Source organism: Schistocerca piceifrons, chromosome X, assembly GCF_021461385.2.
Source record: "Schistocerca piceifrons isolate TAMUIC-IGC-003096 chromosome X, iqSchPice1.1, whole genome shotgun sequence".
NCBI classification, from domain to species: domain Eukaryota; kingdom Metazoa; phylum Arthropoda; class Insecta; order Orthoptera; family Acrididae; genus Schistocerca; species Schistocerca piceifrons.
The window spans coordinates 840,482,177-840,554,265 of record NC_060149.1 but is presented as its reverse complement, the minus strand read 5'-3'; the positions used below and the strand labels follow the sequence as shown (position 1 = coordinate 840,554,265).

The 72,089-nt window shown below is 43.5% G+C and overlaps 1 pseudogene; it reads right to left on the bottom strand.

Annotated features, from left to right (window-relative positions):
- Window positions 1-38,131: 38,131 nt before the first annotated feature.
- On the bottom strand, window positions 38,132-38,249 carry LOC124723306 (annotated as a pseudogene).
- Window positions 38,250-72,089: the final 33,840 nt, after the last annotated feature.

Sequence of the window (72,089 nt, the reverse complement as noted above, 5' to 3'; positions counted from 1 at the left end):
ACATGAATCAATATCAATAGTAACTGATAATGGCGCCTTGCTAGGTCGTAGCAAATGAGGTAGCTGAAGGCTATGCTAAGCTATCGTCTCGGCAAATGAGAGCGTATTTTGTCAGTGAACCATTGCCAGCAAAGTCGGATGTACAACTGGGGCGAGTGCTAGGAAGACTCTCTAGACCTGCCGTGTGGCGGCGCTCCGTCTGCAATCACTGATAGTGGCGACACGCGGGTCCGACGTATACTAACGGACCGCGGCCGATTTAAAGGCTACCACCTAGCAAGTGTGGTGTCTGGCGGTGACACCACAGATCTGTCTTTCTGAAACATTGAAAAATTCTGTCTGCTAGTTTGTTGTATGTCCCACATTGATTTCTGTGGTTATTTCACGCAGTGGTTCTTGTCTGTCAGCACTACAACGCTATACAAACGTCGCTGCTCTCGGTCGTTAAATGAAGGCCGTCACTCACTGCATTGTCGTCCACCATATTTTTATCTCACATTGTCTTCATTTGTCTCTTTTATGTTTCTCTGAGGCCAAAGAGCGGCGTAGTATGCTGCTGCTGCCCTGCCTGTAAACAGGTTTAAAAATAACAATAAAGAAAAAAAAAACACTGCATTGTCAAATGGTTCTGAGCACTATGGGACTAAACATCTGAGGTCATCAGTCCCCTAAAACTTAGAACTACTTAAACCTAACTAACCTAAGGACATCACACACACATCCATGCCCGAGGGAGGATTCGAACCTGCGACCGTAGCGGTCGCGCGGTTTCAGACTAAAGTGCCTAGAACCGCTCGTTTACATCGGCCGGCACTGCGTTGTCAGTGGTGAGAGATAATGCCTGAAATTTTGTATTCTCGGCACACTCTAGACACCGTGGATCTCGGAATACCGAAATCCCTAACGATTTCCGAAATGGAATGTCCCACGCATCTAGCTCCGACTACTATTTCGCTTTCATTGTCTGTTAATTGCGGTCCTGCGGCCATAATAACATCGAAAACCTTTTCGGATGAATCACCTGAGTGAGAATGACAGCTCTGGGAATGCAATGCCATTTTATTCCTTGTGTACGCAATACTACAGCTATCTTCGTATGTGCATACCGTTATCCCACGGCTTGTGTCACCTCAGTATATGATACAAACACGATGGGGGTTTACATGAAATAAAGGCGTCCGTGGCAGGATAGTACCCAGATTCGAAGCGTTTGTAATTTGTTGAGAATTATCCTTTCAGCGCATAATTTATTGTTGACCAAGTTTGTTGGAGGACTGGCTACCAGCTCAGTGATAAAATTAGATTTCAATTGTATGGAACTACAGCTACCTTTGTTACAATTCCAATTTGTGTATCGTAAATTCACGTAGTAGAATTAATTACATATGTTCTGCAATGCGCTAATCTTATTTTTCCTTTTCAGGAATGTCCGCCTCCTTAGCTGCTTGGTTGGAGCGTCTGAGTGCCATGCAATTGGCTCGAGTTCCATTCCTAGTAGGGTCGGAAAATTTCTCCGGTCGGGAACTGGGTGTTGTGTTTTCTCATCATTGTTTCATCATCATCGACACGCAAGTCGTCTAAGGTGGTCTCACCTGAAAAGACTTGCAACTCGGAAGCCGAACTACCCCAGGTGGGATCTCGCAGCCATGAGTGCTATACGATCATTTAATTTTTTTCATTCTTCAGAATATTTTTAGTGGGTTCTGATCCCACATTACTTTTTCCGACTTTGTTTTTGCTGTTGTTTGTGCTGGGTATTAGGAATTGTTTAATTACCACAGAATTTCATGTAGCTCAAGACGACAGACGGTTAGGATGCTGTAATGTCTCGATAACAAATAGGTACTGTCAGAGCCACTTAAAGCCAAGATGCTGGCTAATAAATTACATATTTTATGATTATTTGTATCTGTGTGAGGACAGTTGAAAGCTGTGTTGATGTTGAGGCGAAGTAAAACACTGAAATGGAAACTGTGTACAATAATAAACATTATTTTCGTTACACGTCACCTGATATCTGATGAGTGAGGAAATGCTGCTCCAGAAGCTGTATATAGTTGTTCCAGGCCTCAGCTTTCCGATCGTACGCCGGAAATGGTTGCGGCGGCATCTTAAATTGCAATTGTTGTTGTTGGCGTTCGTCTTTGCTTTTTTCACGTGTGGCTAATTGCGCCACCATGAGCTTCTGGGTTGCTGTTGGCTATTGCAATAACTGTAGCGCTGGCAGTAGAATGGTCAGTTTCGGTTGGACCATGTCTGAAACAGTTCACAAAATTCACAAAAATCTTCCTGGAGAGGAAACGGATTAGGATTCCTAGAATCTATTACGCCACAGAAATCAACTAAATACGTGAACTCAAAGGAAAACGTGAAAAAATAGATTGCCAACTTAGTTTGGTAATTATTTCCAGTATTGGTTATTTCTGCTCGTCGCCAGTGTCGGCGAGTATAATGTTAGTGTGCATTGCCTCGTTGTCAGTGTCGAGAACTGATGAAAATGTCACTAAACTTAACTCAACCCGTTGCAGGTGTTAGCTACCGGTCGAAAATTGTTATCAACGACTTCCAGTTAATTGTCGCCACTGTTCAAAACTGGTGGAATATTGTCAACAATCTTTAAACTTTTTCCGCGTCGCCAGTTTTGGTATGTTGTAACTGAATGTTACTATTAATCTAGCCCAAATATCCACAGTACTGAAAAGTTAATTCCTAAAATGGTTCACTAAAATTGGTGGCAGTTTGCATGTTAGTACTCTTAAATTATACACTTACTTGACAGGGCAACATTAGAGCGGAAATGTGGCAATACAGTACGAAATAACCAATAACATTTTTACGAGTTATGATAAAAACTTTATTTAATTTTGGTAACAGTATGATGCATGACACTTGATGTCCTACACTTGTTGTTGTTGTTGTGGTGGTGGTCTTCAGTCCTGAGACTGGTTTGATGCAGCTCTCCATGCTACTCTATCCTGTGCAAGCTTCTTCATTTCCCAGTACCTACTGCAACCTACATCCATCTGAATCTGTTTAGTGTATTCATCTCTTGGTCACCCTCTACTATTTTTACCCTCCACGCTGCCCTCCAATACTAAATTGGTGATCCCTTGATGCATCAGAACATGTCCTACCAACCGATCCCTTCTCCTAGTCAAGTTGTGCCACAAATTTCTCTTCTCTCCAATTCTATTCAATACCTCCTATGTGATCTACCCATCTAATCTTCAGCATTCTTCTGTAGCACCACATTTCGAAAGCTTCTATTCTCTTCTTGTCCAAACTATTTATCGTCCATGTTTCACTTCCATACATGGCTACACTCCATACAAATACTTTCAGAAACGACTTCCTGACACTTAAATCTGTACTCGATGTAACAAATTTCTCTTCTTCAGAAACGCTTTCCTTGCCATTGCCAGTCTACATTTTATATCCTCTCTACTTCGACTATCATCAGTTATTTTGCTCCCCAAATAGCAAAACTCCTTTACTTCTTTAAGTGTCTCATTTTCTAATCTAATTCTCTCAGCATCACCCGACTTAATTAGAATACATTCCATTATCCTCGTTTTGCTTTTGTTGATGTTCATCTTATATCCTCCTTTCAAGACACTGTCAATTCCGTTCAACTGTTCTTCCAAGTCCTTTGCTGTCTCTTCTCAATGGATTTTAATACCTACTCCGAATTTTTCTTTTGTTTCCTTTACTGCTTGCTCAATATAAAGATTGAATAACATCGGGGAGAGGCTACAACCCTGTCTCACTCCCTTCGCAACCACTGCTTCCCTTTCATCTCCCTCGACTCTTATAACTGCCATCTGGTTTCTGTACAAATTGTAAATAGCCTTTCGCTCTCTGTATTTTACCCCTGCCACCTTTAGAATTTGAAAGAGAGTATTCTAGTCTAAATTGTCAAAAGCTTTCTCTACGTGTACAAATGCTAGAAACGTAGGTTTGCCTTTCCTTAATCTTTCTTCTAAAATAAGTCGTAAAGTAGAGTCAGTATTGCCTCACGTGTTCCAACATTTCTACGGAATCCAAACCGATCTTCCCCGAGGTCGGCTTCTACCAGTTTTTCCATTCGTCTGTAAAGCATTCGTCAAAATCTAAATAACTTTACTGTGACTTGGCAGTCTATGACATTGTCACTATAATGGAAAGTAATTATGCAGACACTAGTTTCACTACTCTAGTTCTCTGTAAACAGTCTGAACTGTTGTCTTCTCAGTGGAACTCGTGAAACTCTGCTCCGGTGCGTAATACAGGAAACATAGAAACGGCTGAGTTCCAGGAACTGAACTGAACGCCAAAGGCCTTGCCACGTTGGTAAGACCAGTTCCCACACGATCACCGAAGTTAAGCAACATCAGGGACAGTTAGTACTTGGCTGGGCGTCCTTCCGAAGAAAACTGGGTGCCATTCGTTGAACGACGTGCTAATCGCCAAATTGGTGTCCAATTGGGCGACGTGCACCAGGAAGGTGTGCCACAAGACATTATGTCCCCCTCGGTAGCTGTGGGGTCAGAGTGGCTGGTTGCCAACAAAGGGGGCTGAATACGATCCCCAGCTGGGTCGTGTATTTTCTCCGCTCAGGGACTGTGTGTTGTGTTGTCCTCATCAACACCGACACGTAAGTCGCCTAAGTGGTCCCCACTAAAAAGACTCACACCCAGTGGCAAAACTGTCAGACGACAGAGAGAGAGACTGAACAGAGAGAATATCTGTGTAGTTTTTGTCTTTTCTGCCTGTCAACGGAAGGATCTCCATCTACCCAAAACCAGGCGGAAGCAAAAGAGTCACCGGTTTGCAGTGCTCTCTTTGGCGGCTGGCAACGCTATTGGCGGACGAATACGACACCTCGACGGGCGTGACGGCGGACGCAGAAACTTGTCCGGAGTAGCGAGCGCCATCTAGCAGGTGGCTGCTGGAAACCGAGAGGCGCCTGGTATTTGGTTGTGCCTGTGAGGTGGCGGGCTCTCGTAGTATTGTTGTGCACCTATCGAGCCATGTATGAACATTTTTTAGATATAGTTAGAATTAATGTTTCGACATTGATAGACGGTAAATCATCGAGTAGAACAGAAGTGGTATCTGGTGTTCCGCAAGGTAGTGTCATAGGCCCTCTGCTGTTCATGATTAAAATAAATGACCTAGGTGATAATCTGAGCAGCCCCCTTAGATTGTTTGCAGATGACGCTGTAATTTACCGCCTAGCAAAATCATCAAACGATCAATTCCAATTACAAAATAATCTAGAGAGAATTTCTGTATGCTGCGAAAAGTGGCAATTGATACTAAACAAAGAAAAGTGTGAGGTCATCCACATGGGTACTAAAAGAAATCCGATAAGTTCTGGGTATACGATATATCGCACAAATCTAAGGGCTGTCAATTCGACTAAATACCTAGGAATTACAATTACGAGCAACTCAAATTGGGAAGACCACAAAGATAATATTGTGGGGAAGGCGAAAAAAGACTGCGCTTTGTTGACAGAACACTTAGAAGACAAACCCACTAAAGAGACAGCCTACATTATACTTGTCTGTCCTCTGCTGGAATACTGCTGCGCGGTGTGGGATCCCTACCAGCTAGGATTACCGGAGGACATCGAAAAAGTGCAAAGAAGGGCACCTCGTTTTGTGTTATCGCGCAGTAGTGGTCAGAGTGTCACTGATATGATACGCGAGTTGGGGTGGCAGTCACTGAAACAAAGGCAGTTTTCTTTGCGACGAGATCTATTTACGAAATTTCAATCACCAACTTTCTCTTCCGAATGCGAAAATATTTTGTTGACACCCACCTACGTAGGGAGAAATGATCATCATAATAAAATAAGAGAAATCAGAGCTCGAACGGAAAGATTTAGGTGTTCCTTTTTCCCACGCGCCATTCGGGAGTGGAATGGTAGAAAAGTAGTATGATAATGGTTCGAGGAACCCTCTGCCAGGCACGTAAGTGTGAATTGCAGAGTAACCATGTAGGTGTAGATGTAGATTGATCCATGAAGTCTTGTAGGTTACTGTAATAATAATGTATTTACGAAGGGTTGAATTACATCACATTACATTTGTCTTGCAATTTCAATCAATATTTTACTTGCTACAGTATATCAACCGAATGTCTTAAAAATAATGGAGATGACAACTACAGTGATAACTTCTCTTTCGAAAAAACTGCTAGCTAACACATCAAATAGTTGTTGCTGTCATACTACCTAGTAGAGCCAGTCGTCGAAAATTGCTACTGGGAATTGCGAATACTGTGGGACCCCATGAAGTTTACTGATTTGTTACAGAAGGGGTAAAAGAGTATCCTTCTTGTTTGTTCCGCCAACGACTATGTCCTGCTAGTATGGGTCCAGTAATTTTGCTGCAGCGTGTGTTAGTTAACAGGGTGTTTTGTGGCAAGTGGGAATCGATACACAAATATCCTTTGGAGAACGGCTTGGGTTGCGATAGTTCAGAAATCTTAAACTATGGCTACAGAACAATGCTGGTTGAGGGCACAGGATTTAATGTGTCGACCCGCCAGACTGGACAGGCGACCTAAGTCATTCACTTCGATTACGCCATCCAACCTAAGTGTGGCTTTTAGGTATGTACTCATCCTCATCCAGGCGAACTTCGCACTGAATAGCGGCTTTCGCTTTAGTTCAATGTTTGACATTCAGAAATATCAGGAAAAATTCATCTGGATCTTAGTACAATGACGAGACGTAACTTGGTTCGTATAACGACATAGAATGACGTTAATACCAACAAACAAATATCTTTATCGATTTCGTCTTGTTCTTCTCTAAAGAGACCCGCCAAACGTCCCTCTCATCTACCTACTGTGAAACGGGAAGCCCCGCAACTGTCGATAGTTTGCTTCCCGTCGTATACACTGAGGTGACGGAAGATATGGGAGCCGCGCGGAGTGGCCGCGCTGTTTGAGGCGCCATGTCACGGATTGCGCGCCCCCTCCCGCCGGAGGTTCGAGTCCTCCCTTGGGCATGGGTGTGTGTATTGTTCTTAGTATAAGTTAGTGTAAGTAGTGTGTAAGTCTAGGGACTGATGAGCTCAGCAATTTGGTCCCTCAAGTATTCACACACATTTGAAAGACATGGGATATATATATATATATATATATATGGCGGTAGTATCGCATACACAAGGAGTAAAATGGCACTGCATTAGCAGACCTGTCATTCTCACTCAGATGATTCATCTGAAAAGGTTTTCGATGTGATTATGGCCGCAGGACCGAAATTAACAGACAATGAAGGCGAAATAGTAGTCGGAGCTAGATGCATGGGACATTCCATTTCGGAAATCGTTAGGGAATTCGGTATTCCGAGATAGACAGTCTCTAAAGTGTGCCGAGAATACAAAATTCCAGGCATTATCTCTCACCACTGAGAACGGAGTGACTGACGGCCTTCATTTAACGACCGAGAGCAGCGACGTTTGCGTAGAGCTGTTGTGCTGGCAGACAAGAACCACTGCGTGAAATAACCACAGAAATTAATGTGGGACGTATGTCGAACGTATCCGTTAGGACAGTGCGGGGAAATTTGGCGTTAATGGGCTGTGGCAGCAAACAACCAACGCTAGTGCCTTTGCTAACAGCACGACACCACGTGCAGCGCGAGGCCCACGAGAAAGACAGACAGCGGCGCGTACGCATCAAAGGTGTGCCTGAACTCGCTCGCTCGCTTAGCTCAGCGGGCAAAATGCGTTTCTAAACCTGTGAACTAGCAGCTGTGCGTATACGTACTACCGGGAATTTCATCTTCTACTGGAATCTGGTATTATGAAGTCTTACTGATTACTACTGATACAATCCGCAGCTCGTGGTCGTGCGGTAGCGTTCTCGCTTCCCACGCCCGGGTTCCCGGGTTCGATTCCCGGCGAGGTCAGGGATTTTCTCTGCCTCGTGATAACTGGATGTTGTGTGATGTCCTTAGGTTAGTTAGGTTTAAGTAGTTCTAAGTTCTAGGGGACTGATGACCATAGATGTTAAGTCCCATAGTGCTCAGAGCCATTTGAACCATTTTTGAACTACTGATACAACAAAATTTAAGATCAGTTCTCAACATAAATGGTATAACGGCTTGTTTATAGCATTTCGTCTCTTCTGCTTAACAGTCCTCATTTCATACAAGATGTGGTACCTTATGCAACTGATAACCATTTTAACATGATTTTAATTTTATTGTTTCCCAGTACAGCCATAACAAATTATTAGTAGGCCTATGCACTTTCTGTCATTGCAGGACTAATAACAGTAATATCCCGTAATAGTGGATTCCGGTAGAAAATGTAATTCTCGTTTGTATATACACACTCATTTACGAGTTAACAGGTGCAGAAACGCAGTTTTTCTGCTAAGTTGAGCCGGCCGTGGTGGCCAAGCGGTTAAAGGCGCTACAGTCTGGAACCGCGCGGCCGCTACGGTCGCAGATTCGAATCCTGACTCGGGCGTGGATGTGTGTGATGTCCTTAGGTTAGTTAGGTTTAAGTAGTTCTAAGTTCCAGGGGACTGATGACCTTAGCAGTTAAGTCTCATAGTGCTCAGAGCCATTTGAACCATTTTTTGCTAAGTTGAGCGAGTGAGTTCAGGCCTATCTTCGTGACGTACGCGCCGCGGCCTGTCTTTCTCGTTGGCCTCGGTGCAGCGCCTCTCCTGGGCTCGTGATCGTATTAGTTAGAACATAGACAACTGGAATACCTTGGCTTGATTAGATAAATCCCAATTTCAGTTGGTAAGATCTAATGGTAGGTGTCTGTGCCGTAGACCCCACGAAGCGATCGACCTAAGTTGGCAACAAGATGCTGTGCAAGTTGGCAGTTATTCGATAATGGTGTGAGCTGTGTCTCGATGGACTGGACTGGGTCCTCGGGTCCAGTTGAACTGGTCATTGACGGGGAATGGTTATTTTCGGCTACATTGAGACCATATGCAGTCATCTGTGATGAAATTTTTATGGACGACAATGCATCATGTCTCCGTGCCGCAATTGTTCGCGATTTGTTTCAAGAACATTTTGGACAATTGGAGCTTTGGTCACCCAGATCGCAAGACACAATAGAAAGGTCCGTTCATGCACAAAATACTGCACCGGCAACACTTCTGCAACTACGGACGGCTATAGACGCAGCATGGCTCAATATTTCTGCAGGGGACTTCCAGCGACTTGTTGAGTCTAAGCCGACCGGAGTGGCCGAGCGGTTCTAGGCACTACAGTCTGGAACCGCGCGACGGCTACGATCGCAGGTTAGAATCCTGCCTCGGGCATGGATGTGTGTGATGTCCTTAGGTTGGTTAGGTTTAAGTAGTTCTAAGTTCTAGGGGACTGATGACCACAACAGTTTATTCCCATAGTGCTCAGAGCCATTTGAACCACTTTTTTGTTGAGTCTATTCCACATCGAGTTGCTGCACCACGCTGGGAAAAAGGAGCTCTGACATGGTTTTTTTTTTTGCCATCTCGGTGTAATTCATGGAATTATCTGTGACTTAAGCACTGTTTCGATCTAATGTGTCAGAAACGACTGACTAACGTGTCCGCAATGCGGTATCTCAAGTAGGCCTATATTTTTCTTCCACGCGTTATTACGGCGATCCTCTGCTACGATGTGTGTATATACACTGATCAGCCAGAACATTATGACCCCCTACATAATACCCGGTATGTCCACCTTCGGCACGGGTAACAGCGGCGACGCGTCGTGGCATGGAAGCAGTGAGACCTTGGTAGGTCGCTGGAATGAGTTGGCACAACATCTGCACACACACAAGTCACCTAACTCTCGTTAATTCCGGGGAGGGGGGCGATGAACTCTGACGCCACGTTCTATCACATCCCAGCTGTGTTCGATCAGGTTCAGATCTGCCAAGCTGGGCGTCCTGCACATCAATTGGAACTCGCCTCTGTGTTTCTTGGACCACTGCAATACACTCCTGGCCTTGTGACATGGCGCGTTATCTTGCTGAAAATGCCACTGCCGTCGGGAAACATGATCGTTATGAATGGGTCTACGTGGTCTGCAACCCGCGTACGATTCTCCTTGGCTGTCCTGGTGCCTTGCACGAGCTCCACTAGACCCATAGATGGGCTCAAAGGGCTCTGAGCACTATGCGACTTAACTTCTGAGGTCATCAGTCGCCTAGAACTTAGAACTACTTAAACCAAACTAACCTAAGGACATCACACACATCCATGCCCGAGGAAGGATTCGAACCTGCGACCGCAGCGGTCGCGCGGTTCCAAACTGTAGTGCCTAGAACTGCTCGGCCACACCGGCCGGCAGACCCATAGATGCCCACGTGGATGTTCCCCAGGGCATAATGGAGTCGCCGCCAGCTTATCTCCGTCCTGCAATACAGGTGTCAAGCAGCTGCTTCCCTGGAAGACGACGGATTTGCGCCCTCCCATCGGCATGAAGAAGAAGGTGTCGGGATTCATCAGACCATGCAAGGCTCTGCCACTGCGCCAATGCCCAGTGCTGATGGACGCGTGCCCATTTCAGTTGTAGTTCCCGATGTCACGGTGTCAACATGTACACATGCATGGGCCGTAGGCTGCGAAGACCCATCGTTAGGTATGTTCGGTGTACCGTGTGTTCAGACACACTTTTACTCTGTGCAGCGTTAAAGTCTGATGTTAATTCCGCCACAGTTCGTCACATGTCCTGTTTTACCAGTCTGATCAGCCTACATCGTCCGACATCTGTAATGAGGAGTGGCTGCTCAACACCACGACAACTTGACGTGGTTTCACCTTGGTTTCGCCAGGTATTGAAGACACTCACCACAGCACTCCTCGAACACACGACAAGTCGTGCAGTTTCCAAAATTCCTGTGCCGAGCCTCCGGGCCATCACAATCTGCCCTCGGTCAAACTCAGATAGACCGCTCGCCTTCCCCATTCTGCACACGAGCAGCACGTTCACTCATACTATACTACTGGCCATTAAAATTGCTACACCACGAAGATGAGGTGCTACAGACGCGAAATTTAACCGACAGGAAGAAGATGCTGTGATATGCAAATGATTAGCTTTTCAGAGCATGCACACAAGGTTGGCGCCGGTGACGACACCTACAACGTGCTGACACGAGGAAAGTTTCCAGCCTATTTCTCATACACAAACAGCAGTTGACCGGCGTTGTTGTGATGCCTCGTGTAAGGAAGAGAAATGCGTACCATCACGTTTCCGACTTTGAAAAAGGTCGGATTGTAGCCTATCGCGATTGCGGTTTATCGTATCGCGATATTGCTGCTCGCGTTAGTCGAGATCCAATGACTGTTAGCAGAATATCGAATCGGTGGGTTCAGCCACGTTTCGATCCCTGAGACAACAGATGAGGACGTTTGCAAGACGACAACCATCTGCACGAACAGTTCGACGACGTTTGCAGCACCATGGACTATCAGCACGGAGACTACGGCTGCGGTTACCCTTGACGCTGCATCACCAGACAGGAGCGCCTGCGATGATGTACTCAACGACGAACCAGGGTGCACGAATGGCGAAACGTCATTTTTTCGGATGAATCTAGGTTCTGTTCACAGCATCATGATGGTCGCATCCGTGTTTGGCGACATCGCGGTGAACGCACATTGGAAGCGTGTATTCGTCATCGCCATACTGGCGTATCACCCGGCGTGATGGTGTGGGGTGCCATTGGTTACACGTCTCGGTCACCTCTTGTTCGTACTGACGGCACATTGAACAGTGGACGTTACATTTCAGATGTGTTATGACCCGTGGCTCTACCCTTCATTCGATCCCTACGAAACCCTACATTTCAGCAGGATAATGCACGACCACATGTTGCAGGTCCTGTACAGGCCTTTCTGGATACAGAAAATGTTCGACTGCTGCCCTGGCCAGCACATTCGACAGATCTCTCACCAATTGAAAACGTCTGGTCAATGGTGGCCGAGCAACTGGCTCGTCACAATACGCCAGTCACTACTCTTGATGAACTGCGGTATCGTGTTGAAGGTGCATGGGCAGCTGTACCTGTACACGCCATCCAAGTTCTGTTTGACTCAATGCCCAGGCATAGCAAGGCCGTTATTACGGCCAGAGGTGGTTTTTGTGGGTACTGATTTCTCAGGATCTATGCACCCAAATTGCGTGAAAATGTAATCACATGTCAGTTCTAGTATAATATATTTGTCCAACGAATACAAGTTTATCATCTGCATTTCTTCTTGGTGTAGCAATTTTAATGGCCGGTAGTGTACATGCAGTGCGAGTGTGTCTGACTAGCAGTCATTCTTTGCCAGGTGACGCTGTTATCGGCTGCACAGGCTTATATCGATAGTAGGTCGGTAGCCATAATTTTCTGGCTAATCATAGGAAAACACACTATTGCGTCTGAAGATGGCGTAAATCAGCCATCAGAGTGAGTACACTTCGGGTTCCTTTCAACGTGTTACCACAGATTGCTGGCAACTGTTTCCATTTGAACTGGAGTAGTACGGGGCCTAATTGTGTCTTGCCACACCAAAGCAAAACACTGACATTCCGGAAATGGCCAGCAACCTGTATTATCCTTAGTAATAATTGATAAATGAAAATGTGAGTTTTGGCTCGGTCGGAGCGCATTTTTTGCCGCCATGCGCGAACAAAGCATCCCACACGACGTCCACCGGCACTGAATATTAGACAGTTTCTCTCGCCCCAAAATAATTTTTCGATTCGTAATTAAGGCCTGAGGCGCAGTTCAAGTTCGATGCGTTTGTAGGTCATACTCTGGCGTGTGTAGAATACGGAAAACATGCAGAAACAGCTAACGTTTACTATTCCACAACTGTCACCCTGAAAGCTAACAGGCAGTCGCATTAAGCACAATTCCGCGAGTCGTCTTGTATCGTAGAACTGCACGTGCACATAAAGGAAATAGGTGCTGTAAAGTGAAAAATTTCGGCGTTCTGGCCCTAGATGAGCCAATCAGTCCCGACCGACCACCACGTCATCCTCTGCCAATAGCGTCAATGACTGCGGGGTGGAGAGGCATTTGGTCAGAGACACGGTCGTCCTCGGGTTTCTTGACCTTGAAGCCGCCACTACTTCGAGTTGCTCCTCAGTTGGCCTCAGCAGGCTGAGAGAATCCCGTTGCAGTCCTCCCGCCAAGAAAAAATACCTGCCAGTACCTGGTGTAGAAAACGGGTCCTCCACATTGCAGTCACCCAGTCTGATGACTAAAGCTACGGAGATGGACAATGGCTGCTTCGTCTGCACATTATTTAAATACAGTACGGTCTATAGCAGTGACCGCACATGCTTAGATATTACAACTACTGCTGTCACAGCACCATTCTCGCCTCGTTTTCTTTATGCACAGACACAGACAGATTATTTTAACTGTAATAATATTATAATTTTGATTGCATCCACTGACTAATGCAAACGACGAGGTACTAAAAAGGGATCAGATGCGTAACACGGATTTCTTCTGTTCCATTAATTCCTCTCATCAGGGCATCCTACTCGTACATTTCCATCTGCATCAGTACTCCGTAAGCCACCTGACGGTGCTGAAGGGAACTTCTAGTACCACTAACTGACCGCCCTCTCCTTGTTCCACTCGCGAATGGAGCATGGAAATAATGACCGTCGGTGAGCCTCTTAATTTGCTCTAATTTCTCGAATTTTCTCCTTGTGGTCATTTCTCGACAAGTGTGTGGGAGAGAGAAGTGCTGTCCGACTCTTCCCGGAACATGTTCTCTGGGAATTGCAAAAGTAAAGCATTCCGAGATGCAGAACTTCCTTGTAGCGTCTGCCAATAGAGTTTGTTATGCATTTCTGAAACTCTCTCGCGCCGACTACACGATCCTGTGACCAAACGCGACGCTCTTCGTAGGATCTGTTCTTCAATTAGTACTATCTGGTAAGCATTCCAGAGTGATGAGCAGTACTCAAGAATTGGTCGAACAAGTATTTCTTAACCTCTTGTTTCATGGATGAATTACATTTCCTGAAGATCCTTCCTATGAATATCAGTCTGGCATCTGCTTCTCCTACTATTTGTTTTATGTGGTCATTCCACTTAAGGTCACTCCGGACGGTTACTCCTAGATATTTTACACTAGACACCGTCTCCAACAATTTTTCATCAGTGGTATGTTGTCCAGCAGTGGATTTCTCTTCCTATGTATGGGCAATGTGTTACATTTATTTACGCTCAGTGGCGACTACGAGTCCCTGCACCATTTATCAATACTCTGTAGGCTCTTTTGCAGATCGATACAGTCTTTTGACGTTGCTACGTTCTTATAGACAATCACATCATCTGCGAACAACCTTATGGAGCTTCCGACATTTTGTAGTCAATCATTTATGTGTATTGTAAATAATAAGGGTTTTATCACATTTCCTTGGGGTACTCATGAAATTGTCTTTACATCTGTTGATATTGTACCGTTAAGAGTGACGTGTTGAGTTCTGTCTGCAAGGAAATCTCTAATCCTGTCGGAAATCTGGTCCGATACTCGGTAAACTCGTATTTTTTTCTCTAAACGAAAGTATGGGGCGATGTTAACTGCCTACCTGACGTCAAGGAACATGACATCAACCTGAGCGTCAATGTCTACATCATTGTGGATCTCATGGAGCAACAGAGTGCGCTGAGTTTCCCAAGATCTCTGTTTGTGGAATTCATGTTGATTTTTATAGAGGAGATTTTCGTTCCCAAAAACGACATAACACGTCAGCATAAAACATGTTCCATAATTATACAACAGCTCGACGTCAGCTGTATAGGCCTGTAATTATGTGCATATGAAGGCCAACGGAAAGAACCAGGTACGTCAATTTTTATCAGACTAGAGAAAAAGCGATTTTAGTGTTTGAACTGTGATTACATCAATATACAAGAAGATACACTGTAGAGCCAAAGAAACTGGTACACCTGCCTAAGATCGTGTAGGTTCCCCGTGAGCATGTAGAAGTGCCGCAACACGACGTGGCATGGACTTGACTAATGTCTGACGTAGTGGTGCAGGGAACGAGGGGGTGGAGATCTCTTCTGAACAGCACATTGCAAGGCATCCTAGATATCCTCAATAATGTTCATGTCTGAGGAGTTTGGTGGCCAGCGTAAGTGTGTAAACTCACAAGAGTGTTCCTGGAGCCACTCTGTAGCAATGCAGACGTGTGGGTGTCGCATTGTCCTGCTGGAATTGCCCAAGCCCGTCGGAATACACAATGGACATGAATCGATGCAAGAGATCAGACAGGATGGTTACGTACGTGTCACCTGTCAGAGTCGTATCTAGACGTGACATAGGTCTCGAATCACTCCAGCTGCACACCCCCCCCCCCCTCCCACATCACTACAGAGCCTCAAATTGCTCAAATGGCTCTAAGCACTATGGGACTTAACATCTGAGATCATCAGTCCCCTAGACTTAGAACTACTTAGACCTAACTAACCTAAGGACATCACACACATCCATGCCCAAGGCAGGATTCGAACCTGCGACCGCGGCAGCAGCGCGGTTCCGGACTGAAGCGCCTAGAAGCGCTCGGCCACCGCCGCCGGCTACAGAGCCTCCACCAGCTTCAACAGTCCCCTTGTTGACATGCAGGGTCCATGGATTCATGATGTATCCATAACCGTACACGTTCATCTGCTCGATACAATTTGAAACGAGACTCGTTCGACCAGGCGACGTGTTTCCAGTCATCAACTGTCCAATGTCTTTGTTGACGGGCTCAAGCGAGGCGTAAAGCTTTGTGTCGTGCAGTCATCAAGGTTATACGAGTGGGCCTTCGGCTCTGAAAGCGAATATCGATGATGTTTCGTTGAATGGTTCGCACGCTGACACTTGTTGATGGCCCAGCATTGAAATTTGCAATAATTTGCGGAAGAGTTTCACTTCTATCACGTTGAACGATTCTCTTCAGTCGTCGTTGGTTCCGTTATTACAGGATCTTTTTCCGGCCGCACCGATGTCGAAGATTCCCGATATTCACGGTACTCTCGTGAAATGATCGTACGAGATATTCCCCACTTCATCGCTACCTCGGAGATGGTGTGTCCCATCGTTCGTGCGCCGACTATAACACCACGTTCAAATTCACTTAAATCTTTATAACCTACCATTGTAGCAACAGTAACCGATCTAAGAACTGTGCCAGACATTTGTTTTCTTGTATAGGCGTTGCCGACCGCAGCGCCGTATTCTGCCTGTTCACGTATCTCTGTATTTGAATACGCTGCCTATACTAGTTTTTTTGGCGCTTCAGTGCACAGTACTTTTTGTTTCATAAATTAATCATCTTGGGTGCATCGGATGTAGAAATAGCGGTATTGGCATCCGAAGTGTTCCCAGAATGAGTTAATTTCCCAAAATGCAGTCAGACGTCCCTCTGTATGGGGAAAGAAACAGGTAAATCAAGCGAATAAGACGTAGTAATTCCATAATAATCACGACTAAAAGAATATTGTGATAATACAGCGGTAGTATTCATATTACGTATATTTAGCGATTGGGCAGCTGAATGAAGAACTTCACAGCACTAGGACGGAAAAACTTAATCAGCCTTTACAAATCTTTATGTTTAACCTGGAAATTGGAAGGAGATGTAGGATAAAGGACGGAATTGTTCGAGTTAGTTTACAACAAACGGAAGATAACTGCAAAGCTATTGTGCACTAGATAAGGAAGGAATTGTGATGTTAAGCATAACATCATGTCAGATATGGGCAATTCAAACAGCCCATCAATTGGTTGACATTGTCATGGTGTTCTTGTGATACCATTTTGAATTCCCCCATAATAAGTCGTTTGACATTTCACCCTACGGCATAGGCCGGATTCAGTCACCTTAAGGGGGGTAGGACGTCAAACAGGCCGACTTGGAGCAGGAGAGGCATCACAGGACATTTTAATTTCTACTGTCTATACTTTTACAAATAAATTCATAAAACTTTGTCAACATGACCAGGAAGAATTCAGAATTCACACTCATAGCAGTGGAAGTTCGAAAACATAACAAAATCATTTTTTTACGTGTGAAATTTCATCATTTTTTCACTTACTAATGGCTGCATTTGTTGCTATAGGTACACTTTTCTTCATAAGTTAGAGAGATTCTTCGATGAATTTTGCACAGCATACATACCATACTTACAGGTGTATCAAACTCTAGAATTTATTTAATTTATGAAAAAACGAATGATCTGTTGTATTTTAAACTTCATGTTTATAAAAAACACAAATTTTGTAGTTAATTACCTCAATTTTTACCACAGCTTTAAATAGATTTGGAAAATTCTAGAGTTTCATACACCTTTAAGTATGGTTTGTATGCTGTGCAAAATTCATCGAACCATCTCTCTTACTTATGAAGAAAAGTGTACCTATAGCAACAAATGCTGCCATTAGTAAATGAAAAAAAATGATGAAATTTCACATGTAAAAAAATTACTTCGTTACGTTTTCTAACTTCCACTGCTATGAGTGTGAATTCTGAATTCTTCCTGGTCATGTTGACAAAGTTTTATGAATTTATTTGTAAAAGTATAGACAGTGGAAATTAAAATGTCCTGTGATGCCTCTCCTGCTGCAAGCCGGCCCGTTTGACGTCCTGCCCCCCCTTAATAGGCTGAGTTTCGAAAGAACATTTTGCAGCGTAGAGTCAAAACAGTGTTATCCATTTCTTCATTAAAACTGATCATAGTCAAAAGAGATGGCTTACATCTGGATGTTTCTATCACTTCCTTGAAATCTTCAGATGTTTCCATGGCCACACACATGGAATGTAATTTTGATGTTCTTAAAGCACTCATTTTATGAAGAGTTATATAATGAAGAAGGGGAAGATGGTGAAGTTATTCGATGACTGAAAGTAAAGACCGTATTACGCTCTCTCACGGCGAAACAATTTTGGTAGACCGAACTCAGTATTTCGGCCATGTCTCTGCTATCTCCCTCATCGGTGCCAGCGTGATCAATGAGTGACTAAATAGTTAGATAGTAACTTACTTTTATGTTGCATGCGCCATTTGCACGATAAATTATAATATGTGGAACGAGTCATTTTATATTAAAACCACACATTATTTTGTAAATGTGCCTACAATGCCCAGCTCCTTAAACAGATATCTACAGGGTGATCGTGGGTAAGTACACATGTTATTATTACAACACGTTTTTGAGCAATGAAGACATTCCTTCTCACAGATGAATTACCCCAGAACATTATTCCATGTGACATTATTGAATGCAAAATTATCACAACTTATTGAATTGTCTCTCCCCAAGATTTACAATGGTCCTATGTTCAGACGTGGTTAAACTAGATTGGTTTAGGAGTTCCAAAATGTGCTTTTTTTCACTTTAAATTCTCATTAATATGAACACCAAAGAATTTTGAAGTTTTCACCCTGTTCATTATTTCCTCGTCATGTGCTACGTTCATCATTGGCGTAGTACCCATAGGGTGCAGAAACGAGTATTCAGTGTTTTTTAAAACTGAGAGTGAGATAACTAGTCAATAATACTTTGAGGATAATTGTTTACCATTTCTTCTGCTGCTGTGTGTATGCTTGGACTGATTAAAATACTAGTGTCATCTGCAAAAAGAACTAATTCTACTGCTTCTCTATTAGGCAGAATATCGTTTGCGTATTTGAGAAACAATCGGAATAATTTCCATGGACTACATTGCTTGAACTACAAGTATAGCTTTCTGAATGCCTTTGGGTAGATATAACATAATCCATTGTTTGGCTATAGCATCATTTGCATAAAATCTAAGTTTATCTAGGAGAAGATTGTGATTCACACATTCAAATGTCTTAAATAGGTCACGGAAAATACCAACCGGTGGTATTTTGTTGTTTAATGCTCGTAAAATTTGGTGAGTGAACATGTAAATGGCATTCTCTGCATAGCAGCCCTTTAATTTGAGAATCATAGGAAAATATGGAATTACCTTACAGTAAAGAGCATTTAAAAGCATTTAAACGTTGTTTCAGTGGATCCCATTTATTTCATGATGAACTGCTTCACACAGCATAGTTAAATTTACACACGAAGTGTTACACAACATGCTGTATGTGACACTCGTTAATAATAATAGCTAATACCACGTCACACATCTGCTAATGATATGCGACCGCTATCGCTTCCAAGATGTACCTGAGTCTGATAATACAATATTCCTTAATAACTGGCTAAGCCATAACACGTCCGCTCACTTGGCCGCCGCCGCTAGACTCCTTGCAGCAATGATAATATTAGAGTTACTGCCTCAAACTTTTCGGCCTATCAGTGGCCAAGTGGTTCCCTGCTACCGAATGAGGGTCTGATTCTCTCAGGCAATAGGAAGCGACTATGCTGTCTGTAAGTGTATTGTGACGCCATAAACTACCATAACGACGCCTCCACCACGACCAACAGTATGGCTTGCTACAGGGAATAGGCAAAATAATGTGAACACCTTTACTTACTTAAGAATGGTTTATTAATAAGGGGTTGGACCCCCATTTTCCCGTAATACAGCTGCGATTCTTCTTCGAATACTGGCATATAATGATTGTATAGTCTCCAGTTTAATGTTATGCCACTTTTTGATCAGAACCCCATCTAACTCCTGTAGTGACGAGGGAGGCGGGAATCTGCTCCGGAGTCTGCGCTCCAGTGCCAACCACAAGGGTTCGATAATGTTCAAGTCCGGGTAATGCGCTGGCCAGGGAAGACACTGCAGTTCAGTTGCATGCTCCTCATGCCACGATTGTACTGTCCTGGCTGTGTGAATGGGTGCACTATCGTCCTGAAATATGGAATCATTGTTGTGGAACAACATTTGAATCATGGGATGCTCCTGATCACCTAAATGTTCACAGAATCGTTGGCTGTAACACAGCCTTTTAGAGTAACGATGGGACCAGCAGAATACCATGATGCGGTTGCCCACACCATCACACTTCCACCTCCATGCTTAACCGTTGGAATCATGCAATCACGATTGTTGGCTTCTCTTGGCCTTCTCCAGGCGTAAACCCGGCCCGATGTTGGAAATAGCGAAACCGCTGACTCGTCGAGCCATATGACGTGTTTCCACTGATGATCCTTCCAGGATTTATGCTCCTGACACTATGTTTTACCCTTCTTTGCGTTGATTGTCGTCACTAAGGGTTTCGGAATAGCAGCTCGTCCATGAATATTCGCTGTATGGAGTTCTCGGCGGACAAAAAAATGGCTCTGAGCACTATGGGACTCAACATCTGAGGTCATCAGTCCCCTAGAAGTTAGAACTACTTAAACCTAACTAACCTAAGGACATCACACACATCCATGCCCGAGGCAGGATTCGAACCTGCGACCGTAGCAGTCGCGCGATTCCGGACTGACTTGCCTAGAACCGCTTGGCCACCGCGGCCGGCTCTCGGCGGACAGTGTCGATAGATACGGGGTCTCGAAGATGGCTATTAAACTCTGCAGTCACTTTAGCTGCCGTAGTTTTGTGTTGTTTTGATACAATTCGTGTTAGCGTACGACGATCTCTGTCATTTAGTTTAAATTTTCACCCACTATTACGTTTACAAGATGATGTCTTTCATGAACGTGTAGGGTGTCATGACCTCTGAAACAGTGCTCTCGAAACATTCAATAAGTTGGCTCTCTTTGATACTGATGCTCCAGCTTATCAGGTCCCCACAATCTGCCCTCTTTGGAACTCTGTTAGGTCTTTGATTGCACGTCGACCTCGGCCTCTGAACGCAAATACGAAGTGTGCACTACTCGTAAATAACCTGCACTGATGCCTAGTCCGTACTGAATACGCACAGTCCAGCGCACCGAGCGAAATGGCGCAGTGGTTAGACATTGGACTCGCATTCGGGAGGACGACGGTTCAATCCCGCGTCCGGCCATCCTGATTTAGGTTTTCCGTGATTTCCCTAAATCATTCCAGGCAAATGCCGGGATGGTTCCTCTGAAAGGGCACGGCCGACTTCCTTCCCTAATCCGATGAGACCGATGACCACGCTGTCTGGTCTCCTTCCCCAAAAAACCAACCAACCAACCAGTCCAGCGCGACATGTGGCTTACCTTCGTTGTTGACCGTCAAACAGAACCATCCGATTACTACCACTGTTCACATTATTATGCCTATCCCCTGTACATGTTACACCATATTACACTTCGATTGAGTCTGATTAGCCATAAATGCTATAAACTCTCAGTATGGGAACTATGATTACATCTCGATCTCAACGATTCCTTAGAAAAAAATCGGCCAACATTAAACAACCACAATTTCAGTGGAAAAACGTAAAACTGTTGGACACTAGTCTGCACACTATAGCCATTTGTCGACAGGGACGGACTTCCATTGTGTTAACAACTACATTTTACCGTCCTCCCCCTATTTCCTTGCGCAGAGAACTATTGTTGAGGCATGTAGCACTATGTCATCTGTTAACGAGTCTTTGCAACGTTGGAATACAATAACGTACAAAATCCAATTACAGTATATCGCAAAGAGAGACCTTGTACACTCTGCTAAACCAGTAATGCCTCAATGCTGCTGTGGGAATATACCATGGAAAATATTCAATTCCAATAGTGCGCAAACCCTCCATAATATAACAATTGTAATTAGTTTCTGTCACAAACCTTTGGAATTCCCACTTTAGTAATATTGCTCTCATTTACAAGGCACTTAAAAAAGCAATACATAGAGGACGTATTCAGAGTCAGCAGCAGAAGTTGTGGGATTTTAATGTAGGTGCGAGATATAAGAGAGAGATAATAACATTCTAGAGACGTGGTCTCAAGGCAAAAGTACCATTTCACCTGGACGACCGCAATAATGCAGCACCAAGAGACGTATTCGAAAAACCTGGTAAGAAAGCGCTGGTACTATAACGAGGAAACATAAACGTCCCATGGCTATACCCTGTAAAATGTAACTGGCTGACTGTAGAAAGGATTTTCTAATGAACCAACTGCCTGAACTGTGGATACTGCTTGGCGTAGACGACTATTACCTTACGGATCTGAGTATAATGCAAGATTTTGCTGGCATATTTTAACAAAATGGAGACGTGTGGCTGCCCAACATCAAACCACGGCATTTGTGTGCATAAGACTGCTAAGTAAAAACCTCCAATTGTAGAACAGGGATTCGTAACAAATTTATATGTCAAATCACAAGCCGATGAATGAACAAAGTTATTGGTAACCACCTTATCGATTTTATAATGTGTCCGGATATGCATCTACAAGGAACTTTTACATCTTCCTTGGTTAAAGGATATTACCCGACTAGATGCTTCAATTTATAACCGTGGAATGGATTGTGTGTTTGACCCTGTGGAAAACTGTCTAAGTGTATTTAATGCCAACAGCTAGTATTTACAATGTGCTCCACTGTACTCTGTGACAATCACTTCTTTGTGCTGTAAATTATCAGATGTCTTACAAAACAGCTGCAGTTAACAGTGTTATGCAATTTGTCTACCCAGCCAGTAAGAGCACACGAAAGTTGAGTAGTGTACAAGTCAAATTTCCGAACAGTGACGAACGAGAAAAGATTTTTTAATTATGTTCTGTCCACCAACAATTCCTATTATTTATCTGCAGACTGCATGGGGATTGTTCATGCAGACTACGACAAAGATGATGTAAATATTATACAGAAGTGTTGTATTAAAGCTGGAGAAACGTCCAGGGAATTATTCTGCAGAGTACCATCAAATATAGGTGTTACCAAATTGTGATTGGTTCCCACAAGCAATGTTATTCCGAGGGTATTAAGAAAGAGAACCAATTTGCCAAACAGACGTAAACAATTCCGTATAAAAGATTTACTCCTTCAAGCACAGTTAATGCGTTATGTGTACGAGAAAGGAAACTGTAAATGAAATTTGTCAAAGCAACACAAATGGGAAACGGAGTACATGCTGAAAACAGTTTCCACAACGCAGAATACAAACTGCTATTGGAAAAAGAGCAGACCATTTAGATGTGCAAGCAAGATTTATAAATTACTTTAAATACAGTGTGTGGAAAAATCTGAATACAGCAGAGGAATACAATATATCGGCATTTATTGTAAATATCAATGGAAAGTGGTCATGCATTGGAGTTTTCTGTCTAAGGAACTGCGTTGAGTGTAGAGTAATTCTGTGCATACAAAAAACACATCCATGTTGCTTGTCGTAATACACAAGTATGATTATTGCCCTCTGATTGCGTAAGAAAAAATTGCAGTCCTGCATCCAAAAATAAAAATTATATGTATTATTTATCAAAAATATGTAAAATTTCGAGTATAAAACACACATGTAGCACTACTGTTGCAACTTAACTGTTCTATAGTAGTATAAAAACATAAACATGGTTCACATATTGACACTACTATTATAACATACATATTAAGCTGTACTTGTCGACCAGCTTAGTTGATCTTTGTCCCATGCATCGCTGCTAATACTGAACACAGCTATTCTCTTGCTTTAAGTCAGAACACTTTTATGCATCCCTTATACAGTAATAACAATGTTGAGATACGTTTCCTATATATGAGCAATGTATGGAAATATAGTAATATGTATGACTGGAAAGTAAATGCATGTTGTAACGTATTAAAACAACATTAAATTTATTACTCTCTCTCTCTCTCTCTCTCTCTCTCTCTCACACACACACACACACACACACACACACACACACACACACACACACATACATACATATATATATATATATATATATATATATATTATATATATATATATTATATATATAAACTTTATTAATAATTATTATTCTTCTTTCATCGCCACTGTTCACCATAGGACAGTATTTAGGAAATATTGTCTTTTGTACAGATTAAATTCGGCATGTATGTGATCACATTCACATGCATCAATACAGTTATCCAGCTCTATGCTCATATGAACTTTATGTCGCATTATACATTCCACCATATCACTGAATACTTGTTCAACACTATGGCATTTGTAATACTATACAAAAAAGACACAAATTGCAAACACTGCATATGTTTGTTACACTTTGCTTTCTTCAATATATGCTGTGTATCAGTCTATTAGTTTCGATGCCATACCACCAAACACCGTTACTATTGAGGTGGTAACACGACTGCTGCTGGTGGTGGCCCCACTGTTGCTATTGCTGTTGCCACTGGAGGAAACGTTGATGTCGGCATCATGCGAGATGTATTCAGTGGTGTGTTGACTCCCGATGTATGACAAATATCTAGACGAACGTCTCTGTTTTATTTGTTTGAACCGAACATCTCTACGTTGCTGCACAGTCTCTAGTTCAGATACAATGTCTGCGCTCTTCCAACAATGAAGCGTTTCAGTCCACGATAAGTCAAATAAATTTACTTGTGGACCACACTGTTGCTTTGACAGTTAACTAGATGACAGAACTGGCTGATTAATACATAAACATGCAAAACTTCCGGCCCTTCCCTGCTCCAGTTGGCACCTACCGTTCATGGCAGCCCACGTCTGCTTCAAGTAGTGGGGAGGACTACTATTTATTTTGAATTTCCATGACGTAGGTCCTGTACATGAGAAAATGTAGTTCATAGGCTAAAAATAGAACTGAAAGTAGGTCATGACACCCACAATTCCTAGGACACCAACCACCGAGCTATTGGACTACCTCATATCACTAGGCACTTGTTTACAGATGATACTGAACTCTGCAAGACTGGCCCCAATTTCTTAACAATATTACTCTGCTGAGAATAAAATATGCAAACGGACTGTGAGAAGGAATTTCTACATGTATTAAAATGCCAACATGCAATGGTGTTGTGTCGAAGTACATCCATTCCCATCTGTCTTCATCTGTCTGATAATTCTATAATTCTCATACGTGTTGGTAGTAAAATTTAGATTCGAACATCTTTAATTCATCGCCATCCTCTTTCTCAAAAATTGGAATAGTTACTGCTTTTTTGAGCAAGGGAAACTCTGACATGGTGGCGAAGCTATATAAATAATAAAGTGGATTCTTATACATAAAGGGTATCCTACAAGACACGATGTTTTTAAATGTGCTACATAGACCACAACACGGAATTGTGGTCCAAAAACTCCAAACAGCATAAACGTTGTAATGACGACACTGTACGTGGGACACTTCGTGAGTCAGACAAGGATTCCTGTACGGAGGAGAGACGTTTTGTAATATTTCGCAATTCGATTTCCTCATTGCTGGAATATCTGCAGATGATAGATAAAGGGGCTGGGAGTTGACAGTGAATGTGGGTAAATTCTATGTAGTGCATTTGAATAGGCCGCGAAATCCAATACTGCACGATTACACCACTAACGGAAAACCACTGGAAAAACTAACAATCGTAAAATATCTTAAAGTAACCATCCAGATTGACCTAAAGTGGAATGGTCACATAAAATAGAATGTCAGGCTCAGATTCATTGGAGGAATCTTAGGGAGACGTAATTCATCCACGAAAGAAGTGGCTAATATAACACTTGTTCGACGGAATTTTTAGTATTGCTCCTCTCTCTGAGACGTTTACCATGTCACACTGTGAGGCGGCGGCCTGTTCCAGGCCTTACTTCACTTATTGTTCTGCTCTGCATACGTGATTAGCATATAAAACTTCAATTTCTTCATCTTGCTTTCCGAATCGTTCTGTGTTTACCTTGCATTACTCGCGACTTTCGGATGTAACTCATGAGTGGTTAAGATGTAGTTGGTAGTAATGTAGATGGGTGACGGAATTGGATGTTCGAATCAAGTAAACTTCTGGAGAGATACAGATTTCTCTATTCATATCTTTGCTCAGCACGTGGGATTCCCTCTAACTGTGGAACAGCAACCTTCTCACGCTACTTAGAGCGACACGGCAGTCGAGCCCCATTTTCGTTAGTTCTGAGATGAAGGTCATGTGGCGAGCGGCGGCCCAGAACGTCAGCCGCATACGGTCAGTGCGAAATGGACCCGAAGGTACTCACTCGAATTTTGTGTACAATAACAACCGGTGTCTCACGGGCACCTGGTCCTCATTATAGCTATCGACGGGCGGTTTTGGCCGTCTACAGTGAGACTACCAGCTATGTTTGCTCTCGTAGCTCTGTCTTGTTAAGCCAGAATTATTTCCACATGTGCACGCCGAAAATCTTCACAGTACACCTTCCGTGGGCTGGTAATCTTCCTAAAATTGCAAATTTCCCATCATGGAGAACCGTGCGTGGGATTATTCGCCCGGTCCCTGCTCGCTAGTGAAACTAGCTGATGGTGGGAGACAGGAAACCAATTTCCATGTCTGGGATTGGCGATCAACTTAGGCATTTTTGCTGACTGATCTCGGTGGTGTTTCTTCTTTTGCTTTTTTTTCCGCTTCAAATGAAGAGATTGTTGGACTTCGGTATTCTGCCATGTCATTCTGCAGTTTAACTTTTTCGCTAATCAGAGATTATTCATACGCATCGTTATCGACAAGATGGTGAGTTCGACTTTCTGCAGCGAACCTGCTACAACCAGCGGCATAACCTATTAGCAGCTCTCAGGCCCCAGCGGTCGGTGCCACCACCTTCAGCTACGATAATTGTGACTACGGTAAGCCTGCAGATTCCGCTATGTACTTTCAGCTTTATGTCATTTGGCAGAGCGAACCTGCTACAACCAGCGGCATAACCTATTAGCAGCTCTCAGGACTCAGCTGTCGGTGCCACCACCTTCAGCTACGATAACTGTGACCACGGTAAGACTGCAGATTCCGATACGTACTTTCAGCTTTAGGTCATTTTGCAGAGCGGAGAAAGAGAGACTTAACCTCAATTTACAGCTCAGTTATTGTTTCTGAGGCAGTAATTGAGTTGCGTGAAGTCACGCTTGTTTTCCTTTAAAAGTCAACTTTCTTTTCTCGGGGATTTTCGGTCGCTAACCACTCATGAATCAATTAATTGATCCTATTATCAGGTGAAAATGTCGCAACTATTCTAATGATTTTTCAACTCTTTAATTCGAAGTTCTATTCTGGTTGTATATTGTATTGATGTCATGCTAATTTCGTTCTTCTTCTACCATAGCTGAAATTGTTATTGGTGTGTCCATAAATTGTCTGGCCACCATTTGAATCGACTTGTCCAGTGTATTGCTGGTTGACACCCTCTGTGACGGATTACTCAACGGACATGCTGTGAAGGAAAGCTATGTTTTAATAGCTCTTTTGATTACATTCTGTGCCTGAAGCTTTCTGGTGTTCTTAGTTTTTTCACGAATAAAAAGAAAATTTTATCACATATAACTCTCTCATTTAGTAGTTATTAGGTTACTGAACATACTGATTGCCCGAATTCTCTAACAACAACCCAGTGGACGAGGCCACCTGAAATTTTCAGGTATTTAATTTCAGTGTTTCTTATGCGCAACAGTCGGTACATCTGTATAGTCCACATACTTCATGGGGGTATTGTATCGTCTCTCAGGATCATGTATGATAAATTAGCAAGATTTTGTCATTTGCATACCAACAGTGAATCCGTTGGGGTGGTGTCTGTGCTCACAGGACAGCGTCTTCTAGCAATATTAATAGAAGATATACACAAGGCCCAACGCACAGTGGCACACTCGCAAGTTTGCACGAATGCATTGCGGAGGTATTACAGAAACTGCAGCCGTACATAATACAAGAGAGATGTTCCGCATCCGAGTGAGTACATTCAGGGTAGAGCTGGGCAACGCATTACTTCTCCCCATGTACATATTGTGAAATAATCACAACGAGAAAATCCTAGAAGTTTACCATAGCAGAGGGTAAACACATCCCCATTTCTGTAAATGTGTAGATATTATTTAGAACAGAAAACATACAAGCAGTGCATAATTATTACTAATTTAGCGAGAGATGGAGCAATACAACACACTTTTGACAAGCTGCACTATTGATGAGAGGATGATATACTGTTAATGGAATGGAGGAAATGTGTGTTATGTATCTGATCTTGTTTTGCTACTTCACTGCCGGCGTTGGTCAGTTGATGTAATAAAAACTGTAATATTATTACAGTTATAAAATATGTCTGTGTTCATGCATAAAAAAGGCGAAATTGATGCTGTGCCACAATTACTTGTAACATCTAAAGTTGTACAGCCACTGCTATAGACTGCACTGTGTTTAAATAATGTGTAGACATTCTCTTTACGTGCATGCGCGCCATAACAAAACAACATGACGAACGGAATAATGGGTCAAGTGACTGTTGATGATCGTCCACTATGTCATAGCTCCCAGGTTGACGCTGTGACGGCTCACAAACACTAGCTGTTTCTGCGAGTTTGCCACATTCCACAACCAGCAGTACATGACCTAAGACTGCATCAAACGTGATTCAGCCCCCCAGCCTTACTGATGAATTGGAAAACTGAATTTTCTCGCTGAGAGAAAGTGTGTTATGTGCAGAGCTGGTGCGTATCATGTGGAATGCTGTGTTCACGTATGGAGGTAAAAAATGCAACCCCTCTAGTCTGGAGTGCAGGGTGGAGGTTAGGAGACAAGACTGTCTTGGCACCTAGGCGTTACTGAATCCTTCCCTTGCATAGTGGACAAAGCAGCAGAGGGGATGCTTTATGTGGTCAGTGAGGCAGGTGGCTGTAGATTACCCCTCCAGACATCTCATGCCACACAGTGCAGTATGTGGAGCCTTCCCAGTGCGGTAGTCATTTGGATGAATAAACGTTCCCATCCCATCCTATCCTACAACACGTACAAAACTGTAATTGCTTAAACATTGAAATTCTTTATTTATGATAATTTACAAGTGTCTTTTTATGCCAAACCTGAAGAGTAGTTGGGTGATAATGGAAATTAGTTGAAAGTGGTTAGCTGAAAGTATAGCAATTGTCATTTCTTGAATTATTTGTTTAAATAAATAGACCATGCAAAATACAACTGTCTACCAAACTATCTCACCTAGATTTTCTAAAATTTTACACTTAGCATAGTGCTGGTAATGTCCTGCGTACGGCCAGTGATGCTTTTAACATAACACCACTACATAAATGTCTCGAGAAATCCAGAAGTATGCCTAAATAAATAAATCATGCAATATGCAACTATCTTACTGTTAAAATTTCCTACCATTTTACACTACTGCGTGATAGGATTGTATTCATACCGCAGTTCACAGAGGTAGCCGTGTTTAATAGTGACATCATAGTTATGTCATCTTGGATGACACCATGTGTCACAAATTGAGCCGTTGTCTAATAAATACCAGTGATATGGACAATAAATTATATTGATAAGGGGAAGGGTCGTCATAAACATCAGCAATACGGATAATAAATATGGCAATAAGGAAAAGGATCTCAGAAAACATCTGGCACACATAAATCATCCTAATTAAGATAAGGATGGTATAAAATTATAGTGTTACGGAAAAGGGTGGTCCTAACTGGGTTATAAATTATAGTGGTAAAAATAAACAGCCGCATCCATTCAGGATGCCCCAGCCAATAGGAGAACAGCCCACCATTTATACGTTACCCAAATGACCCATGGGGAGGGGTGCGGAGAGGAGTGGGTCATAAACAATCCCAGACTCTCATGACAGATGTACACCAAATGGAAGGTATCTGCAAGGAACAACATTCTACGGAAAGGGTACAACCTGGGGGACGCATGATCGCACCTTAAGTACTTCTGCTGTAGCTCTTTGTTATTCAGCTGCAGAATATGCTTGCCCTGTCTGGTGCAGATCCAGTCATGCTAAACAAGTGGATATCGCCTTGAATGAAACCTGCAGACTCATTACTTGATGTCTGAGGATCTACACCACTTGATAAAGTTTATTGTCTAGCGAGCATCCCACCTCCAGATATCCGTCGTGAATGTGCATCCAGACTGGAAAAGTCTAAGGCATTGCATCTGACGTCCCACACACTACACGGGTATCAGCCAGCAGTACCAAGACTCAAATCAAGGAAAAGCTTTCTCCATTCAAGTGAAAGCCTCACTGAACCACCTTCAAACTTCAAAGTCAACTCATGGCGTTGCAGATCCAGCCACCTTGCAGTGTGGATGATCCTGACAGAAAGTCTCCCATCAGGTCAATATGGAAGACCCTCAACAGACTGCGTTTTGGAGTTGGAAGAACGAAGACCAACCTGAAAAAGTGGGGAATTGCATGCGACTCCACAGCATGTGAATGTGGTGAAGATCAGATAATGAGTCATCTTCTTGTCTGCAGCCTATGCCCAACGTCATGTACGCCACAGAATGTCATCGATGCCACCAAGGAAGCATGTGAAGTTGCTGCATACTGGACACGCCGCATTTAACTGTAATTGTAATGCTTATAGTACCATGTTTTGGAACATTTTTTATAACTTGTAAGCTATAGTGTGTGTTTCTGACACGATTAAATAAATATGATAGATGTAGACAGGGTGAAAATTGTGGCCGTATTCCCTTTCTTTTATGAGGGACATTGCACATTGATAAGAAAGTAGAGGAGACAGAGTGTACTAAACTCTGTGCTCTTGTCTGCATGTACCCAGTAGAGCTGTGTGTAAGCTGATGAAGTACTATCAAAGTGTCGAACATCACAAATATTCGAATTCAGGCATTCATCGTCAGTTCCAGGCAACGTGATCTTTGTTGACAAGGACCTTTCAAGATAACATCACTGGAATCAACAATCATCATTGCATGAATGCACGGTATCACGGTGACACGAATTAATAGAAGCTCCTCAGGCTTCCAGCCACGTCAGGTGATTAAAATCCCATGAGCTTTCTACGGAGCTCTTCTCGGCCATTGTCAAGTGGTAAATACAGGGTGATCAGAAACTGTCTGAAAATCGTTGCTGCAGGGTAGGTTGTGATGAAAAATAGTTTTTAAGAAAAAATCCGAGTAAATTAGCACTGAAATGGCCAATCAGGCCATTGCGCGCAGATTCAAGCGGCCCACCAGAGACGGTGTCGTCAAATGTGTTCTTCGTTTGGTTTCCTGAAACTAAACATGAAACCGGTACAAAAATTGGACGTGAGACCGTAGTAAGAATAGAACCCGAGCCAAAGACTGAGTAGTCTCGTCCGCAACGGCCTGTTTGGCCAACTTGATTGCTAATTAACTCGGAAACGACTTAACGTAAAGAATTTTTTTCTTAACAGTTATTTACCAGCACTACCTACCATACAACACCCTTACGAACCTTTCAGACTCTTCCCGGCCGTCCTGTATAGCCGTAATGCTGACTGTGACTTCACTGGCGCTCGCTTCCTCGTCAAATAGGGTAATGTTTTCGTCCCACGTCCGTCGCGCCAGCTTCAATCTCGTGATGGCCTGGTTCCAGGTTGCGCTGAGCTGCAAACCGCCGTCCTTATTGATGGTGTTTCTTTTATAACACTATCCCAAAATCCGTTCGTCCTCATAATGCCAGATGTTTCGTCGAACATAATCCGGTATCGATTACCTAAGCGTATTCTGCCACATCTGATTTTTCAGGATAGCAATCAACGACCACATTAGGTTTGCGATAGAAGTGGAAATAGATAGTGCATTGCGCTTTCTTGACGTCTTCGTTCGCCGAAAAACCAACGGGCATCTCAGTCACAGCGTCTCAGGGACGGATCGGTTTCTGCACGCACTCACTCACCTCCATCCGGCACAAAAATGTGGCGTTCTGAACATCCCCGGTAAAATCGTCTCAGACGCTAAAAACCTGCCACTAGAACAAAGCCACCTCCTAACAAGGGAACCTCCCCATCGCACCCCCCTCAGATTCAGTTATAAGTTGGCACAGTGGATAGGCCTTGAAAAACTGAACACAGGTCAATCGAGAAAACAGGAAGAAGTTGTGTGGAACTATCAAAAAAATAATCAAAATATACAAACTGAGTAGTCTATGTGCAAGATATGCAACATCAAGGACACCGTCAGCTCAGGAGCGCCGTGGTCCCGTGGTTAGCGTGAGCAGCTGTAGAATGAAAGGTCCTTGGTTCAAGTCCTCCCTCTAGTGAAAAGTTTAATTTCTTTATTTTCGCAGTTATGATCTGTCCGTTCGTTCATTGACGTCTCTGTTCACTGTAATAAGTTAAGTGTCTGTGTTTTGCGACCACACCGCAAAACCGTGCGATTAGTAGACGAAAGGACGTGCCTCTCCAATGGGAACCGAAAACATTTGATCGCTAGGTCACAGGTCAACCGATTCCTCCACAGGAAAACACGTCTGATACATTCTATACGACACTGGTGACGGCATGTGCGTCACATGACAGGAATATGTTGTCGCCCCACCTAGCTTGTACACTTGGCGAATGTGTAAAAAGATTCTTCTACCTTGCCCGATTTAGGTTTTCTTGTGGATGTGATAATCAGTCCCAAAAAAGTGATGAAAACATAAGTTTGTCACATAAACTGGAACAAATGAATGCAACAGTTTCGCAGTCGCACAGTTTTCCCTGTGCTCTGTCAAAACATATGTTTTTAACGTTTTCAAATTTTTCCGTGTGTAGACCGTCAAATCCTGCATATGTCCACGCAAATCTGAACACGTCCTGGAATTTTGGAGAGCGAAGTTGATTGTGTGTGTGTGTGTGTGCCTGAACTTTGATAATTGTCTGAAAATAAAAAATTAAAATTTTCACTCGAGAAAAGATTTGAACCCAGGACTTCTCGGTCCACAGCTGCTCAGGCTAACCACAGGACCACGGCGCAACTCAGCTAACACTCTCCTTAATGTTGCCTATGTTGAGCATGGACTACTCAGTTTGTATATTTTGCTTATTTTTTAATAGTTCCACACAACTTCTTCCTGTTTTCTCGATTGATCTGTGTTCAGTTTTTCAAGGCCTATCCACTGTGCCAACTTATAACTAAATCTGAGGAGGGTGCGATGGGGAGGTTCCCTTGTAAGAGATATCCGGCAAAACAGCTGGAGGTCCGAGTCCTCCCTCGGGCATGGGTGTGTTTGTCTTTAGGATAATTTAGGTTAAGTAGTGCGTAAACTTAGGGACTGATGACCTTAGCAGTTAAGTCCCATAAAATTTCACACACATTTTTTGAAAACAGCTGGAATCACGTATCACAGGCCATTTCCGTTGAGACTCGCAAGAAAAATACCACCAAAGAAGAAAGCAAGAAACTAGCATTTTTGCCTTTCGACAGCTTATGAGGCCCGTGAAGGACTAGAACGCCTGGAGTGTAAAAGATACCATGTTAACGTAGCTGCTACTACATTGGCCAAGCAGCACGCACAGTGGGGTAACGACAGACGCATCACGAGACGTGCATACGCCTACGATAGTCTGAAAAATTAACCGTGGCAGAACACGCTTTAGAAATTCGACATCAGATTATGTTCAACGAAACATTTGTCATTATGAGGACACGCGGATTTAACAACTGGAAGTTGTTCTTTTTCATGTCAAAAGGGAAGAGCATTCTATATTTTTGTAGTAAATCGAGAGATACCGATATCTTCTTGCGCATAGCAGCTGTGTGCGCAGCCCAATTTCACTTTTCATCTATTATTACACTGGGACTCTATGGTGAGTGAGATAAGTTGGTATTTGTACCATATGAGATTAAAGATGGTAAGGATTCGAGCTGTTTTGGGTTAATGAACCTAATATGGCCTATCAGGAGCGCTTGAGTTTTGATAGAATTCTGTGTCCATTTTGAGAGTACACATATGTCGACATTGAAATTTGCGATAGCTGCCTTCAAATTTATAATTTTTGTGCTCAGGTACACCTGGAGGTCGTAAGCATACATGTGGTATTTGCATTAGGACAAAACTAATGACACATCATTGAAATACAGTGAAAAGAGTACAGTGAAACTTCTGTGTTTAAGTCTGAAACTGCTGAATGCTACTGAACCTTCTTAAACTGCTGAGTGCAACTGAACCTACTGTCTCTTTGCTTGTTTTTATCATTTCAGCACTGATCTACGGAATTTTCCCTGACAAACACAACTCAAACTTACCCTAGTCATTTATGACCCACAAAATACACGCGCAACGCAATCTGACTGCAAATAATTAACACAAAAGAATGGCCCTGAGTTAGATGAAATCCTAACAACAACCTATACATTTCATAAGTCACTTACCTCACAGAAAATAGTCATGAGACGAACTACAGCCGTCCGGGGTGGCCGTGCGGTTCTAGGCGCTACAGTCTGGAACCGCATGACTGCTACGGTCGCAGGTTCGAATCCTGCCTCGGGCATGGATGTGTGTGATGTCCTTAGGTTGGTTAGGTTTAAGTAGTTCTAAGTTCTAGGCGACTGATGACCTTAGAAATTAAGTCCCATAGTGCTCAGAGCCATTTGAACCACGAACTACAGCAAATACAGCAAGCAGCAACTACAGCCAGCTAAATAGAAAGATTCTAACTAATATAGGCTCTAACTACTAATAGGCATATGGTTAGCAAAGGAAAGATTTTGTTGCAGAGCAAACAATGTATTTGGCCCATTTTACCTTATTCATGTGACATCCAGTTCCAAAAGTTATATAATTATCAATAATTCCATTATCCAAACATCATTGTATAATCCATTTCCAACCAACACTAAATCTCCATGACGGACACACGTCCAAACCGTCCGCTCGCTCACTGCTAACTTCCAACACTGCTATTAACTCTCAGCTGCGAGTCCGACCAGCCACAGAGTCTCTTAGCGAGGGCGCAGAGAACTGTCACTGATATTAATGCAGTCTCTAGCACTGCCAACATACAAACATATAAACAGGCTACTTACAATAGGACTTAACGCCACGCTCTCACGGACGCCTGATAGTATTTGCCTTCATTATGACGCTATGGTGCCCGACATGACGAATTGCTAGCGAGAGGTCGGGTATGAGCGAAACCATTATGCTGCACCAGGAGAGAGATTTAAGCTGGTAAGCTTAGCAAGTAAAATGTCGAAGTCTACAGTGCCAAATGATTTGCTAAAGTCTAAGAAGTATATAATAATCACTTCAAGTCTATCCATGGCAAGCTTCAGGTTTCTGTTATTTTAATAAAGCAGATGTTGTGCTGCGATGTTTGCAGAAATCTAATGGTTATGCGTCTATCCACATCTATACCCCGCAAGCCACCTCTTATTTCCTCCATTCCATTTTTCATTCGCGAACAGTTTGTGGGAAGAATGACTGAATGACTAAGAGCCTGTGCGAGTTCTGATTACTCTGATTCCCCCCTCCCCGATAGTCATTTCCTGCCGGGGTGAATGTGGAAGGAATAATATGATACCTCCTTCTTTTTGCACATTGGGAGGAGAGGGGGGGGGCGGTGGATAAAATCCCCATACGGCCATGCAGATTCAGGTTTCTGTCGTTTTCCCTAACAGAACTATAGGGCAGGGCCGGCCACAATATGTCAAATTCCACTGGATGTGGGGGCCACGAGCGATCCAAGGTTCAGCCTGTGTTGGCTTTGCTCGGTCCTCTGAATAGGTACCCTGTAAAGCGCGACATTTCATTTAGTATAGCGGTGCGGCATTTTTCAGTCGGTACAACTCTCTTCAGTTCGGCAGAGTCGTGGTGTCAGCGCTGTTTACCCTTCACGATTTGTTCGTGGTATGAAGACTGGTAGCAGCTGTAATGGTACTTGAATTACGTAACCATTACGGCAGCTCACCTGAACCTGTCGATACCAGCAATATTCTACTGTGTTTCTGTAAAGTAGTTAACATATTTCTGAGACAACATTCAGATTTGATTTCATTAATGTAGAGGTACTTTGATACATCGATGTGTTTATATTGCAATGATATTATTCGTATGTGTATTCTTTCTTTTGTCACTATGATCTTTGACATATTTGTAACTCATGATTTTTGGGCGCGTAAGCGATTAGTAGTTGTTAGAGAGTCGGACCTTGAGAAAGTCAGGTCTTGGACGTCATGTTGGAAAGACGTATATTGTAGTCAGCTTATATAATGTGAACTTTAACAGTGAGGAAGATGTTTTCAAGTATGTGTTGTATTGTGAAGTGATGTTTTGTGTGTTACGTGATAATGCAACAAAAGCAATAAAAAGGAAGCATAACTTAAATTCGGAGTGCTGATTACTTTTTTACATCACCATTGTGCTAACTTGCAAAGGTTTAATCTTCAAGAATGGTTTGTGAAACACATCTATAAAACTTTTGAATATCGCATAATAAAACCTAGGCCTCTTTGCATCCGAGCATGGAATCATCACCACCTAGATTTTCAACGATTGAGCCATGATTATACAACGAGACCAGCGTGGGAAAAACGAAAAGATGAGTGCCTAGTTTATTCATTATTACATGAAATGACTTTATTAACTGCGCTCTAATGACACCAGCCACACAATAAATTTGTTGTAGCCCAAAAATGCAGAATGTAGCAGCGTGAGCAACACTACAATCATTATTAAATTTTGACCTTTGTTTGGTAGGGTTGTTAGACAGTCCAGTGGCTGTATGCACAAAAAGAGTCAGTCTAGCTATGTATCGTCACAAGCCTTTAAAACTGAATGGTAATGACAGAAAAGACGACGAAAATTCTCAATATCGGAAAATTTTCTATGGAACAACATTACAACACCATGTAGAAAGAATTCAAAGATTTAGTTGTCAATGAAAGAACAAACAATTACAACGGTTGACAGACAGCATTTATTGTTCTGTAGAGCAAGAAGCACTTTGGGTTATATTTGCAGGTACGGAACATGTGAAGAAATTGGTGGTACGAACACTAAAATTTGTGAAGACGTGCTTATTGATCCAGCGTCACTTTCAATTTTTCGATGGAACTGAACGAAAGGTATGGAGACTTTTTGTATTTCTGCAAAGTATGTTTCTTAAGGCAAGGAGCACCCCTGGAACGATTTTTCGGTTTAAAATGGGCTATTGGTGAATTTATAAAGGAAAAAGGACAACAGGAACGAAAATTAGATGGATTCCAGAGCTCGACTTAAAAGTACACTCGACTGCACACTGCAAGCTGCCAACATTAAGACACTGCAAGGTGAGAAACAACTTCTTTCTGATTTGATGGGGATGGATTTAAAAAGAAAACCGAACTCTAGGAGGAAAAAATTCTGACGAAAAACATCGCTGATTTCCCTAAAGAAAAGGTGAGACTTGAAGAATTCATTGTAGCCGTGAAAGAATTACAAAGATAGTTTTGTAAACGTTTTGAGAACAGTACCAATCTTACATCTGTTTTAGAGCTTTCTTCCAGAGTGCTTATCGTTTAAGCTGAAAAGCTGGCTCTGAGCAGTATGGGACTTAACATCTGTGGTCATCAGTCCCCTAGAACTTAGAACTACTTAAACCTAATTAACCTAAGGACATCACACACATCCATGCCCGAGGCAGGATTCGAACCTGCGACCGTAGCAGTCGCGCGGTTCCGGACTGAGCGCCTAGAACCGCTAGACCACCGCGGCCGGCAGCTGAAAAGCGTCCCAGTGCATGTGCAGATGTAACTGACTGACCTGCAGTGTAATTCCCCCTTTTTTTACGTTAAAAGAGCCCAATACATCTACATTGTTTTCCTCAGCTAAGAGTTTCCGTGTCTCCATAATGAGGCAGCAAAAATGCTACAATACTTCGATCAACATATGTGTCTGAAAGACCTTCTTTCGATTATGAAACTAAATAAGCCATGTTTACAGGGCAACCTGAGTGTGAAAATCTGTGAAAATATCTGTGTCTATCCGTATGCTCACAGTTTGTTAGAAAAAAAAAAAGAAAAAGAAAAACACTCCGTCTTCAGGCCACGAGTAGCCTACCGGGACCATCCGACCACCGTGTCATCGTCCGTGGAGGATGCGGATAGGAGGCTAAAATGGCTCTGAGCACTATGGGACTCAACTTCTGAGGTCATTAGTCCCCTAGAACTTAGAACTAGTTAAACCTAAGGACATCACAAACATCCATGCCCGAGGCAGGATTCGAACCTGCGACCGTAGCGGTATTGCGGTTCCAGACTGCAGCGCCTTTAACCGCACGGCCACTTCGTCTGGCTGCGGAGAGGAGGGGCGTGGGGTCAGCACAGCGCTCTCCCGGTCGTTATGATGGTATTCTTGACCGAAGCCGCTACTATTCGGTCGAGTAGCTCCTCAATTGGCATCACGAGGCTGAGTGCACCCCGAAAAAATGGCAACAGCGCATGGCGGCCTGGATGGTCACCCATCCAAGTGCCGACCACGCCCAACAGCGCTTAACTTCGGTGACCTCACGGGAACCGGTGTAACCACTGCGGCAAGGTCGTTGCCTATTCTGACAGTTTGTACCACATAAAAATTACTTTATGTGTTCAGTGCGCCAATAATAATGAAATAATACTGAAAATACGTTTTGTGCGTGATTTATGTCGTTGAGAAATATGAAAACCAAGTCGTTTGCAATACGACTGAGTTGCCATTTAAATGCGGCGCACTCACCATTTCTCCCTCTTCTGCCTCTTGACTCTGAGACAGCGTGCCGTGGCGGGTTTGGGTGCGGGTATGTGCAGCCAGGCTGAGCACTATGGCACTTGTGCCAAGGCGCAGCTCGCGATCCGGCCACCTGGGCTTAAGGCAAATGCTGGATGCTTCCTTCGAAAAGAACATGTTTAATTTCCTTCCCTATTGTTCCCCAATACGAGCTTGTGCTCTGTCTCTGTTGATCCTGGCATCGACTGGGCATTAAACTGCAATCTACCTTGCATTTTCTTCTTGGAAATTTCGCTCTCGAAACATAAGAGTAAACTCTCTCCCAAGTCAACATCTCTCTTGTAGTGTCTACAACTGTAGTTGGATGACACGTCCGTAACGTTCTCACACATACCAACCGAATCTGTGACGTATCGGAGAGTAAACAGCTTCAAGTGTTATTGGAGGAATGTGCATCGGAATTCAATTGGCACAATTATCCCCATCGCACCTTCGCCTGTGGAGAATACTGCTGCCAGTACAGTCGTAGAAATATCAGGAAAACCGCGAATTTACTGGCTAGTGTGAAAGTCATGATGCGGGATAGGTGTATCGAGCTTCACACTTTGCTCTATGAGCAGAAACGAAGTGCTGCACTCACATCTGTGACTTTTCTGGCGTACACTTTGGCCAAACAGACTCTTCATTGACGACAAAGCCCATCTGTATCGAGCTACCCTGGTGTATGATTTTTGTGGACTTCATAAAATTTTGTCACCGGGCCACATTTGTTCGGGACTGGTTTGAAGAACATTCAGGACAGTTAGAGCCAAAGGTTTGGTCGCCCAGATCGCCCGATATGAATCCCGTCGAACATTTATGGGACATAATCGAGAGGTCAGTGTGTAACACCATAGATTACCTTTCGTTGTTTCATTTAGCTTTCTATTTTGTTCAACATCCCACCGTTGAACTCCTGTAATTAGTGTACGATTAATTCGATGCTGTAATGAAGTGTAATCTCTGTAATATGCACAATATGAGCAAATGATCTTTTGTCTTCCTCATATAATCTCTTTGGTTATCTTTAAAATTAAATAATTTTATTTAAATAATTTTGTGTAGAACTAACAATATACGCAAATGTTCTGTTTTATTTAAAATGTTTGTTTGCTGTTATGTAAACTGCTGCCCTTCACTTAGAGTTCTTAGTTATTTTGTATGTAAAAGATGGTGTGGTTCGCCTCTGGAACGGAACTGTGTAGCGCGCGCAAAATGTGGTTGGCATGGATAGAAAGTGGAACCAAGAGTCAGTCGTGGACGAGCTACCAAACTATCAACTGCTCATGTAAAAGTTGTGTTTTGTGCTGGTTCCGAGAGAGGCTTTTCCTGACGCTTTCCAATGCCTCGGATAGATGGATAAAGGGCTGGAACTATTCTGGAATTGGTATCTATCATCGCCACCAAGAAATGACAGAGTCCAGCAATTCTACCTGCAAATCCACCAACCAACTTGCAATTGCCACCACATTGTGCAATCACTGTAATGGAACACTATAGTAATGTACAGTGAAGGATCAGCTCATTGGATGTGTTAATGTGCTCAAATATAAGGTAATTTATAACTGAATTTATGTACCTACCTTGATTTTTTCCTTATCACAACAACTCTCAGGTTCCTCTCCGTTTTAACTATGATTACCGAGTGTCCTTTATTGAAAGCATATTAAAATTAATATGGCAATAGTGTGCTAAGATTAATAATGTTTGTTGAAAGGATCTAACAAATATCTCAATTTTGTGTTCCACTGCAGTAAAAGTTCAGAACCGCAACTGTTGAGAGTTATATGTTCATGCTTGCTAAGCGGTGTGTTTAGTTTGCTCTGCTACAGTGGTCAAGATTATGCCCCTCCCCCCCCCCCCCCCCCCCCTCCATTGAAAGTAGCTCAAATGCACAAAGTTGCTTAATTATAGAAAGTTTCAATTACTCTTGCTATTCAAGTCAAATTCTGTACAATATCGGGTTCCTCATGTGTATTAAAAGTGCATATGAATGTTGTAACAGGATCCATAGTTTGTCTATTGTGCTCATGCTATATAACGATTAATGGAAAGACAACTATCTATGAAAACAGTAACTTCTTTATTCAAAAGGCCGGCCGAAGTGGCCGTGCGGTTAAAGGCGCTGCAGTCTGGAACCGCAAGACCGCTACGGTCGCAGGTTCGAATCCTGCCTCGGGCATGGATGTTTGTGATGTCCTTAGGTTAGTTAGGTTTAACTAGTTCTAAGTTCTAGGGGACTAATGACCTCAGCAGTTGAGTCCCATAGTGCTCAGAGCCACTTTATTCAAAAGACAGCGAGAAGTAACCTGTTAGTGAATTCCATTTAATTTTCATTCTAAGTAAAAAGGTGTTTAGTAGTGAGAGACTTAATCTATGCACAATAACTAATTTTGCTGTGCACCATACCCATATTTCATGTCAGACAGGAATATGTTTGAAAAGTAATATTGAACCTATGTCCAAATTTTGATTCTAAAGTGCACTGTAATAGCAATATTATTGGAACCACTCAGTTTGACCAAGCCTTGAAGGCAAAAGTATATGTCATTTTCTGTTACCATTATGCAAATAGCCATGTTCTCTTATAACTGTTAGCACTTCCTTTAACGTGAACATATGCAGGTGCCAGAGTTCATTGCACTCTCGTGTGACAAAGTATAGGCTGTGATTGCCCATTGAAGTTACTTATTTTCAGTTTCTTGAACAAGAATGTTACTCATTCTTACGCCTTATTAGGCTGGTGACCGTTGTTATCATTTTGACACTGTGCTTAGGCAAATTATTGTTTGTTACTGTTTAAATATTTACGCAATTCTGACTTTCACTTCCGATAAGCTACCTCCGTTAGGTATTTCACGGTCAACACAACTAAAATCCTTTCAGAGGGTAACACTTCTCTGCTTCTTTATGCTATAATTGCTTGAATAAAAATAATTTCATTGTACGAACTGCCCCACTTTAAGGTTATGGTATAGCAGTAGCGAACAGAAGTGGGGTCAACAGAAACCTCCGATCTTACTCGTCGGCTTTGACCCGTGACGTAAGCGTGTTGTGGTGTGTGACGTCATTACGGCGCGGAGTTTGGTTTGTGATTGTGGCGTGTTTGTAGATGTCGTGGGGTGTTTGTCGTGCCCTCTGGTGGTGTGTTCATGGTTTACGTTTTTTGGTTTGTTGGGGTCAGTTTGCTGTTGCTCAGTGGTGAGTGCTGTGTTCGTGGTTTTGAAGCGGAATTTGTATTAGTGAGTTAACGGTTTTGTGTGATGGTTAATGTAATGGTAATTGCTGTACGTCGGGTGAGTTTGTTATTGAGTGTATTCGGTTTGATTTTGTATTGGTGGATGGGATCGGGAGATTCTGTTGAGCTATATAGGTCAAGGGAAGTGTTCGATCCTAATTTATGGGATCGGGAGCTGTTGTAGATGTATGTAGGTTTAAGGGAAGTGTTTTTTGAGTTTTGTATCGGGGGATGTGATCGGGAGGTTCTGTTGAGCTATATAGGTCAAGGGAAGTGTTCGATCCTAATTTATGGGATCGGGAGTTACTGTAGATCTATGTAGGTCAAGGGAAGTGTCTGATTCTGGATAAGAATGTGTTTTTTGGTATTTGGTCAGTTTCGTGATGTTGATTTTTTCGTCGTTTTGCGTGGTTTTGTATGGCGGTCGGTGGCTACATTTGTGTATATTTAGTTTCTCCCCACCCAAAAACCCCCAATTTCCCACGCTTGTCCCGTTAGTCATTAGGCTTTTTGTGAAACCTGTGTATTTCAGTGTTTATGATACATATGCGATGTTTTTATATCCGCCATATTGGAATTGTCGTTTATGGTCGTTTCCGCCATATTTGACGTCATGGGTCAAAGCCGACGGATAAGATCGGACGCTTCTGTATTTCCCAGAAGGGTTATAAGTGTGTGTACAAAACCCTGCACCTGCAATACTTTCGCTGTTATGTACGGCTATAGACAGGATGGCTCAATATTTCTGCAGGGGACTTCCAAAAACTTGAGTGCATTCCACATCGCGTCGCTGCACTACGTCAGGCAAAAGGAGGTCGACACGATATTAGGAGGTATCCCATGACTTTTGGCACCTCAGTGTCTGTTCAAGCATGGATACCCCTGTATTTCAGCTCATTAGCAGTTACCTATAAGTCTTACGAACTTCCTCACAACTCTTTCTGATGGCCGAAATCTCATGTCAATACAGGACTTGAACCATATCATAGGCGTTACGCCACGTGACTGTATTTCGTGTTGGGCGACTAGGCTAACAATACCCTGTATTTCAATGTGATCCTGTATTAACAGTTTTGCTTATGCAAAACAGATATCCTCTTTTGTTAATTTTTTAAAATGTGCATGTTCCGGTTCCTTTCTTTTCGATGACGTTGCACGCCCAATGTGATTTTTTTCTGCATGTGGGCCGGCCGGAGTGGCCGAGCGGTTCTAGGCCCTACAGTCTGGAACCGCGCAATCGCTACGGTCGCAGGTTCGAATCCTGCCTCGGGCATGGATGTGTGTGATGTCCTTAGGTTAGTTAGGTTTAAGTAGTTCTAAGTTCTAGGGGACTGATGACCTCAGAAGTTAAGTTCCATAGTGCTCAGAGCCATTTGAACCATCTTTTGCTACATGTGATTTTTGTGTGTGCACGTTGTTGCTGTTGCAACCCTCAGTCTGAAGACTGGTTTTATGCATCTCTCCTTGCTTGTCTATGGATACGTAAGCCGCTTGCTCTCAGTGAAACTACTGCAACCTACATCCATCTGAACCTGCTTGCTGTAGTTAAGCCTTGCTCTTCTACTACAATTTTTACCCGAAACGCCACTCTCCATTACCCAGTTGACGATTCGGTCCTTTAGCGTGATGATGACTTCTTTCGATGAGCTCAAGAATGGAGGCGAGCTCTTCCATGCTCGACGCTAAGTTGACCTTAACGCGAGGGCGCTGCAGAGCTGATAGGGGAGGTCTCGTCTTCAGGAGCGTCTGCCATGCGTGGGTGAGGACTGCAGCGAACCCTTGCTAATGTCTGTGGTATTGCTTTGCGTTGCCAACTTTCATGTTGCAACTCGATCTCTGTACGACACCACACTGTCAATGGAGACTTTCTTTTAGTCAAACAATGACAAATTTCTTTTCTCCAAATCTTCATTAGTTATCCGATTTACCAATCCAGTCTTCAGCATTATCCTGCAGCACCGCATTTCAACAGCTTCCGTCTCCTTCTTGTCTAAATTGTTTATAGTCCACATTTCACTTCCGTAGAAGGCTACACATAGGACAAATAACCTCAGAACAGACTTCCTAACTCTTACAGTTACGTTCTGTGTTAACAAATTTTTCTTTTCCCGAAAAAAATTTTTTTCTTGCTATTTCCGACCTGCATTTTAGGTTTTCTTTGTTCCGGGCAATGTTAGTTACTTTACTACCCAAACAGAAAAAGTCGTCGACCACTTTTAGTGTCACTTCCTAATATAATTCCCTCAGCATAGCCTGATTTAATTCAGCTATATTCCGTTCCCCTCATTGTGATTCTAGCAGATATTTATCTTATATTTTCAAGACACTATCCATTCCACTCACATGATCTTGCAAGCCCTTTGCAGTCTATAACAGAACTACAATGCCACCGACAAACCTCAGACGCGCGGGATTAGCCGGGCGGTCTTGGGCGCTGCAGTCATGGACTGTGCGGCTGGTCCCGGCGGAGGTTCGAGTCCTCCCTCGGGCATGGGTGTGTGTGTTTGTCCTTATGATAATTTAGGTTAAGTAGTGTGTAAGCTTCAGGACTGATGACCTTAGCAGTTAAGTCCCATAAGATTTCACACAAATTTGAATTTTTCACAAACTTCGTAGTTTTTGTATATTCTCCTTGATTCTTAATTCCTTTCTAAAATTTCTTCTTGGTTTCCTTTACCGCTTGCTCAGTGTACATACAGAGGAATGGCTACAACCCTGTCTCACTTCCCTCTCAACTTCTGCTTCCCTGCCATGCCCTTCGACTTTTATGTCTGCAGTCTGGTGTCTACACAAATTGTGAATAACCTCTCGCTCCTTCATATTTTATCCCTACTGATGATAAATTAATCTGGGAAATACACATTCATCCTTTCAATATTTGTAGTTTTAGTGACTTTTGACTTTGTGTGACTGTTAATTCATGTGATAGAAGTTTCAGGTTGTTACCACATTTTACGTATTCCATTCGGTAATGCCATATAGGTTAATATTCTGTATCATCTGTAGACTTAGACACAAAGTATTTACGAGCAACGGATAGCAAATGTAATAGGTAGATAATTGTTTAAGGAATAAGTTCCATCTTCAGTAGCCGCACAATGTATTTACTCCTGTTAACAAGGAAAACCAATTCGAAAATTGTAAATGTACCACCAGATATAAAAACGAGTTTCACTACTCAGTATTATAAAAACAAAATTTATCATCATTTTTGGTTGATAACTCCTTCCACCCCTTAATGACATTTTTGAAAGATGTAAGCACATGACGGCGCACGTGACGTTTAGTGTGTGTGTGTGTGTGTGTGTGTGTGTGTGTGTGTGTGTGTGTGTTGCAGTTAATAAATTTAAATTTGACTTAATATTACTGAAAATCTTTTACAATATTTCACTCATTTAAGGGGTTCAGATTTATCTCTACATTGAATTTCACATATCAGAGAAGACGATCGATCTATCGACATGCAACTAATTAACTGGCGCCATTAGACAGAAGTGTTGAAGGGACATAGTATTAGCCCCCCGCATTCTGACGTTAGCATTATATTTCGAATTATGGTAGAACCACTGCTTCTCGATCCTTCACTGGCAGAAAAATACGTGGTTCCCTGGAAATCGCATTCGGTTCCTACATGTTGCAATCACACAAACAAGGGAGCTGTAGTGTGCACGCAGTGCCTGTGTTAACTGCCGGCTTAAATCACGACAACAGTCGTAAACGTGTTTACTGTGGCGGAAACGCGAGAGTGCTTCTGCGCATTGTTCCTTAGCTACCTGACTCACTTGAAAGAAAAGAGCTGTGAAACTGTGCCTTGTTCTTGCGATTTTACTAACTGGCGATAAATGCTGTTGAACGCATGAGACGGCTTGCTGTGTCTGGCTGCCATTCATCGCGATCTGCATGCGCTCGCTGTTAGTCCAGCAGCTGCTTGTTAGACGTTGCCTTTTGGCTACTGTAAGTTACTCAAGTCGATTCTCGTCTTTACTATTGCTGGAAAAGTTTTGGGAAGTGCTTCTGTCTTTTTCTCTCTGTTTGTATGAGAATCGCACTGAGAAAATAACTCTTCCTTAGAATGCGATGAGCCTGTTCGATCTCGATTTGTTCAACTTGTTTCTGAGAGCCTAGCTTCTGACTCTGCCGTGGCCATCGACGACCACTGCCCTTGCCGCGGTGCGGTGGCTTCTGTGTTTTAACGATACAATAGACGTCACATAGGTGTAAACACATCGAAGAGGTGTACGTAGAGACGTCAGTCTAACATATGGTACCTGAAGGCACCAGTCTTTTCAGTAATTGAGGGGTAAACAGTCTAGATGGTTGACTGGGCTTGTAACATTAGCCAACATGACCTTGCTGTGATGGTACTGGCCTTGCAACATTAGCCAACATGACCTTGCTGTGATGGTACTGTTGAAACGAAAGGAAGGTTGGTTGGGGGAGGAGACCAGACAGCGAGGTCATCGGTCTCATCGGATTAGGGAAGGATGGGGAAGGATGTCGGCCGTGCCCTTTCAAAGGAACCATCCCCGCATTTGCCTGGAGCGATTTAGGGAAATCACGGAAAACCTAAATCAGGATGGCCGGACACGGGATTGAACCGTCGTCCTCCCGAATGAGAGTCCAGTGTGCTAACCACTGGGCCACCTCGCTCGGTCGAAAGGAAGGGGAAAGTACAGCCATTATAGTTTTCGAGGACATGGAACTCAACTCCATGGCTCAATGATAATGTCATTCTCTTGGGTAAAGTATTCTGGATATAAAATTTTCTCTCATCTGGACCTCTGGGAGGGTACCACTCATGAAGGTGTTGTGGGTAGGAGCGTGGAACGTTAGATCCATTCATCGGTTAGATAAATTACTGGATTTAAAAATAGAAATGGATATGTTGAAATTACATATAGTGGAAACTAGAGGGACGTGCGGTTGCAGGAAGAACATAATTTTAGGTCAGTTGATTACAGAAAATCAAACAGAAGTAATGCAGATCTAATAAGTACAAAAATAAGAATGTGGGCAACCTACTATGAACAGCACAGTCAACGCATTACCTTAGACAATACATATACAGAGTAGTACAAGTTTATACGCCTACTAGTTCCGCAGGTGATGATGAGATTGAAAGAATGGCTCAAATGGCTCTGAGCACTATGGGACTTAACATCTGAGGTCATCAGTCCCCTAGACTTAGAACTACTTAAACGTAACTAACCTAAGTACATCACACACATCCACGCCCGTGGCAGTATTCGAACCTGCGACCGTAGCGGTCGCGCGGTTCCAGACTGAAGCGGCTATAACCGCTCGGCCACTGCGGCCGGCATTGAAAAAATGTGTTATGAGATGAAACAAAGTATTCAGATAGTTAAGAGCGATATAAATGGAATTGTGGTGAGGAGGTTGAATTCAGTAGTAGGAAAATGAGGAGAAGGAAAAACAATAAGAGAAGATTGACTGGGGGCAACGGATGATAGGGCGAGCTAGCTAACAGAATTTTGAACACTGCGAAATTTTGTCATTGCTAACACGTAGTTGGATGGGTAGATCACATAACTAATGAGGAAGTATTAAATATGATTGTGGAGAAGAGAAGACTGTGGCATAACTTGACCAGAAGAAGGGATCGGTTGGTAGGACATGTTCTGAGACATCAAGGTATCACCTATTTAGTATTGGAGGGCAGCGTGGAGGGTAAAAATCGTAGGGGGAGACCAAGAGATGAATACACTAAGCAGATTCAGAAGGATGTAGGTTGCAGTAGGTACTGGGAGATGAAGAAGCTTGCACAGGATAGAGTAGCATGGAGAGCTGCATCAAACCAGTCTCAGGACTGAAGACCACAACAACAACAACAATAACACGTAGTTTAAAAATCAAGGAAGGAGAATGTACACACGGAGGAGACTTGAGACACCGGAAGGTTTCAGATAGATTATACACTGCCCAGTAACATTAATGTGACCACTTGTCAAAAGTCTAAATAACGACCGCGGACCGCTGCTACACGTGTAGGAAGAGAGTCAATGAGGTTCAGGGAGGTACGGACAGGGACGTGGAGCCGTGCCGACTCCACTGCCGTGGCCTGGTGTAGTATGTTTTTCGGATGAGGATCCATGGCGAGAACAGCCCGATCAAGAAGGTTCCCTAGATTCTTAAATCTAGGGAGTTTGATAGCCTGGGGAGTTCATCAAATTAATCCTGGTGCTCTTCGAACTACGCACGTACAGTGCAAGCTGTGCGACACGTTGCATTATCCTGCTCGTAGACGCCATCGTGCCGAGGAAAAACAAACTGCATGTAGAGGTGGACATGATCCCCGAGGATGAATGGAAATGAAATGAGCGTTTGGCGTCACTGGCCGGGAGGCCCCTTGCGGGGCAGGTCCGGCCGCCTTGGTGCAGGTCTTATTACATTCGACGCCACATTGGGCGACCTGCGCGCCGGATGGGGATGCAATTATGATGAAGACAACACAACACCCAGTCCCTGAGCGGAGAAAATCCCCCACCCAGCCGTGAATCGAGCCCGGACCCCTTAGGACGGCAATCCGTCAGAGGCTGAATGCATATTTTTGTTGATCGACTGTGCCTTCCAGAATGACGAGATCAACCAGGGAATGTCACGGAAAAAAAAAATGGTTCAAATGCCTCTGAGCACTATGGGACTTAAGTTCTGAGGTCATCAGTCCCCTAGAACTTAGAACTACTTAAACCTAACATAAGGACATCACACTCGTCCATGGCAGCTTTTCAGACTGTTTCTGACAAGGGGACCTCCCCATCGCACCCCCTCAGATTTAGTTAAAAGTTGGCACAGTGGATAGGCCTTGAAAAACTGAACACAGATCAATCGAGAAAACAGGAAGAAGTTGGGTGGAACTATGAAAAAAATTAGCAAAATATACAAACTTACATAGGCAACATCTAGGACCGTCTGAGTTCGGGAGCGCCGTGGTCCCGTGCTTAGCGTGAGCAGCTGCGGAACGAGAGGTCCTTTGTTCAAGTCTTCCCTCGAGTGAAAATTTTAATTTATTTTCAGTTTATGCGACAAACTCTTATGTTTTCATCACTTTCTGGGAGTGATTATCATATCCACAAGAAATCCTAAATCGGGCAAGATAGAAGAATCTTTTTACCCATTCGGCAAGTGTACAAGTTAGGTGGGTCGACAACATATTCATGTCATGTGACGCACATGCCGTCACCAGTGTCGTATAGAATATATCAGACGTGTTTTCCTGTGGAGGAATCGGTTGACCTATGACCTTGCGATCAAATGTTTTCTGTTCCCATCGGAGAGGCACGTCCTTTCGTCTACTAATCGCACGGTTTTGCGGTGCGGTCGCAAAACACAGACACTAAACTTATTACAGTGAACAGAGACGACAATGAACGAACAGACAGATCATAACTTTGCGAAAATAAAGTAAACTTTTCACTCGAGGGAAGACTTGAACCCAGGACCTCTCGTTCCGCAGCTGCTCGCACTAACAACGGAACTACGCCGCTCCTGGGTTCAAATGATCCTAGACGTTCGTTGCTTATCTTGCACATGGACTTCTCAGTTTGTATATTTTGCTTATTTTTTTCGTAGTTCCACACAACTTCTTCCTGTTTTCTCGATTGATCTGTGTTCAGTCTTTCAAGGCCTCTCCAGTGTGCTAACTTATAACTAAATCTGAGGGGAGTGTGATGGGGAGGTTCCCTTGTGAGCATCCTGTATACAAGAGCTCCACAAAGGAAACCTTCTTGAAGGCAGGTTTCGAATCTGCGACCATAACGCTCCCTCCTCCGGCCTGGACACTTCCCGAAGATTATTACAGTATGTTTGCTTTCAGACTATCACGCCGCACACACCAACGATCGTCTGTTCGATGAAGTATAAAACGTGTTTCATCTGAAAAGACCACCTGTCGCGACTCAGTTGATGTACAGTTGCGGTCTTTGCGCGCGAATTTCAGCCTTCGTCGCCGATGAATAGCTGTCAGTATGGGTGCACGAAACAAGTGCCAGCTGCGGAAGCCCATAGTCAGCAACGCTCGCTGAACGGTCGTTGAGGAGAGACTGTTGGTAGCCCCTTACTTCATCTGGGCCGTCAGTTGCTCAACAGATGCGTGTCTATTCGCTCGTACACATCTCCGCAGCCTGCGGCTTTCGTTCACCCTTGTCGTCTAAGGGCCATGATACACAACAATTGCCTTGGTACCAGTTTTGATTGGCGCCATTTTGCCATGCACGGTATACTTGAACCACGGCGATATGCGTGCAGTTTTCTAACTTATCCGTCTCGGAAATGCTTCCCGTCATGCTTTATATACCATCTACTGCTAGTGCTGCCACATTAGTCTAAGAGTGGTTATTGCACGTTGACTTCGAATTTTAATGTGACAAGACCGTGTATAATAAATAGAAAATTCTAAACCAGATATTAAACTACCTATCGTTTCCAGATGCAGATGATGGCTCTTAACATAATTTACTAATCATGAATTGCAGTTTAAAACTAGAATTGCAGACAGTTGGGGAATTGAGAAGATAGGACGTTTGGCGACACTATCTCTTGTGGTCCGCTTAAATTTTCTCGCACACCGGCCTGATTGGCTCACTTCAGTGCTAATTAACCCACAAACGGTGCAACGTATCGAGTTTTTTTTCTTCACACTTATTTCTCAGGACAACCTACCCTGCAGCACTCTTACAAGCTTTTCAAATTGTTTCTGAGCACCCTGTCTAAAAGAGCTACACAAAGGAAACCTTCTTGATGACAATATTATAGAAATGGAAGGGGAAGTTGATGAAGATGAAATGGGAGATATGATACCGCGAGAAGAATTTGAGAAAGCACTGAAAGACCTAAGTCTAAACCAGTCATCTAGAGTATACGACATTCCTTCAGAATGATTGAGATCCTACCGACAACCATGTCAAAACTTTTTCACTTGGTATGTGAGACAAATGAGTAGGGTGAAATACCTTTAGACATCAAGAAAAAATGATCAAATGTGTGTGAAATCTTATGGGACTTAACTGTTAAGGTCATCAGTCCCTAAGCTTACACACTACTTAACCTAAATTATCCTAAGGACAAACGCACACCCATGCCCGAGGGAGGACTCGAACCTCCGCCGGGACAGACATCAAGAAGAATAAAAAAAATATATTCTAATAAACGCAAATGCTGACAGGTGAGGATATGACAGAGCTGTTAGTCTAATAAACTGTGACTTTAAATCATTATCACGCATTATTTACAGAAGAATGGAAAGACTGGTAGAAACCCACCTCGAAAAGATCAGTTTGCTTTCCGGCAGGAACACGCGAGGCAGCGCTGCCCTACGACTTATAGTATTGACTGTCTCTGAAAGTCTGAAGGTAGGACGGATAAAATACAGGGAGTGAAAGGTTATCTACAACTTGTGCAAAAGCGAAATTGAAGTTATAGGAGACGAGGACATGAAAGGGAAGCAGTAGTTGAGAATGGAGTGAGATTGGGTTGTAGCCTGTCCCCGACATTATTCAATCTGTACAATGATCAAGTAGTAAACGTGACAGAGGAGCAATTATGAAACATTTAAAGTTCAGTGGGAAGACATAAGAACTTCGAGGTTTGCCGACTTTATAATTTCGCCACAGTAGGCAAAGGACTTAAAGTATCAGTTGAAAAGAATTAATGCTGTCTTGAAAAGTGATTATAAGGCTGATATCAACAAAAGTAAAAAAATTGTTCTGGTACGTAGTCGAATCAAATCAGGTAATGCTGAGGGAATTAAATTAGAACAGGAAGAAGCATCAAATAATGCTGCGATATTGCGCTAAAATGTATTTTTTGAAAATTGTCTTCAGCAGTTGGTGACAAAGCCAACCTGCGACGGATACGTATTGGAACTGCTGGCAACTAACAGGTGGAACACTTGACATTTGCAGTTCAATGAATGCAGAAATAGGAATCAACGACCATAAGGTTACTATAGTATAACTGATCATTGGTGCTGAACAAAAAGTTAAGAACGGTAAATTTCTACTCAGCAAGTGAGACAAGAAAAGATGGGAAATTACATCAGCAGTCAGAAAAGATCATTCAGCTCTGAAGCGCAATATGGGAGATCTCTAACAAAGTTCAAACTTATTTCAAGCCATGTGCTGGACATGTTTCTGTCATGATAGACGTACCAACCTTAGTTGAATAACAAGATCAGAAATTTACTCCGGAAACATCGCAGATCCAAGCAAAGCCCAACCATTGTTGAGAAACAAAAGCTGAACGAACACAAAATTAGCGGAACGACGAGTATACGGCTTCCGAGTCGGAAGCAACAGCTTATCTACTAAGTTGTTAAAAACATTTAAATTTTTTGACCTTTTCTAAAACATGTCAGTTAATCCAGTGTAGCCCAAAATCTTTGCACAGTGTCAGGAGGAATGTCCTGAACAACATACTAAAAATCCTGACCAAAAGGGTGCGAGCGATGGAGTGGGGCTGTGTTTAAAGGTCACATTTTTATGTTTTTCTCTAATAACTCGGAAACTACAGCTTCTAGAGAAAATGTTTTCCAGTACAAATTTAAATTAAATTTCCAACAAGAAAGGTGCTATTCATTTTTACCTCCAGGACTAATAGTTTCCGCGTTCAGTGGATGGAAAAACTGCGGATTATTAAAAATATAGCTCGAACGGTATAAAATTAATGTTTATCTTTAAATGAAGTGGGTTAAAAACAAATATTAAATTTGTGTACTACTTTTAAATGCAGTAGAGTCGTATTAAGGGATAAATTGTACTTTGGGGGTGTAATAGGGTGAAGGGAGGTGTGTCCGGTAGAAGTGCGAGGGAAAGTAGGTGGCCAGATTGTGTTCATGCGCTTCCCTTCTTCATAGGTCTGCAAAGTGAAGGTCTACCCCAGTTCGTAACAAGAAGAAAGCACAGGGGTTTCAGAAGGTTGTGCGGGCCCTCCACTGTAAACCTTATCAGTCACTGGCGACGCAGTGTGCAGACACGATCAGGGTGTCTTTATTTTGCGCAAGATGGGTTCACACAACAACAAATGCAGGTACACTACTGGCCATTAAAATTGCTACACCAAGAAGAAATGCAGATGATAAACGGGTATTCATTGGACAAATATATTATACTAAAACTGACCTGAGATTACATTTTCATGCAGTTCGGGTGCATACATACTGACAAATCAGTACCCAGAACAACCACCTCTGGCCGTAATAGCGGCCTTGATACGCCTGGACATTGAGTCAAACAGAGCTTGGATGGCGTGAACAGGTACAGCTGCGCATGCAGCTTCAACACGATACCATACTTCATCAAGAGTAGTGACTGGCATATTGTGACAAGCCAGTTGCTCGGCCACCATTGACCAGACGTTTTCAATTGGTGAGAGATCTGGAGAATGTGCTGGCCAGGGCAGCAGTCGAACATTTTCTGTATCCAGAAAGGCCCGTACAGGACCTGCAACGTGCGGTCGTGCATTATCTTGCAGAAGTGTAGGGTTTCGCAGGGATCGAATGAAAGGTAGAGCCACTGGTCGTAACACATCTGAATTGTAACGTCCAGTGTTCAAAGGGCGAACAAGAGGTGACCCACACGTGTAACCAGTGGCACCCCATACCATCGCCTGGGGTGATACGCCAGTATGGCGATGACGAATTCGCGCTTCCAATGTGCGTTCACCGCGATGTCGTCAAACACGGATGCGACCATCATGATGCTGTAAACAGAACCTGGATTCACCCGAAAAAATGACGTTTTGCCATTCGTGCACCCAGGTTCTTCGTTGAGTACACCATCGCAGGCGATCCTGTCTGTGATGCAGCGTCAAGGGTAACCGCAGCCATGGTCTCCGTGCTGATAGTCCATGCTGTTGCAAACGTCGTCGAACTGTTCGTGCAGATGGTTGTTGCCTTGCAAACGTCCCCATCTGTTGACTCAGGGATCGAGACGTGGTTGCACGATCCGTTACATCCATGCGGATAAGATGCCTGTCATCTCGACTGCTAGTGATACGAGGCCGTTGGGATCCAGATCGGCGTTCCGTATTACCCTCCTGAACCCACCGATTCCATATTCTGCTAACAGTCATTGCATCTCGACCAACGCGAGCAGCAATGTCGCGATACGATAAACCGCAATCGCGATAGGCTACAATCCGACCTTTAGCAAAGCCGGAAACGTGATGGTACGCATTTCTTCTCCTTACTCGAGGCATCACAACGACGTTTCACCAGGCAACGCCGGTCAACTGCTGTTTGTGTATGAGAAATCGGTTGGAAACTTTCCTCATGTCAGCACGTTATAGATGTCGCCACCGGCGCCAACCTTGTGTGACTGCTCTGAAAAGCTAATCATTTGCATATCACAGCATCTCCTTGCTGTTGGTTAAATTTCGCGTCTGTAGCACGTCATCTTCGTGGTGTAGCGATTTTAATGGCCAGTAGCGTATAAGTTTGTGACAGAACTATTACATATATCACTTTGTGATACACCGTTAGTGGCTTCTGATGTAAGATTCGTGAATTTCCCTTCACTGAGCCAGGCCTGTGAGGGTACAGTGATGGACCTGGGTTGTCGCAGCGCTACAAATACGGAACGGCTTAAGCTCTTCTCTACTGGGCTGCTGGTTGGCGAAAATATTGTGGCAATATGTTGACCCCTTTGCGGTATCCGCGAGGCGGCACAGTCTTTCAAGATAGCCGGGCGACGACATGTCCCCTGAGCATTTCTGGCGTGGCGAATCTGCATTTTCTGCGGCGGTTGCAAATATGCGGTACCGACAATGTGTCGTCTTCAGTGTGGCAAAATTCTTGAATCTAACTGTCCGGATGATGTCCCAATCAGAAAGGTCGTCGGCATAGGCATTGTAACGTAAGTGTCTGAACCAATGAGTGGCGACACAGCATGTACAGCGTACCACCCTCTGGGCATTTATGGAGCGTGCTGTAAGGGATAGTGCAGAAGATTTGGGTGGGTTCCCTGTCGTTTCAGGGTGTTTTCCTTGTCATCACTGTGGCGATAGTTGTAAATTCTCCCCGCCTGGCGGTAGTTTCCTGGGAGAGGAGAGGAACATCAGTCATTCGGGGAGCCGGTATGAGGACGCGTGGCCGAGAGGTCAAACCGCGAGAGGGGGGCGCCTGGTCACAGCCTGGCAGTTAAAGCTGAATCGATCGGGTAAGAGTCGCCTTTTAAGCGCTAGCGCGCTGTTTGCTCTGACAAGCTCACAACCTGGGAGGTAAATTCAGCAACTTGCGTTGCTTTTTCAGTGTCTTTACTAGTTTAGATCTTGGATCCAGTTTTAACTTGCTGTTGTGAGCATCACAGAGTTTGCCAAGCAGTTGCGGTTCCATAGCAATCTTCTGTCCAATTAGAGGTATCCACCACTTGTTAGCAGAGCAGTCTGCCCCAAGTGAGCTTTATTCAAACGATCATGTATTGTAATATTAGGTTCAAAAACGTGCATTCCTCGGTGGAAATTGATTTCGTTACGTTTTTGCAGAGACAATTTGTCTGTTATCTTACAATTAAATATAAAACTGTTCGTAGATTCACTTTGGAGAAAATATTCATTTTAGAGTCTGGAAGGTAGGAGACGAGGTTCTGGCAGAAGTAAAACTGTGAGGACGGGGCGTGAGTCGTGCTTGGGTAGCTTATTTGGTGCCGGCATGGTAGCTCAGCGTGTTCGGTCAGAGAGCTGGTTGGCGTCTGTAATAAAAAAACTGGGTGGAAGGATCAAACGAACTTGGACGGATCTCATGTGACGTCCGCAACGACAAAAAAAAAAGGTTGGTAGAGCACTTGCCCGCGAAAGGCTTTAGTCGTACACCAAATTATGCCTGGTAACCCACAATAAAGAAATATGACCGATTTATTCCACATAACTAAATTGTGCTCTTACTGTGACGCTTAAAGCAGGTGTCTCTGTATCATAGGTGTCCATCTTGCAGGCCGCATGCAGACCAAAGCAAGTATCAACGCAGCCCAACAGGTGAGCATCGATCGGTAAAAGGAATCCACAAAATTCCGTTTACTGAAAATTCAGTATTTTCGATTTGAAACTCCCATCACATGAGACTATTCTCTCATTGGTCCATACCACTCTTAAAATTTCCGCACGTGCTATATGTGAAACTCAAGTCTCGTTATTACAACTGGCCAATTCATAAGAGGCACTGGTCTGTTGTTTTACGGCTACTTCAGTTGCAACTGAGAAATTAAAGATTTAGTGCCGTAAATGAAATTAATTTATGAAAATATAAATAAATTCTGTGTTATTTTTGTACAATTGTGACAAAGAACTTTTTCTGCGTAGTACTCAATTTATTTAAAAAAAATGCTTAGAAAGTGTGGCAGATATAATTTCCCATGCCAAGATGGGAGATATTTTTAAAATTAGTTTGTCTCGTCAAACTATTGTCAGAAGAACTGATGAAGCCAGGAGATATAGTGAAACGGATTTGAAAAGTAAAACTTGTATTTTAGATTTTATTCATTGGCACTGGACGAAAGTACTGATGCTTCTAATAGTCCAAATTTGCCATATTTGAGGTATTACATCTACAGCTTCATGACTACACTGCAGTTCACAATTAAGTGCGTGGTAGAGCGTTCATATAACCGCCTTTAAGCTATTTCTCTATCAGCGCACGGGAAAAACGAGCACTTAAACCTTTATGTGTGAGCTCTAATTTCTCTTCTTTCACCATGACGATCATTTCTTGCAATGTAGGCAAGATCCAACAGAATATTTCGTATTCGGAGGAGAAAGTTGGTGACTGAAATTTCACGAGAATATTCTGCCGACACGAAAATTGTTTTTGAATGACTGCCACCCTCATTCACGCATCATGTCCGTTGCACTCTTTCTCTCCTATTACGCGAAAAGACAAAAGGAGCTACCTTACTCCGAACTTTTTCGATGTCCTCCGAGTTTATTAATGACGAGTACTATTTTACCGAAGAAATGGCTTCATTAGTACACAACATCAAGAGATTTATATGAAGCAATGAAAGGAGAAACATTAACGCAGTTTTCTTTGTCTCTTGTCAATTACCTGGCGTAGTTGCACATGGTACCCTGGCTATAGTATATAAAAAGGAAAGCCTTTAAAAATAAAACACACGACGATGCCGCTGCTGTCGGAAACTCTCATTTGTTGAAAACCCATAGTAGTAGGGTAATGGGAATGCCAGTGCCATTTTGATATCAAATTGATACGCAAAATAATTAAATTGGTCAATTAACTACCCCCACCCACGCCCACCTCACCCCTGTATGACGTCATGTTTTCCCTCAGCCGGTATGTTGGTCCCGGGCTTGTCCACCCCTTCCCCCTCCCCCGGCATAAACATACCCTACTGGCGGATTTCGAATTTTGAATTTAATTTCTTGCCCCAGGGCTGTGCTGACGTTCCACCCCACACTCACCCAGGAATTGGCTTGAAGTTAGAAATGGCAGTGACCTTTCTGGGACTCGAACCCTTCTCCTTCTGGACGGAAGGCCCAAGTCCACCCCCCAGCCCCCCCAACACATGGAAACTGTATTTTTACAAGTCCTTCGAGATCTCACAGATTTCTTACACTTTCGGCATACTGCCATCCTCAGATCTGTCACAAAGATAAATATTGTGTAAGCGACAGGTTCAATAAGTTAACGCTAAGTATAACAATTCTTAGTGATACATAAAATATAAAATTATAAAATGTCTATAGCCATATATAGCAGCCATACATACTTGGCTATAAACATTTTATAATTTTATATTTTATGTATAACTAAGACTTATTAGATTTAGCGTTAACTTATTGAACCTGTCACTTACACAATATTTATTTTTGAACACATCTGAGGATGGTAGAATGCCGAAACCGGTAATAAAGTGTAAGAAATTTGTGTGATCAAGACGGACTTGTAAAAATAAAGTGCCAAAAATGATTGCGGACTCATTTACAGCCTTTATGTCTTCAAACTGCCCAGATGCAGGAGAGGAAGGTTTCCTTAGTGTACTTTACTTACTTTAGCTGGGAAGCTGAAGTCAAAATCGGTCATAATTATGTAATTAATCACAAAGATCGGCCCAAATTATACAACTATATGCATAGCACTGCCTAAAATCGCAATACAGCTCAAAAATTGACGATACCACACACCTGGCGTTGTCGTGTTCAGAAAAAATTTCACAATACGACTCGAAACTAGTGGCAGAACGCACTTAGACTCTACCCCGCATCAATAAGCTGGCGGGGAAAAAGGCTGGAATGAGAGGTACTATCTTTATTTCTTTATTTTTTGGTGGCAACTGTGTTCAGCTAACAAGATGCTGGTCTTGGGCAGAAAGAAGTTTAATATGTGTCTTAGCTGTAAGCATACAGCTGAGGATTCTAACTACGTCAGAGTTTGCTACAGATGCCTCCACCCCACCATATCTGGAGGTAGAGTCTTCAGCCAACTGCAGCCTACCTCCCATCCACCAGTGTACTAGTACACCCAGCCCCCTTTGAGGCGATGGTCCTTCGCCAACACAAAAGCATGTGAAGCCACTAAACAATAGGAGATGAATAGAGGGCTGCCCCATGTGCAGCTTGTCGTTCGTCTAAAATTTATTGACACAGCCCTACCCCACACGCCGTCCCTTGACCAAAGCACAATCCCTTAGAGGAACCACACACTGCCTTCGCAACTACCTGCCGTTCTGAGAAGGGAAAACAATTCACTGTAACAATTGTATTTAATGTCAATGCATCTATAATAATCGAGAAACTATTAAAAGGAAAGCACAATCGTGACGATAGTAAGTGCCCTATTTTCACGAAAATAGGTGCAATCCATTTTCTTTTAGTTTTATGAGCAAAATCGGTATAATTTTGGTGTTCAACTACAGGATACAATTCGCATCTCTTAATTTTGCAACATCCAACGAAGTGCAGCAACACCAATTCCACATGATTAAAACACAGATGTCACGCTATACACCCCCGATACACGTCCACCTTGCGTAAAAATAGGGAAAAAAGCTTCCACTATTGTGCTGCAAAAACTACCAATCACTACAGAATGTCCTCGTTATTTCGAAACCATCATCGGAGTAAAGAAAAATCGAGAATTTAAACTCTAAAGAAAAAAAGAATCTTTGTAAAAACAAGTTCATTCAGCTTGATGCACAAATTACATGGCCTCAGAACGTCTCTTAAGTTCAAATTAGTGTCTGTAAATGAACTGTCATGCATGTGCGTATAACTAACATTTCAGACATGTGAAATAACATTAGAGAATGCAATCTTTCACTCCATTTAGCCACATGTTGGAAAAAAACAAGCATTTTACGTTTCGAGAACAACAAGCTGTAATTGAAGAGGATGTTGCTGTTTTGTACACTGTGGCAAGTTTCATTTTAGCAATGTAACGCTATATCATACCTGCATTTATGGAACAAATTATGATAGCCTGTCTTGTAATAGAACCTCCTATAAGATTTTACCATGTCTCTCTCTTACAATACATCAAAAGCAAATACCATCTGGATGCTACATTTGAGATTTTTGATCCATAACTTACCTCTACCGACATGTCTGTATTGTTACTATCATACAGCAGATCCTTGCATTCTAGTTTTGTAAGCAATTTGATCATCACAGCCTGTTTCACGCAATCTGTTCACACGTCAGGAAAAAAGACTATCATTTCTAGGTTCCACAATGAGTTATAATTCAAGTCAAGTCTACTTTATAATTAGAGGCTATGAAAAATGAAATAATACAGGACTGGCAGTAACATCTATTTTTAAACACGCAATCGTGGCGGTAATAATAAAAACAGTCATGATCCTACAAAAACAGATGCAGCCAATTTCTATTAGTTTTATGAGCAAAGTCGGTGTAGTTTTGAGAGAACTGTCGGCATCCAAACTTTAGCCAGTTTTACAACTCCTTATAACAGAACCACCTATAAGATTTTTCCTTGTCTCACTCTTCTGGTATATCGAAAAATAAATACCATCTTGACATCGAGCATATTACATATACACGTATAGCTACACTGGAGCACCTGACCAGTGGTTGAGCCGGCCGGAGTGGCCGAGCGGTTCTAGGCGCTACAGTCTGGAACCGAGCGACCGCTACGGTCGCAGGTTCGAATCCTGCCTCGGGCATGGATGTGTGTGATTTCCTTAGGTTAGTTAGGTTTAATTAGTTCTAAGTTCTAGGCGACTGACGACCTCAGAACTTAAGTCGCATAGTGCTCAGAGCCAAAGTGACCAGTGGTCGACGTCACTTGCACAGACCTGTGCAAAGTTTTATCGACTTTATTGGAAGAAGACCAAACCAACAGACTATCAATCACGAGAGACAGTTCCTGTATTGTTCCTTCATAAGTAGTTCAGTGCATAGTTTTTTAGTTTTTTGGCTGTAATGCATCCAAGCAGTGTATGACTACAACTTTGTACACCACCATATACTTTGTTTTTCTACTATGACTTAGAGGTCTGTGTCAGGTGTTCGATTCATTGGCTCTCACAGAAAGCTCAACATCACACGGTGTAAACTTCCACAACACATCGGTTGGTAGAAATAAAACGCAGAGGCAATGTCTCTTAGTGACAAAAATGCGGAAGACGTCGCAACATATGGAAACTAAGTGTTTGTGGCATTGTAGAGTGTTTCCAACAACTAGGCAAAGGTAGTGGCCTATACAGTTAATCTCATTTTCCACAGTGACGGAGTGGTGGATATCTCGGTGTTCTGTTTCAAAGAGCATTGTTTCATCATTTTGCAGTCATATACATGATTACTGTTCCAGTGTTGACCATCGAGGGAAGATGCTGTTCACAATATGCGCGAGGTAGCAAAAATAAAGAGGTGCTGTTATCTTATAAACTCCTGGAAATTGAAATAAGAACACCGTGAATTCATTGTCCCAGGAAGGGGAAACTTTATTGACACATTCCTGGGGTCGGATACATCACATGATCACACTGGCAGAACCACAGGCACATAGATACAGGCAACAGAGCATGCACAATGTCGGCACTGGTACAGTGTATATCCACCTTTCACAGCAATGCAGGCTGCTATTCTCCCATGGAGACGATCGTAGAGATGCTGGATGTAGTCCTGTGGAACGGCTTGCCATGCCATTTTCATCTGGCGCCTCAGTTGGACCAGCGTTCGTGCTGGACGTGCAGACCGCGTGAGACGACGCTTCATCCAGTCCCAAACATGCTCAATGGGGGACAGATCCGGAGATCTTGCTGGCCAGGGTAGTTGACTTACACCTTCTAGAGCACGTTGGGTGGCACGGGATACATGCGGACGTGCATTGTCCTGTTGGAACAGCAAGTTCCCTTGCCGGTCTAGGAATGGTAGAACGATGGGTTCGATGACAGTTTGGATGTACCGTGCACTATTCAGTGTCCCCTCGACGGTCACCAGTGGTGTACGGCCAATGTAGGAGATCGCTCCCCACACCATGATGCCGGGTGTTGGCCCTGTGTGCCTCGGTCGTATGCAGTCCTGATTGTGGCGCTCACCTGCACGGCGCCAGACACGTATACGACCATCATTGGCACCAAGGCAGAAGCGACTCTCATCGCTGAAGACGACACGTCTCCATTCGTCCCTCCATTCACGCCTGTCGCGACACCACTGGAGGCGGGCTGCACGATGTTGGGGCGTGAGCGGAAGACGGCCTAACGGTGTGCGGGACCGTAGCCCAGCTTCATGGAGACGGTTGCGAATGGTCCTCGCCGATACCGCAGGAGCAACAGTGTCCCTAATTTGCTGGGAAGTGGCGGTGCGGTCCCCTACGGCACTGCGTAGGATCCTACGGTTTTGGCGTGCATCCGTGCGTCGCTGCGGTCTGGTCCCAGGTCGACGGGCACGTGCACCTTCCGCCGACCACTGGCGACAACATCGATGTACTGTGGAGACCTCACGCCCCACGTGTTGAGCAATTCGGCGGTACGTCCACCCGGCCTCCCGCATGCCCACTATACGCCCTCGCTCAAAGTCCGTCAACTGCACATACGGTTCACGTCCACGCTGTCGCGGCGTGCTACCAGTGTTAAAGACTGCGATGGAGCTCCGTATGCCACGGCAAACTGGCTGACACTGACGGCGGCGGTGCACAAATGCTGCGCAGCTAGCGCCATTCGACGGCCAACACCGCGGTTCCTGGTGTGTCCGCTGTGCCGTGCGTGTGATCATTGCTTGTACAGCCCTCTCGCAGTGTCCGGAGCAAGTATGGTGGGTCTGACACACCGGTGTCAATGTGTTCTTTTTTCCATTTCCAGGAGTGTAGGTGAAAAGGGAAAACATGTGGAGGGTATTGCAGCATATGGAAATAAGAGTCTGCAGCAATGAGGAACACTTCCAAACAAATGTCTGTAAATGATGGTCTCTACATTTCATCCCATGCTCCACAGTGGCAAATAGCAGGTATCAAGTGTTCTGCCGAGGCCCTCTCTATCTCAACCAAGTGGTTTCAGTCAACAATTATGTGGTAATCAACAGCATACCAGTGGACAGACTGGATGGGACAGACATCGTTGATGGGATGAATTACTGTAATACGCACCGCAGTTGATAGCGTGATCAGTTTTAGCAATTTTACCAGTTATTCTGTGTTTTCAGAGCCAGCCAGTGACACATCAGAATGCTTCCCAATTTCTGTATCATCGCTAAATCATCCCTCCACTACTTTGCAAGTACCATATAATATATTGCGAATGCAGGTAGATGACTGGGCAGTATGTCCATTTGGCCACATACACTAAAGTATATCAGACAGCGTCCTATATCGATGTAATTAGCTTATCTACACATTTCCAATTCATCAGTCATAGTGCAGAATTTATGATTAATACTAGCCATCTTTCCCTGTGTGGATGGTCGTCACAGAACATTCTTGTATTTGTAGGATAAAGTCGGATATTGACAGATCCGTCCCACGTTGCCCTTGACCAATCCTCCATGTGACACCAATCTTACGCATGGCACCAATCCAATTGCACAAGACCTCTCCAGACGAGTGCATGTCCAAGAGGGTAGCACCTCTTATCGGTGTATAGTAGACATGAGAGTTCTGCGGTGATATAACAGACAGTTAAGAAGAAACGTGTTTTATATGTGATGGAGCTCAATACAGATGGACTTTGATACATTTCACGTAAATCATCAATGCCATCAATTCTGAAGCATTATTCCACCGTCTGGAGTCAGTACCAGGTAGGTATCGGCGTGAGAGAAATGATTGTAGAGCATAAACACACGCTCTGATTGCTACACGGCTCTGCATCAAAAAATGCTATATTGTTAAAGCCATACAGTTTCTGAAGTATTAGTCATGCGGAATGCAACGCTCTTAATACTCTAATTCAGGATATATTTGTACAACATCAAACACATAACCATCCCACAAGTTTCTTCCCCAAATCACTAGGCTGACACATTTTAAAATAATAAAACTACTTCCTTCTACGCTATTCTGGTGTCCTAGGGAAGCATCCACTGCTTGAGCTGCTTATAAACGGCCTGAACGAAGTCTGGAGACTGCTGTTCTGTCTCTTAGGAAAATAATGGATTTTATACGTCTTTTTAAGTAGGATACATACATACTCTCAATCACACTTCCCGTGGCAATTATGCTTATCATTAGTAGTAGTATCAGTTTTGATGGATGCGGCTATGTCTCACTAGGAAATAGAGCAAAGTAAAACCGACATGATTATTTTCGATATCTGATACATTGAGGTACCACCCATGACCTGCTGCACGAATATGCACACGAAGAAGCAGCAACTTCTTATGAGGGAGTAAGCACCTTGAGCAGTAGCCAAAGAAGATGCTCTGGTAACATCCATCTTGCACGAAGAAGTCCTGGTCTGATGTTAGGTAGTTTTGCTCAAGTGTAGGATAATATAGCAATTTCGTCCTAACATCACATCTCTCGAGTACACCCCCCTCCCACTATTAAAGGTGATATATGTGACATCGGATGTGACATCGGTCCTCTCTTCTACAGAACACTCTAGAGAATAGCTAAAATCTAATAAATGTATTGATTCTTCTCCTTAATACTTAAGGAATAGCATTGGTTGTGAGAACCAGCAGTAATTAGAAAATATATATATTTGACTGCATGTGTGAGAACACAATTATGGATTTGGATACATTTGTTTTGCATGTTTTAATATGCGCCTCTGTGTAATACTTACATCGCCTTTGTTGAAGTATGTGTTATGAAAACCCACATAATTTGGAGGGGGAGGGTTAAAAGTGAATGCAGCCATAGCATAATTTTTAAGCTTTTTCGATCTTGAGTGTCCAGGTACCCCCAACCCACCTCAATTCCCATATTTCATGGTATTTTTTTCTCTAATTTTATGTATTCTCAGTCAATGTGATTAATTTTGCAAGTTTTTTCCCGATTTTGCGTATTTCGTCGTATTTCCCTCAATTTTACGTACGTCCCATAAATTTGTCGCATTTTCCTCGATTTTATGCCATTTTTTCGTATTTTTTTATATTTTTCCGTGTGTATATGGTCATATTGCCGGCATACCCATGCGTTGTTTGATTTTATAAAAGGATATTTGTGTGTCCTATACACCAGCCTATTAAAAAATCCTAAGGATTCCCCTCTTGCCAATGATCTACAGCCATGCATTTAGTATAGGAAGATGATGAAAAGCACAGTAACACTCTCCTCGTACCTAGATAAGGCTCAATGAGTGGTGAAGATTGGAAACTCATAGTCTGGAAAGAAATCTGTGTACTGCTACGACACATCAGAGAGCTTGTCTGCAGGTTGATGTAGTGATGCACTTGATGGAAACTCAAAGGTTGGCACAGTTCTACATCTTCATTTGACTTCCACTGTACCATTTAGTTATCTGCAACAGGGAGTTGACATGTGTACACAGTTGATTTCTGCTGCTGCTCTGACATATCTTCCCGTAAGTATATGCTCTTTTTGCTTACCAGATGAGCTTCGTTACTTTTGTTTATTCCTTCCAACTCTGATGCATTCCCACAACCCTGTCAGGACATCCACAAACTGTAGATTTCGTGTATTTTTTGTTCTAGGAATAAGTTATTAGTTAGTTGACAGTGTGTCGACTGTACTTAGCATCCTGGAACGTGAGAGTTTCCTTTCTCTGTACCTACAGAGTGCGCATTCGCGGCAACGTAATTTATGTGGGAACAATTAACAAGCTATGCAATCGAACCGCAACCGTCCGTCGCTGATAGCTCTGCACACATACATACATGCATACATACATATTACCAATCGTGATGTCTCGATTTCAACAACTTGTACGTTATTTTCGACAGCGCTACAGCCCCGCAAACAGGGAAAAACTCTTCACAGAACGAATCTGTTGGGGATGTAAGCACATTTAAATTGATCCTGCAAAGGAACACAACCTCTTCGATGCAAGCTATATTACCGATGTTTCGTAACAATGTTGTCTAGATTCTCCAGTAATAACAGAAAAAAAGGCATCCTGCTGCGCCTTTCACACACCCTTTTATACTTTTAAACATCCATGATGACGGCACATGATCATCCTAGTTCCACTACTTTGTGTGCTAGATGTCTGTTGGAAGGATGGAGACAGTCCTTCGTGAAATTATTCTTACGTTCGGTGCAGATCAGCACATTAGTTGGACGGTATAGTATAGCACTGTACTCGAATGCATCCAGTCACTCACAACCAAATATTCCACAGATGCAATGCATTTGCTCTATTTTTGTATGTCTATGTCTGTGTGTGTGCGTGCCGTGGATAGCTCCAATAAGCCCGACCCAACCCTCCCCCTGTTGGATCCACCAAGTATTATATCCGGAACGGTGTCTAGAGGATGGTCCAAAATACAATATGTCTGGGACTGGGTTCGAAGGTTTATCCACCAGCGAGAGGACTGGGTGATGTTTATGGCAGCCATCCATGATATTCGCATTGACAACGACACACAGAGAATAGAACAAATGCACTGCAGCTGTAGAATATTTGGTTGTGAGTGGCTGGGTGCATTCGAGTACAGTGCTATACCGTCTGACTAATGTGCTGATCTGTAATGTACATAAGAATAATACTCACGAAGGACTGTCTGCATCCTTCCAATGAACATCTAGCACACAAAATAGCAGAATTGCAATGATCATGTGCCACTATCGTGGGACTTTGAGAGTAGAAAAGGAGAGATGATAGGCGCAGCATGTTGCCTTTGTTTGCTGTTGTTCCTGGAGAATCTATTACAAGGTAGGTTCTCATGACTTGTTCTGTAAACGAAGGTGTGATATAGCTTCGCATTGGTAAAATGGATCTTGCCATAATGTACAAAACAGCAACGTCCTCTTGAATTATAGCTTCCTGTTGTCGAAGCTTAAAATGATTCTGTTCTTTTTTTTTTTCTTCCAACATATGACTCAGTGGAGTGAAAGATTATATTCTCTAATGTTATTTCAAGTGTCTAAAATGTTTGTGATGCGCACATGCATGACAGTTTATTTAAAGACACTGATTTGAACGTGAGAGACACTCTCAGGTCATGTAATTTGTGCATCAAGCTGAAAGAAATTGATTAACATAGATTCTTTCTTTGGAGTTTAAATTCTCGCTTTTTGTTTACTCCGAAGATGGTTTAGAAATAACAAAGACATTCAGTGGTGATCGGTAGTTTTTGCAGCAAAACAGTGGAAGTTTTTTCCCCAGTTTCATGCAAGGTGAACGTTTATAAAAGGTGTATAGCATGACATATGAATTTTAGTCATATGTAATCGATGGTGCTGCACTTCGTTGGATGTTGCAAAATAATGAAATGCGAATTATATCCTGCAGTCGAACACAAAAACTATTCCGATTTTGCTTAGAAAACTAAAAGAAAATGGATTGCGTGTCTTTTCGTGAAAAGAGGGCGAATGTGGTTTCATTTTTAATAGATTCTCGATTATAAGAGATGCGTTAATGTTAAATACAATTGTTACAGTGAATTTTAGACGAACGAACAAGTTGCACTTGGGGCAGCCCTCCATTTATCTCCTATTGTTTAGTTGGCTTTACATGGTTTTGTGTTGCCGAAGGACCGTCGCCTCGAGGGGGCTGGGTGTACTTGTCCACTGGTGGATGGGAGCTAGGCTGCAGTTGACTAAAGACTGCTGCCAGATATGGTGGGGTGTGGTCTGAGGCCAGCAGAGGCCGTCTGCCTGTTATCCAAGCAGCAGACGTTTGAAAAAGCGATCTGGAGAGTTCTCCGGAATTTCGCTGTTGTTCGAGGAGGAGGAGGGGGGGGGGGCGGGTGAGGGCGGTCCATACTTTCTGAGGAGAAATACGTTTAACAGAATTCATGAAGCGTCTTTTTCTTGTCTTTTGTCTATCTGTGACTGATTTCTGCAGACAAGAGACAGTATATCAATGCCACCAGAAAGATCTCTTTGTGGACCACCAGCAGCAAGATAGAACAGGCCTCCATCCATATCATTTGTTACGAGTACTTGTTACGACTTCTGCAGCACCTGTTATCGCCGTTTGCTACTTGTTAGCAGCAGACACAGTGGCTGCGCCAAAGACTGAGACGTCGTGGAGTTTTACAATTATTTATTGAACTTTCTTTACAATTTCTCCCTCGTCGTCGCTGCCCAGCCCTGCGGATCCCTCCGCCTGGCTGCTGCTGTGTAGATTCTCCGACAATCCGCGCAACGCGAGCCGCTGATCGCCTCGGGAGCCTCAGGCCACCAGTGCTCCGCTGAAGCCAGGATGCCCTGTAGTTGAGATGAACTCCTCACCGCTCGGCGCCCCAGTACAGGCGCCCAGGAGCCGCGTCGCCGTGAGGTCAGCTGCCAACGCCTGCTGCACTGGCGGCTGGAAAGCTATCAGTCACGATGTCCGCGAGGTCTCGCCATGGACGGACCACGCGCCGTGGGGCCGGTTTGCCGTGAAGTCCGGGCGTCAGTCACCGGCGGCGCCTGTGACCAATACCTCGCTGCGGCCGGTCCTGCTGAAAGTTCTCGCTGTAGTTTGTCAGCCATGGTGCCGACCGAACTCGGGCCGACCTCCAGAGCTGAAGTTGATATCTGGCCCGCGAACAGATGACTCCTGCGAGCTGTAACAGACTTCTGGAAGCGTCACCTACGAAGATTGAACATTCAGACATGGACCACGTCCGTCCTCAGATCCGAAATGCTTCCTGATGGCTTCTCTCTGTTGCTGCCTGCGCTCCACTATTTATATCCGGCAGGAGGACGTTTTTTACCCTCGGTGGTAGCTTTTTGTTATTACTCCCGCAGTATATTGCACCGTAACTTAGCGTGCTGGCCTCACTTCTCCTTACTCAGCACTCCATCAGCTTGTTGGTAGACTGCAACTGTCAGCAAGGCTATCTGTGCTGCACTTACTTCGTAATGCCTCGATCGCCGGCGTGCCTCTGTTTTGCCATTCTCCACTGCGTGAAGCAACGCTTACTACATGTGGTCGCAACACTTTGGTGAAGAGAGGAAGGGATGAGGCGTGGTAAGGGAGAGCAGTAAGACTGCCTGTAAGGTAATTACTTCATGCGCACTCATCGAGGAGGGCACAGGACACAGCTGCAACTGCTGCTTCCTCTGCACTCTTCTGAGATGACGATTTCCCCAGTACACGTGTTGCATAATGACCCATTGATTACAAGTGCTGGTTTGTTTCACATTAATTTCGATGTGTAATTAGAATAGTTAAGTATTTTCCACCATTTTTGTTAGCGTATTTTGGCATCAGTTACCTGGGCTGCAGGATGGTTGTCAAGCAGGCGTCTGTAGCAAACTCTGACGTTAAACAGCGATGGATAGAGTCCTCAGCTGTATACATACAGGTAATACATGTATTAAGCTTCTCGCTGCCCAGTACCAGCGTCTAGTCAGTTGAACACAATTGCCACCAAACAATAAATAAATAAATAAATATAGTACCTCCCACCCCAGCCCTTTTTCCCGCATTGTGAAATTTTTCCGAACAGGATAACGCCAGTTGTTTTTGAGTTGTATGCGATTTTAGGCAGTGCTAGTGTGGCGCTATGCATATAGTTGTGTAATTACGGCCGATCTTTGTGATTAATTATGTAATTAGGACCTATCTTGACTTCAGCTTCCCAACCAAAATAAATAACGTACACTAACCTAATCCCCTGCATCCTTGCAGTTTACATGTGTTGGGAGCGGAGGGGGGGGGGGGGCCGCTTGGGCTTTCTGTCCAGAAGGACCAGTGTTCGAGTTCCAGGAAAGGGCACCGCCATTTTTAATTTCAAACAATTCTCGGGTGGGATGCGGGATGGGACGTTAGCACAGAACTGGGACAAGGAGATTCCTACCAAAATTCGAAATTTCCGCTGGAATTCATTTCTCTCGAAATTGCGCCAGTAGTGTATGTGGGGGGGGGGGGGGGGATGGAGGGTGGAGGGCTCAGGGACCCACGTGCTGGCTGAGAAAAACACTTGACATCATCTGGGGGTGTGCTGGGCGTGCGTGTGTGCGTGTGGGGGTGGAGGTAATTAATTGATCAATTTCATTAATTTACATATGAATTTGATATTAAAATTGCATCAGCACCCCCATTACCCTACTAGTTACCATTTTATAATACACCAAGAAAATTTATGAGGAAAAGCTTTAAAAATGCATTAAGTAAATCGTTTGTTCCAGAAGGAGCTAAGAACAGTTAGGCTCCAGAGCTGGGAAAGGTATGTGCAGAGCCAATTGGCTATTGATCCCTGGGGCATCCCATATAAGATAGTAAGAGAAAAAGTCTGGTCGCCAGTGGTGCTCTGCACTGTCAGGGACGGGAACCGGATGATGGGATCCTGGCAGGAAACTGCTGAGGTCCTTCTCTGGTCCCTGCTCCCTGACGACAATGTAGAAGAGGACACATAAGAGCTACGCCTAATTAGGCAAGCAGTTCAGGAAGGATATCAGAACAACACAGTGGTTTATCCATTCTCCGAAAAGGAAGTGGCAGCACAAATAAGATCATTAGAGAGTGGGAAGGCCCCAGGATCAGACGGCTTTATAGCGGAAGTGGTGCATTACCTCGCTCCTCAACTGTTAACACCTCTAACAAGAATATACAACGAAGCATTGCGCCTCAGGACATTTCCCTCGATTTGGAAACAGGCCAATGTCGTGAGTGTTAAGAAAGGCTGAGATAAAGACGCAAAGGAAGTAATGTCCTACAGACCAATCTGTCTATTGGACCTGTTGGGCAAACTGCTAGAGCGGTTGCTGGCTGACGGACTGGCGGCACACTGAGTGCTGTGTGGGATGAACGGTAGGCAATTCGGTTTTTGGCAGGCGCAATTGCCCTGGCAGCCGAGGTCTGTGGGTCGTCCCCACACAAGTACATAGTTGGAATCATGGTTGACATCAGTGGCGCCTTTGACAACCTGTGGTGGCCTTCGCTCTTCTCCTGCTTGTAGGAAAAGGAGTGTCCAGGGCCGCCTATATGGCTGTCTGGGGAGCTATTGTATGGATAGGAAGGTCTGGCTATCGTCCCCTAGTGGGAGAATTGGCAAGAAGATCACAAAGAAGTGTCCACAGGGCTCTGTCCTGGGGCCACTCTTTTGGGATATAAACATGGAACCTCTCCTGGAAAGCCTGGAGAGTCGTGATGATGTGCTAGAGGCGATAGCCTACGTGGACGACCTCCTCCCGCTGGTGGGTGGCCGTAGTCGTTCGATTTTGAACCAAAGATCGAAAGGGCTACAACAATACTAACCCAATGGTGCCAAAGGACTAAGATGAAAATTGCTCCCAACATATCATTTACCTGTTACTAAAGGGCCAGTTGGCCAGAAATCCGACAGTGAGGATTGAGGGCTCACTATTTATTCGGTGTCGTGAGGCCCGGTATCTGGGTGTTATCATAGATGAGAAATGGATCTTCGCCCAACATATCGAACCGGTAACCCAGAGGTCGTTAGAGGCCCTGAATAACCTTATCATGATTGGACATAGATTTCACCTCCCCCCGGATCTGATTAGACTTTCTCGCCTCCATCGTGGGTTACGGGTCCGGGGTCTAGGCACACAGGCTCACGAGGGTCGTGCCTGCCATGGGTGCGAAGAGGGCGCAGCGCAATATGCTTTTACGCTCGATCGGTGCTCACAAAACCTCTCCTGGGGGGGGGGGGGGGAGGGGCACTATTAATTCTCATGGGATTATATCCCTTGGACATTAAAATCAGAGAACAAGCGGCCTGGTATTGGGTTAAAAGAGTTGAATTTGAAAAAAACCGAACACATTCTGAGCGTGCAGGTGGGGGACAAATTCTCAAGTAGAAGGAGAGGGGAAAAACTGTGGCAGGAATTCTGGGGCAGGGAAAAGACAGGAAGAGGGACATACCAGCTGCTGCCAAATATTAAGGAATGACTGCAACTCTCGCACTTCAAACCGAGCAAGGGATTGCTGCACTTCCTTACAGGTCATGAGCCGTACCCTGAATATCTTTGCCAGTTTGGAAAGAGGGCTACCCCTCGTATGACTGTGGTGCTGAAATTGGCTCTCCGGACCACGTGATATATGAGTATTCCATTTTCGATGACGTAGCCACCAATTTAGGACGCCAGTTACCCAATAAAGACACATACCATCGGATTAGGGACCCATCCACATTCAAGATCATCGATAGTCTCGACAGCGAGGTGTCGGCAAAGGTCCTGCAAGAATATCGTAGGAACAATCTATAAATCGTGATCAAAATATGACATACCCGCACCTATCCCATTCCGCAGGGGCGTGGACTGGCCGATCGCCGTGACGGTTGGAATCCGCCTCGTCTTGGAGTAGGGGGAAGATGCGCAAAATCCCGGATTTCACGTAATGCACACCGATAATGATTCATAGTAAGTAGGTAGTTTTTTAAGTAGACTGTAGATTTTGGACACCCTTTAACAGTACCTGCAGCGATTTAAAGGTTAAGGCCAGCCCAGTGCCATGGGCACGCCCACTGGGGTTAGCTCGGTGGGCACGGCCAAAAGTTGTAGGTTTATAGATCAACTGGCACATCTGTAACACTGCAGGAGTAGCTTCTTAGGACAGTAGAGTAGATAAAGTAGAAAGTAGAATGTAGACTTACCCATAACAAATACTCTCACATCCTGTAGAAGGTAGAAGGTAGAAAACTTGTACGTGTAATAATGCTGCAGTGTAAATAACTGTACTGTAGTAATTAAGACCCACTAATTTCTAAAGTGGTGTGTTATTATGTATGAATATCATTCGTTGAATAAGGAATTTTTTTCAAAAAAATTGTAGTGAAGACAGAATTTTATAACAGTCAGGGGATTTTTTCACTGCCAGTTGCGGGAAGCCCTGCGAAGTTTCGATGCTTGGTACGGTGATGTTGTTGTGTTGGCAGAAGAGCCAACACCGTGTTACGAA